Source organism: Danio rerio, chromosome 3 (assembly GCF_049306965.1).
Source record: "Danio rerio strain Tuebingen ecotype United States chromosome 3, GRCz12tu, whole genome shotgun sequence".
Classification (NCBI taxonomy): domain Eukaryota; kingdom Metazoa; phylum Chordata; class Actinopteri; order Cypriniformes; family Danionidae; genus Danio; species Danio rerio.
The window spans coordinates 65,305,141-65,377,229 of record NC_133178.1 but is presented as its reverse complement, the minus strand read 5'-3'; the positions used below and the strand labels follow the sequence as shown (position 1 = coordinate 65,377,229).

General features: G+C 36.2%; 1 protein-coding gene and 1 long non-coding RNA gene across 4 annotated transcripts; both read left to right on the top strand.

The window, feature by feature from the left end:
• Positions 1-18,631: 18,631 nt before the first annotated feature.
• On the top strand, positions 18,632-23,195 carry wu:fb97g03. The gene is given in 2 exon segments (NR_170137.1): positions 18,632-18,812; positions 21,936-23,195. It is a non-coding gene; the product is annotated as a wu:fb97g03 (long non-coding RNA).
• Positions 23,196-38,574: 15,379 nt separating this feature from the next.
• On the top strand, positions 38,575-69,948 carry st6galnac2 (ST6 (alpha-N-acetyl-neuraminyl-2,3-beta-galactosyl-1,3)-N-acetylgalactosaminide alpha-2,6-sialyltransferase 2). 3 transcript variants are annotated; one of them, XR_012396428.1, is made up of 10 exons: positions 38,575-38,790; positions 56,508-56,562; positions 59,132-59,303; positions 59,393-59,555; positions 63,056-63,194; positions 64,559-64,662; positions 67,950-68,033; positions 68,118-68,214; positions 68,631-69,391; positions 69,434-69,948. XR_012396428.1 is itself a non-coding variant. In XM_073934141.1 (9 exons), the coding sequence occupies exons 1-9, from the start codon at positions 38,651-38,653 to the stop codon at positions 68,808-68,810; spliced, it is 1,134 nt and encodes a 377-aa protein (XP_073790242.1). In that variant the 5' UTR covers positions 38,575-38,650; the 3' UTR covers positions 68,811-69,948.
• The last annotated feature ends 2,141 nt before the right edge of the window (positions 69,949-72,089 follow it).

The following is a 72,089-nucleotide window of genomic DNA, read 5'->3' as shown; positions in this document are numbered from 1 at the left end:
AAAATTAGCAATAAAAAAAATTCAAACAAGACTCATTTTTAAAATACAAATGCATTACATCATATATTATTAGTAAAAATAGCAATCTGTTAAAGTTTTAAAGTAAAAAAAGCTGTATCCTACTGTCATTTAATAGACAAAAAAACAAACTGGCCAGCGCATTCAACTGTCCTCAGTCACAATCTGGTTACAGAATCAAACAAGTAAAAGATCTGATTTAGTCTGTTCGTTAATTTTAGTGTATTTATTTTAATATCTGATTTAGTCTGTTGCACTTGTTTTTCTGTTGGTGTTGACAAGTTTGTTCGACAATCATTATGATCAATTATGTAGAGTGTAAATTGCAAATGCAAGATATTTTATTACTGTATATTGCAGTTTCTATGTAGATTGCACTGTTTTTGTCTGTTTCTAATGACTTTAAGAGCAAATTTAAAAAGCAATTTGTGGTGTCCTGTAAAATTAGTTGAGGCCCAAATGATGAATTTGTACAGTGTGCTCCAATAAAGCAATTTTTTGGCATTACAGTTCTTCTAAAGTTAGTTTGGTACTATTTTTAGAAGTGTGCATTTGCTTTAATCGCCCATTACATTACAAACCCAACACAATCTCACGGCAATTCGTAACTTTTTTATTTAGTGGCTAATTCGGATGAATTCGTACGATCTAATTCGTACAATTTAGTACGATTTGCTCATCCCCCAATGACGGTTGGGGTTAGGTGCCACGCCTCCTTTTTAAAATCGTATCATTTCGTACGACTGAAATCGTACGAATTCGTACGAATTAGCCACTAAACTGGCAAAACGTAAAATACTTACGTTTTCTCGTGAGATCAAGCTGTACAAACCACAGGAGAGGGCAAGATCTCCAGCAGGATAGCACTCCTACTCATTCAGCCTCCACATCAAAGCGCCCGAAAGCAAAGAAGGTCAAGGGGCGCTCTCCAGGATTGGCCTGCCCAGTCACCAGACTTGAACATTATTGAGCATGTCTGGGGTAAGATGAAGGAGGAGGCGTTAAAGATAAACACAAAAAATCTTGATGAACTCTGGGAGTCCTGCAGGAACGCTTTCTTTGCCGTTCCAGATGACTTTATTAATTTATTGGTGTTTCCATCTGGTCCGTAAAGCAAAACCATGTTAAGCTGTTCATGTGTTTGCCTCAAAATGGGCAAAACATCCCTCCATCGCTGTCCATGTTTGTTCACCATAAACTTTATTTACATCATGTACTCCATATCACGAATTTACAGCACTCACCACCAACGATAAAAGCACTTTTCCCCTCGTCACTTCCAGTTTGTGGTACATTCCCTTTTCGTAAATAATCTGTCATTGTAAATCTGTTTCAGGACTGGCAAAAGTGTTTTGCATCTTGTTAATTTTTTTTTCTAAAATGTAAATTTGTTGGTAAAATAGTTTTTTTCTATGTAATTGTCTCTTATAAGCTCTCAGAAATAAAGGGAGCTGTCGCTAGGGCAGATACCTTTTCAAAAGATACATATTTGTACCCAAATGGTCCACAGTGGTACCTAAAAGGCCAGCCTGATCTCACGAGAAAGCGTAAGTATTTTACGTTTTGGCAGTTTAGTGGCTGATTCGTACGAATTCGTACGAGTTCAGTCGTACGAAATGGTACGATTTTAAAAAGGAGGCGTGGCACCTAACCCCACCCCTAAACCCAACCGTCATTGGGGGATACGCAAATCGTACTAAAATGTACGAATTAGATCGTACGAATTTGTACGAATTAGCCATTAAATGAAAAAGTTACGAATTGCCGTGAGATTGTGTTGAAAAGGCGCATATTAGTGCCCAAATGTTCCTAAAAAGTACCTTTGAGGTACCATTATGGACCCTTGAGGTACAAATATGAACCTTTTGAAGACTGCCCCAGTGACAGCTCCCTTAATTTCTGAGAGTGCAGGTAAAAATGTTTTCCAAAATGTAATTCCAAAATCACTTTGTTTCACACTTTGTAGTGTTGTTTTGCACTTTTTAAGCCACCATACAAATATCCTAAATCTAAATGTTATGCTAATTTTTCTCAAATAGGCAAGTTTTGACATCAAATCGATTTGCAAGTCATGATTGGTCAATTTGACAGTAAAAAAAAAAGGTAAAAAAAATTATCGTGATTAATCATATTCAAAATAAAAGTTTAACATATATATATATATATATATATATATATATATATATATATATATATATATATATATATATATATATATATGTGTGTGTGTGTGTGTGTTTTATATATGTCTCTTACGTATAAGTGATGTTAATACAAACCTTTTTTGTCACATAGATATTTAAATTTATATATAATATGCATGTGTATTTTATATATAAATCTCAAATATATGCATGTATTTAGATATACAAAATAAACATATAAAACTTATTTTGAATGTGATTAATTCTTTTGCCCGGCACTAAAATAAAACACATTAAAAATGCAAATGCAAAAATGCAGTTGTGATTTTTAAAGATAATACACACCCCCTTGACTCAGCATTTGAATTGCTGACATCAGGACGCAGGTTTAGAATTCCTAAAGCACGAAGAAATGCCTATAAAAAGTCATTTATCCCAATGGCAGTTGTTGTTTTAAACCGGATCAATGTTTGTAGTGAATGAGGTGGTTACCAAGTATGATTTGCAGTATTGTGTATGGGGCTAATTTGGTTTTTAAACTTTTAACTTATGTTGTTGTGTTGATAAGTGTTATTGTGTCGTTGTTGTATGTTTGTAATTGTTGTCCTAAATCCAGTGTTGAAGAAAAATTTCCTTTCTGTGTCAAGCAGATTGGACAATAAAGTTTAATCTAAACTAAACTAAACTAAATCGATTTGATGTCAAACCTTTGATGTCTATGTGACATCTTACATTGATGTCAAAATTAAATTACAGGACAGTCCTGTAATCGATTTTTGACCGATTTACCAACGTTAGATGTCATTTTGGAGACATGGTTTCAGATGATTTTATATCTGCTGAATATTTTCCGTAACAGGCATTCACAATGGTATGACCCGTTACAGGGGTGTTCACATGTATTTTTGTATTATCTGTTGTTTTTACAATAGATATTATTTAATATACAGATCAATGTGAACTATTTAAAGAGCAGAACCACTCCCAGATCGTATTTTAGCATTCTTCAGCAGGGTTCAAGCGTTATTTAGAGGGTCAAACCTCAGTGAAGTGAAGATATCAGGATCTCCTGCTGTTTATTGCTTTGCGGCCTCCATAATTCACCTTCTGGAGAGCTTCACTGATAAAGACAGTGAGAGTAACCACATTATACACTGATATTGAAGGCTTACATATGCATTTTATTATATTAATAATCACTGAGGCGAGGCAGTGGCGCAGTAGGTAGTGCTGACGCCTCACAGCAAGAAGGTCTCTGGTTCGAACCTCGGCTCAGTTGGCGTTTCTTTGTGGAGTTTGCATGTTCTCCCTGCCTTCGCTTAGGTTTCCTCCGGGTGCTCTGGTTTCCCCCACAGTCCAAAGACATGCAGTACAGGTGAATTGGGTAGGCTAAATTGTCCGTAGTGTATGAGTGTGTGTGTGAATGTTTCCCAGAGATGGGTTGTGGCTGGAAGGGCATCCGCTGCGTAAAAACTTGCTGGATGAGTTGGCGGTTCATTCCACTGTGGCGACCCCGGATTAATAAAGGGACTAAGCTGACTAAGCCCTCTTGTGGTATTTTAAGTCTTCAAATATTTCCAAATCGCTGTTTAACATGGCAAGTTTATGCAGAATATAATTTGCTAATCACACTATTGCCTTCCTAATCACATCCCCGAACATTTTTTACTCTTTACTATACACATACTATACTATACACTGTAAAAATATCCGGGTCACACTTTATTTTGGTGCTCCGTTTGTTATTTAAGTTACATCGCATCTACATGCGAACTAATTCTCATTAGATTATCAGTAGAGTGTTATGTTGGAGTTGAGGTTATAGTGTAAGTTGACATGTACTTGCAAAGTTCCTTATAGTCAGCTAAATGTATTAAATAGACAGTCTACTAATACTCAAACAGACCATCAAGATAAAGTGTTACCAATATCCGTAAATGAGAAGTTTTCTGTATTTTGTGATTGATGTTTTATTTTTTCCCCATTTATTCATGCTTTTGAATTGCATTGTGGGAGCTTGATCTTTCTTTCAACAACTTTTAACGTTGAAAATTTGTTCAAAAGTGACTTTTATTGCCATTTGTAATAGTTTGCAGTGCTATATTGTCTATGTTGGTGTTGTATATTACACCTTAAACTAAACTGCAGCACATTTAATGCTATTTCACAGACGGATTTCTCTAGATGTTGTACATTATTTTGTTTCAAACAACTAAAAACATCACTAAAAGTCACTTTGTTTAACTGTAGGGTTAAACTTCCAACATCAAAATTCAATAGAGCAGAGATCAACGTCCCATAATGCACTTCACACCCGTAAACAAACAGAAAACACTTGGTAAATGTAAGGTGACGGGGACGCTGGCAACAGAGTGCGGATCCAGACGATGGTTTATTAACAAGCATGGTCAGGCAGGCAACAGTTAACACAGGGGCAAAAGGGTTATATGCATCTACAATGCGTAGTCATAAACAGGCATATGGTCATTACAGGCGGCTGGTGGGGTGAATAATAAAACAAGCCAAAGGCCAGCAACAGAAAGAGGCAAGGCAAAACCACATCGTAATGTTCACAGACAGTTAAACAAGACTAACAAACAGTCGCTATAGTGGGAACTAAATTGGCTGTGTGTGTGTGAATGACTGTATGGGTGTTTCCCAGTACTGGGTTGCAACTAAAAAAAGCATCTGTTGCATAAAACATGCTGGACGAGTTGGCAGAAGAGTTGATTCATCCCTCATATTCATGCAACCAGAAGTGAACAGAAAACACTTGGAAAACTTGGAGTCTGATATTTTTTTTACAGTGTTTCATGCAGAACTGTTGCAAACAATTTATTTGTGTTGAATTCAAACAAACAAATTGAGTTTAATAATGTTCAGCTTAATTCGTTTGTTTAAACTCAACACTAATAAATTGTTTACAACCACTTAACATAAAAAATTTAGTTAATCCAAGCAATCATCTTTGAATAGTTTGTTTTCAGTGTAGTATGATTCAAAAGCACTGTATATTTGCCACAATTGTCTTTATCTTCTGTGGGAGCCCTCACAAGTTTGTTTGGGTAATATAAAACACAGCTTCTTCCCCCGGCATGTAATAAAAGCCCCCTACTGATTCGCCTCCGAATGCTTTCAAACCTCCCTGCTTATCTGCTGATACCAGAACTTCTCATCTCCCATCCTCCCAGCACATCTGTTTTAAACTGTTTTCAGTGCCGGGCAAAGATTAATCACACTGCAAAAAATGCATTTCTTGCTTAGATTTTTTGTCTTATTTCAAGTCTAAATATCTAAAATTTCTTATATCAAGAAGCATTTTCTAGACAAGCAGAACATATGGTCTTGTTTTGAGAAATAATACGCCAATATTAAGTGAGTTTTTCCTTAAAACAAGCACAATAATCTGCCAATGGGGTCAGCAAAATAATCTTGTTTTTTCTTTTGACGTAAGATTATTTAGCTTACTCCATTGGCAGATTATTTTACTTGTTTTAAGGAAAAACTCACTTATTATTGGCATATTATTTCTCAAAACAAGACCATATGTTCTGCTTGTCCAGAAAATTCTTCTTGATTTAGAAATTGTTAAATATTTGGACTAGAAACTAGACAAAAAATCTAAGTAAGAAAAGCATTATTTTCAGTGTTTATGATGCTTTATGGCTCGTGTTTACCCTCACAATGCAGTCAATATGTTTGTGTGTTCCACAAAGACGGTATTTTCATACATAAAGTCATTGCTGTTGTTTATTTTAATTATTGAAAGTGAATACTTCTTATTGAGTAAATACAAAACATTAAAGTAGTTAAAAGCCTTAAATTATGTTGTTTATCAAAAAATATTGAACGTGAAAGCATTAAATTATGTTACTGAATTATGTTATTTCTGCAAGATTTAGACTGTTCCCCCCTATTCTAGTTGTTTGAGCAATAATATGTCTACACTGCAAAAAATACTTTTCTTACTTAGATTTTTTGTCTTGTTTCTAGTCCAAATATCTAAAAATTCCTAAATCAAGAAGCATTTTCTAGACAAGCAAAACATATTGTCTTGTTTTGAGAAATAATATGCCAATAATAAGTGAGTTTTTCCTTAAAACAAGCACAATAATCTGCCAATGAGGTAAGCAAATTAATCTTACGGCAAAAGAAAAAACAAGATTAATTTGCTTACCCCATTGGCAGATTATTGTGCTTGTTTTAAGGAAAAACTCGCTAAATATTGGTGTATTATTTCTCAAAACAAGACAATATGTTTTGCTTGTCTAGAAAATGCTACTTGATTTAGGAATTGTTAGATATTTGGACTAGAAACAAGACAAAGAATCTAAGTAAGAAAAGCATTTTTTGCAGTGTATGATTATTTGCAGCCAAAATTACAATAATACATTTTATCAACAAATTATTATAACACAATCTATGACCTATCTAAGTATCCCAGTTCAATAAGCTTATAGAAAATAAAAGAGCATTGGAGAGAACTTCCAGAGAAAGATCTCATGATATAATTCGGGAGGAGAGCTTACGTCTTCCTGTCCGCACCAGATGCTGGTCAGTGAAAGTCAAACGAACCATGACACTAATCTACATCTTACAACATGTTTCCTGCACCTAAATTAGGTCGGAGGTCTGGTTTTTTCAGCAGTAACAGCAGATCACTTTACAAATATCAGCTTCAAATATGTCAGAAAAATACCTTAAGTCTAACGACAAATAATTAAATAATATCTGAATTATAAGTAGTGTGAGCTAGTAATGTAAATGTAATTTACTTAAAAGTATAATATATAACAATAACAACATTAGAAATTTTCCTTCACCAATAGATTGTAACGTAATACAATAAAACCTACAGGTACAGTCTGTGTTTAGGGCCAACTCTTCTAAAAAGGTTGGTAAATGGGTTGTAAAACAGATGGATTACAATGGCTTTCTTAGAGTTGTTGGCTTGTTTCTAGTTGTAATATCTTCAGTTCTTGAATCAAGAAGCATTTTCTAAACAAGCAAAACATACTGTCTTGTTTTGAGAAATAATAAGTCAAAATTAAGCAAGTTTTTCTCTACACTGTAAAAAAAAAAACCTAATTTTACAGAAAAAATCTCTAAATTTTTACTGTAATTTTTTTTGTCATTTCACATTACATTTAAAACTTAGTACAATGACAAATAATCTCTCTGAATCAACAGTTTGACTTTCATTTTAGGTATTTTATTATTAAAGATAAATGCACTGACATTTGTGTTTTTTTTAAACAGGGAAATTACATTATTATTTTATACAGTATTTTTTCTGTTATTTTAAATTATATTCAAAAGTTCGTAAAAATTACAAACTGTAAATTAGCAGCTTGACTGTTATTTTATGTACTATACAGTTAATGAAAACTGTTCAATTACGACCATGAGCATGTCTTGGCATTTTATTAAAGGTGTTTACTCTTAATTCATCATTTAGGGAAAATTCTTTTAAATAACAATGTTTTCTCTTGAACTTTTAGTGCAGGCACTTTATTGATGGTGTCGGATCATGATTATCTAGGAAAAGTCTGTAAAATAACAGTGTTTCTCTGTAAAACTCTTATTGTGTTACTTTATTAAATGCATTTGATCGTAATAATCTAGGAAATATCTGTAAAATAACAAGTGATGTAAAATAATGAGTAAAATAATAAAATAATTAAGTGATAGTAAAATAATTAATAGTAAAATAATAAGTGTTTTTCTGTAAACATACATATCTGTAGATTTATTTATTTTTGCACTTTATTTCAACAAAGAAATTTTACTGTAATGTTATGGTTTTTGTTTGGCAGCCATAGCTTTTTAAAGATTTTTTTAAAGATTGTTTTTTTTTTTACAGTGTAAAATGAGCAAACTAATCTGCCAATGGAGTAATACTAAAATAGATGTAGGTATTTCAAAGTGAAAGCAAGATTATTTTGCTCGTTTTAAGGGAAAACTTACTTCCTTTTAACTTATAAACTTTAAACTTATAAACTTTATATTGTTTCTGACAACAAGACAAAAACAAGATTATTTTGCATAAGAAAGATTGCGAATAATAGTTAGTTTTATGTCTTGTTTCTAGTCCAAATATCTAAACTCCTTCAAGATGCATTTTCTATAGACAATTTAATTTTTTTTGTCTTGTTTTCAGAAATACTGAATCAAAATTAAGTTAGTTTATCGTTAAATCAAGCTAAATAATCTGCCAATGGGGTCAGCAAAATAATCTTGTTTTTCGATTTGTGATAAGATTATTTTGCTTACTCCATTGGCAGATTATTTAGCTTGATTTAAGGAAAAACTCACTTCATTTTGGCATATTATTTCTGAAAACAAGACAATATGTTTTGCTTGTCAAGAAAATGCTTCACAAATGAACAAATGAAGATATTTCAAAGTGAAAGCAAGATTATTTTGCATTTTCTAATGAAAAACGCACTTCAATTTAACTGATTAAACAACAAAATAATATGCCAATGGGGTAACAGTAAAATAATCTTATCACAAATCGAAAAACAAGAATATTTTGCTTGTTTTAATTATTAGGAATTAGGAATGATAATTAGGCTTATTTCTTGTTTAGGCTTGTTTCTAGTCCAAATATCTACATTTTTAAATCAACAGTCATTTTCTAGACAATTAAATTTGATTTTATTCTTTTTTTTTATTTTTTTTTTTTAGAAATAACGAGTGCAAATTAAGTGAATTTTTCATTGAAACGAGCAAATGATCTCCTAATGGGGTAAGTAAAATAAATCTATAGGTATTTCAAAGCCAAAACAAGATTATTTGGCTTGTTTAAAGGAAAATAACTCACTTCATTTTTTACTTATAAAATTTCTGTAAAAAAAAAAAGATGAAAACAAGATTATTTTGTATAAGAAAGATAGACTTATTTCTTGTTTAATCTTGCTTCTAGTCCAAATATCTAAACTCTTTCAAGAAGCGCTTTCTAAATGATAATTTTTTCTGCCTTTTTTCCAGTAATAATGAGAAAAACTTCATTCTGACTCATACCATTTCTGAAAACAAGACAAAAAAAATTATTTGTATAGTAAAGAATCTGAATAGCTAGGCTTTATTTCCGGTTTAGGCTTGTTTCTAGTCCAAATATAAACTCTTTCCAGAAGCGTTTTCTAGACAATTATATATTTGTTTGTGTTGTTTTCAGAAATAACGAGTCAAAAGTAAGTGAAATTTTCCTTAAAACAAGCTAAATAATCTGCCAATGGGTTAAGTTAAACAAATGTAAATGTTTCAAAATAAAAAAAAAACATATATATTATTTTGCTTGTTTTATGGAAATCTTCATTTGAACTTATTTTTTCTTAAAACAAGATGGTTTTGTATGAAAATATATATATCAGAAATAATGAGTAAAAAATAAGTTAGTTTTTCATTAAAACAAGTAAAATAATCTGCCAAAGGTTTAGGTAAAACAAATATAGATATTTCAAAGCGAATACAAGATTATTTTGCTTGTCTTAAGAAAAAAAAACACTTCATTTCAACATGTTATTTCTGAAAACAAGACAAAAATATAACTGTCTATAAATTGCTTCTTGATTTAGGAAGATATTTGGACTAGAAAAACGTCTCGATATAAATAAACTGTGTTAATAACAGCCTAAATTGTGAATGTATTTTATTAATGTTTCACAGAGATCACTTATCATTACAGCATCGTCGAGTTGTATAATCGCGGGAAACACTGACAGACAACACTGTAGAGTTACTGATCAGCGGTTATTTTCAAGAAACGCCCCTTTCCCGCGTCGTCGCCATTAACGCCCAAACGGTTGTATTGGAGCTATAAAACCACAAGTAACTCACGAGGAGGACATTGTTTATCTGAACTCTGCAGAACGACGACACCTCCGACTACCGGCCGAGACTTTTAAACTAACGTTACCCGCGCAAAAATGGCTGCAAACGGTGTGTATTGTGGGCTGTGTAAACACAAACAGGAATGTCGTGAATTTCATGGCGTTTCAACTCATCAAGTATTTGAAGAGTTTTGTTTTTCTGTCATGTGCTAAACATGGGGTTCTTCTGTTTTCAGCTAACCAGGCTAATCTTTTAACACACGAAGAGAAAACATCTCCAGGTAAGTTAATTACATGTTCACTGCAAAAAATGCTTTTCTTGCTTAGATTTTTTGTCTTGTTTCTCGTCTAAATATCTAAAAATTCTTATGTAAAGAAGCATTTTCTAGACAAGCAAAACATATTGTCTTGTTTTGAGAAATAAAATGGCAATATTAAGTGAGTTTTTCCTTAAAACAAGCAAAATAATCTGCCAATGGGGTAAGCAAAATAATCTTGTTTTTTCTTTTGCCGTAAGATTAATTTGCTTACCCCATTGGCAGATTATTTTACTTGTTTTAAGGAAAAACTCACTTAATATTGGCATAATATTTCTCAAAACAAGACCATATGTTCTGCTTGTCCAGAAAATTCTTCTTGATTTAGAAATTGTTAAATATTTGGACTAGAAACAAGACAAAAAATCTAAGTAAGAAAAGCATTTTTTGCAGTGTTTATGATGCTTTATGGCTCGTGTTTACCCTCACAAAGCAGTCAATATGTTTGTGTGTTCCACAAAGACGGTATTTTCATACATAAAGTCATTGCTGTTGTTTATTTTAATTATTGAAAGTGAATACTTCTTATTGAGTAAATACAAAACATTAAAGTAGTTAAAAGCCTTAAATTATGTTGTTTATCAAAAAAATATTGAACGTGAATAGGCTAAAAAAATAGCTAAAAGCCTTAAATTATGTTACTGAATTATGTTATTTCTGCAAGATTTAGACTGTTCCCCCCTATTCTAGTTGTTTGAGCAATAATATGTCTACACTGCAAAAAATGCTTTTCTTACTTAGATTTTTTGTCTTGTTTCTAGTCCAAATATCTAAAAATTCCTAAATCAAGAAGAATTTTCTAGACAAGCAAAACATATTGTCTTGTTTTGAGAAATAATATGCTAATAATAAGTGAGTTTTTCCTTAAAACAAGCACAATAATCTGCCAATGGGGTAAGCAAAATAATCTTACATCAAAAGAAAAAACAAGATTAATTTGCTTACCCCATTGGCAGATTATTATGCTTGTTTAAGGAAAAACTTGCTAAATATTGGCTTATTATTTCTCAAAACAAGACCATATGTTTTGCTTGTCTAGAAAATGCTTCTTGATATAAGAAATTTTAGATATTTAGAAACAATGCAAAAAATCTAAGCAAGAAAAGCGTTTTTTTGCAGTGTAGTTTATTAAAATTGAGATAATATATTTGAATATCGTTGGGTGAAGTTAATAAAAGTAAATAATCTAACACAACAATATTAAGCCTATAGTAGAATGAATGAATGATTGAATTAATGGTTTACGTTAACAAATTTCACTCAAGTGCTTCTAAATGTTTATGCACTGCAAAAAATGCCTTTATTACTTAGATTTTTAATAAAAATTCTAGTCCAAATATCTACAAATTCTTAAATCAAGCTGAATTTTCTAGACAAGCAAAACATATTGTCTTGTTTTAAGAAAAAAAATGCCAAAATGAAGTGAGTTTTTCCTCAAATCAAGCTAAATAATCTGCCAATGGGGTAAGCAAGTTTTTCAATTTGTGATGAGTTTATTTTGCTTACTCCCTTGGCAGATTATTTAGCTTGATTTAAAGAAAAACTCACTTGATTTTGGCATATTATTTCTGAAAACAAGACAATATGTTTTGCTTGTGTAGAAAATGCTTCTTGATTTAAGAACTTTTAGATATTTGGACTAGAAACAAGACAATAAATCTAAGTAAGAAAAGCATTTTTTTGCAGTGCGTTTCTTCTGTTGAACATAAAACAAGATATACTGAAGAAGGCAGAAAAAAAACAGCCACAAGCATGAACAAAAAAATACTATGGAAGTCTAGTTTCTTTAAGTATTTTTAAGTATATCTTCCTTTATCTTATTTATGATGATGGTGAGGATGAGGATAATAATTTTGTAACTCGATGATGATTATAACATTATTAGCATTAACTTTTATAACTTATTACTATGCCCACACAAAATCCACAGATTTTTAGCCCATCATTGAGTCTTGTTTATTTACTTGTGTAAATGTATATTTATTCAGTTTTTAAATTAATGTCAGTAATATTATTGACAAATATGAAAGTGTTGATTTAATTTATTAACAATACCATGTGTAAAGTAATATTTTCTGTCTTTTAGTGGATATATTTTATGATAGATTTGCTTTGTTTACCAAATAAGTGGATTTAGATGGATATGCATTGTAACCATTAAATAAAAGTTAAAAAGCTATTATTTTTTATTTCTTATATTAAGATTTTAGTTACAATACTCCCAAAATAATTTGTTTACAAAATTATCCGCAGAAATAGCAAAAAATGTCCGCAGATTCTGTCTGGCCCTACGCATTAGAATTATTAGCCCCCCTTTGAATATTTTTTCATGTTAAATATTTCCTAAATAATGTTAAACAGAGCAAGGAAATGTTCACAGTATGTCTGATAATATTTTTTCTTCTGGAGAAAGTCTTATTTGTTTTATTTCAGCTAGAATGAAAGCAGTTTTTAAATTTTAAAACACATTTTTAGGGACAAAATTATTAGCCCCTTTAAGCAATTTTTTTTTTCGATAGTCTACAGAACAAACCATCATTATAGAATAACTTGCCTAATTACCCTAACCTGCCTAGTTAACCTAATTAAGTCATCTAAGCCTTAAAATGTCACTTTAAGCTGTATAGAAGTGTCTTGAAGAATATCTAGTCTAATATTATTTACTGTCATCATGGCAAAGAGAAAATAAATCAGTTATTAGAGATGAGTTATTAAAACTATTATGATTAGAAATGTGTTGAAAAAATCTGCTCTCCTTTAAACAGAAAGTGGTGAAAAATAAATAGGGGGCGAATAATTCAGGGGGGCAAATAATTTTGACTTCAACTGTACATAAACCAACACTGTAAAAATAAAAGTCTTGGTGCCTTATTGTATTTAGTTGAATCAAATGAACTTGTCTAGTCGTCTCAACTTACATAAATCCAACTGACTAAACATATTAAGTTGCTACACTGCAAAAAATGCTTTCTTACTTAGATTTTTTGTCTTGTTTCTAGTCCAAATATCTAAAAGTTCCTAAATCAAGACGAATTTTCTAAACAAGCAAAACATATTGCCTTGTTTTGAGAAATATTATGCCAATATTAAGTGAGTTTTTCCGTAAAACAAGCAAAATAATCTGCCAATGGGGTAAGCAAAATAATCTTATGTCAAAAGAAAAAAAAAATTAATTTGCTTACCCCATTGGCAGATTATTTTGCTTGTTTTAAGGAAAAACTGACTTAATATTGGCGTATTATTTCTCAAAGCAAGGCAATATGTTTTGCTTGTCTAAAAAATGCTTCTTGATTTAGGAAATTTTAGATATTTGGACTAGAGACAAGACAAAAAATCTAAGTAAGAAAAGCATTTTTTGCAGTGTAGACATATTATTGCTCATAAAACTAGAATAGGGGGGAACAGTCTAAATCTTGCAGAAATAACATAATTCAGTAACATAATTTAATGCTTTTAGCTATTTTTTTAGCCTATTCACGTTCAATATTTTTTTGATAAACAACATAATTTTTTTTAGACTTTTTAAGATATTTAGACTAGAAACAAGACAACAAATCTAAGCAAGAAAAGCATTTTTTGCAGTGTATTTCAAACTTTAAAATATTGGTTGAAACCTGATTAACTTATTAAAATATGCAAAACATTTTTGGATTGAGTTTTACCTAATGTCGCTAGTCTTTAGTTAAACAGACAGATGCATACTGTATACCAAACAGAATTGCAATATTGCTACGAAAAAATAAGCTTTTTATTGAGTTGTCTTGTTTTTAATCCAAATATCTTAAAATCCTTAAATCAAGAAGCATTTTCAAGACACGCAAAAAATACTGTCCTGTTTGAAGAAATAATATGGCAAAATTAAGAGAGTTTTTCATTAAAACAAAGCAAAAACAAATCTGCCAATGCAGTAAGAAAAATAATCCTATTTCAATAGTGAAAACAATATTATTTTCCTTGCCTCATTGGCAGATCATTTAGCTTATTTTAAGGAAAAACACTTAATTTTGACTCATTATTTCTGGAAACAATACTAAACGTTTGCATTGTGTTTAGAAAATGCTTCTTGATGTAAGAATTTTTATAATTGGAGTAAATACAAAACAAAAACTCCACGTATGAAAGCATTTTTGCGGCGTCATGATTACAGACAAAGAGAAGAGTGCAGGAATCTGTTTTGATGCTAGCCTGAGATGACACAGAAAATACATTCTCAGCTTTATCTTATGACACAAACGATAATTGCATGAAACCTTGTCTATTTCTACACCCAAATACTTATTTTTATCTATGTTTTATAATTATTTGTAATTATAAATATATAACTAAAGCGTTTGTGCATTCATCAGATGTTGTGAATTTGTTGTGTTTTTTTAAAGATAAGAAGTGTTCAACAAAATAAAGAATCTCAAAACTGGTTTGAGTAACAAGTAGAGGAAGAGGAAAGCATTATGGGTGAACTCTAATGTTTCAGCTGTAAACTTTAGATGAGCAACATGATGCCAATACACAGACACGCAACTTCACACTTCACAACATCAAACAGACCGCCTCATGCTGTGCCGGCTAAGCTGATGTCTGTCTGATAGTTATCCTTCATTCTTGGCTTATTTCACACCTCAGCCCTGTGTGATGTGCTTCATGGGGACTGAAAACACTCTATAAATATATCCATAAATTAGCAGTTTTTATCTGCATTGCTAACAACTGACTAAAACAGATCTTGTTCTATCTGTCTGTCTAAATGTGTGTGTGTGTGTGTGTGTTAGTTTTTTCCCCTATTTATGTTTAACGGAGAGAAGATTGGTTCAACACATTTCTGAACATAATAGTTTTAATAACTCATCTCTAATAATGGATTTATTTTATCTTTGCCGTGATGACAGTAAATAATATTTTAATAGATATTTTTGAAGATGCTTCTATACAGATTAAAGTGACATTTAAAGGCTTAACTAGGTTAATTATAGTTATTGTATTACGATGGTTTGTTTTGTAGGCAATCGAAAAACAAATTACCTTAAAGGGTCTAATAATTTTGTCCTTAAAATGGTTTTAAAAAAATTAAAAAGTGCTTTTATTCTTGCTGAAATAAAACAAATAAGACTTTCTCCAGAAGAAAAAATATTATCAGACATACTGTGAAAATTTCCTGCATCTGTTCAACATCATTTGGGAAATATTTAAAAAAGAAAAAAAATTCAAACGGGGGCGAATAACTCTGACTTCAACTATATATATGAGCAGTTCCGGCGTTATGGATGTGACATTTGCAGTAAAAACTTAAAACATAAAGTGTTAATATTATATTGAAACGTCTGTTTATGTTTTCAAAAACATCTAATCAGGGAGTTTTAGGATTAGAAAAATTTCAATCTGTAATCATTTTTTATACTTTAAATAAGGAAAATAAACATGCGTTATGGATGTGACAAAAAAAAGTTTACGAATTTACAGTATACGACATACTTTGTAGAAATTCTATAAACTGCACAACCCAAAAGAAATAATGCTAATCAAAAGGATAAGAGTTGGCTTACCACAGAACAAGTATAGTTGATTTTATTTTATTTAATATTTTTGCATTTATGACGGAAACGCTTCGTTATGGATGTGACAATATTCCGTTATGGATGTGACCAGTGTGAAATTGGTACTTGTGTGGTTTTGGTGAATCAAATATAAACAATTATATTTGATTTACCAAAACCACACAAGTACCAATTTCACACTGGTCACATCCATAACAGAATAGTGTCACATCTATAATGATATATATATATATATATATATATATATATATATATATATATATCAGTCACAATAATTAATATGGACTTATTGCAATATATAAATGAAGTATGACCCCCTTTTTTCTATTTTAAACATTTTCCAAATGATGTTTAACAGAGCAAGGAAATTTTCACAGTGTGTCTGATAATATTTTTTCTTCTGGAGAAAGTCTGATGTTTTATTTCGGCTAGAATAAAAGCAGTTTTTAATTTTTAAAATAATTTTTAAGGTCAATATTATTAGCCCCTTCAAGCTATTTTTTTTCCAATAGTCTACAGCAGGGGTTTTCAAACTGTGGGTCGCACAGTGAACAAAGGTGGGTCACGCAACGTCACGTAGCTGCAGCTGTATTTACATTGCGGTGAATCAAAACCAGTACGATTGACGGCAATAACTCAAAAACCTCTTACACTAAAAATATCTAAAGTGTGTTTCCTACAAAAAGAAAAGCTGGTTATGTTTCACAGCTGTCTTTTTCTCTTTTTTCGCTCAACATTACGAGCACTGCTCGGTTTTAGCCCTCCATTTGATCTGCGTTTAGCCGGGAGAGCTCGCGCTGAGCGGAGCTCTCAGTAAGGGACCGTCGGAAAAGTGCTTATATTTTTCGTTTTTTTTTTCGTTTTTTTTTTTTTTGCTCCGTCCTGCGTGTTTTATTTTAAACACAACTAATTTTCTCTTAAATGAGCTAAAACAGTTACTAAAGTAGTCGAATGCTTCATTATAGATCTGTGCATTCTCAACACCTCTGTTATCAAGCAAAACACAATGAGAGATTCATTTGCTGCTCTTCACTAAATAACTATAGTCACTTTAATCAATATGCAAATACAATTAAAAGTGAAGTAGATCTTATAGCTTTATGTAATTTCTGTATAGGCCATCGATTTTAATAGGCTAAACCTTTTATTTTATTGTCAATGTTTTCTAATGTTTGCTATGTATTCTATCATTTGAAGCTCTTTGTTGTCCCATATTTTTTTACATCCCAACGTTGACACATTGCTAATCAATGAAAAGCTATAGTGCTGTTAGTTTTAACGTCAGCTAATGTTATCGAAGGGCTTAGATGTTATGGATAATAGTAATAGTAATGTAACTACCCCCATCAGTCCTTCCTCAAGCAAATGTGTAAACGTTAGATCTATTCAGCATTAACGTTAATTGCATTGGCATATTTATCTGACATTTTCCCAGCTTGTGGTAGTCGATCAAAAAGCGATTTAGTTTCTTATGACTTTACACTAGCAGTGGAATTTACTGCGATGTGACGGGGCTTGATCAAAGGTCGATCATATTAAACCCAAACCCTCACATCGCTATTTTTGGAAAACCCCCAGATGATCTTCATGTCACAAACATTCAAAATAATGTCATCGCCTTTTCCTCCCTTGTTGCACGCAAAAGAATTCTTTTAATGTGGAAATCGAAACAACCACCCTCAATCAAAGTTTGGTTACACGACATCTTAAGTCTTTTGAAATTAGAGAAGATTAAGTTCTCTCTCAGAGGCTCGCCTCACAAGTTTTATATTCATTGGAGGCCACTACTAAATTATTTTGATGATTTAACACCTCTGGAGGTGATTATTTAAGAAATCATTTTATGGTCGGAATTACTATTATTATTTTTTTTTTCTTTTAGTCTAGCATTTTTTCTCCGGAACAGTCATGCCCTAAACTAGACACATTGGTTTAACCTCAGCACAACTAAAACCATAATAACCAAGAAGTAGGTAGCACATCATTATTATTGATGTAACTAGCTAATGTATTTATTTTGTTTCATTTATTTATTTATTCGAAAGCATTTATGAATGTATCTCAAATTGTACTATTATCATTATTTTTGTTTTATTGTTAATATTTTATTTTTATTTTATTTATTTATTAATTTTTTTTATTATTATTTCTCCGTCTTCTGTTATACGTTTTACAAGAAAAGTGGCTATGTGTTTGGATGGGTGGGATGGGTGGGGGGTTTTGGGGTTGAATGTTTACAAAAGTGTTCAAAAAAGAAAAGCAGAAATTGGACATTTGTATACAACGAATGCTTTCCACTTGTGTTCAATAAATAAAGTTTATATAAAAAAAAAAAAAAGGTCGATCATATTCTCTTCTGAAAAAAGAAGAGGATCTTTTTCAACAAAAAAATGATCACAGTCATTCTGTGCATATCAAATCGCAAAATCCAAACAGCCACACACTATATATTTTTGACTGCTTTGAATGGAGACATTTTTTACCCATTTTTCCATATTAAAATATTATAGTGGGTCTTGAGATTGAATTACTTGCCTAGGTGGGTCCTGGAATAAAAAAGTTTAGGTATCCCTGGTCTACAGAACAAACCACTGTTATACAATGACTTGCCTAGCTACCCTAATTAACCTAGTTAAGCCTTTAAATGTCACTTTAAGCTGTATAGAAGTGTCTTGAAAAGCATCTAGTCAAATATTATTTACTGTCAACATGGCAAAGATGAAATAAATCAGTTATTAGAGACGAGTTATTAAAACTACTATGATTAGAAATGTGTTGAAAAATCTAATTTCTGTTAAACAGAAAGTGAATTAACCTTTTCAAAATCTGCCGCAGAGCCCAAATCTGACGAATCCAAAACGCCCAGCTCAAGCTATGGAGCAAAGCGGGAAAGAGAATCAAGCGACAGCATTCAGAGCGGGGAGAAACGTCATCTAAGATCATCAGAAGGTACACTGTAAACATGTTGCTCACTTACATTTTTTAATTCATTCATTCATTTTCCTTCGGCTTAGTCTCTTTATTCATCAGGGGAATGAACCTCCAACTTATCCAGCATATGTTTTACACAGCGGATGCCTTACAGCTGCAAGCCAGTACTGGAAAACACCCAAACACTCTTACATTCACACACTTATACAACAGCTAATTTTCATTAATTCCCCTATAGCGCATGTGTTTGGACTGTGAGGGAAACCAGAGCACCCGGAGGAAACCCACGCCAACATGGGGAGAACATGCAAACTCCTCACAGAAACGCCAATTGACACAGCTGGAGCTCGAATCAGCGACTTTCTTGCTGTAAGGCGACGGTGCTAACAACTGCACCACCGTGCAGTTTTTAAGTTTAACACTTCATTTGAGCTTGTTTATTTTGAGTCAGCTTAGTTGATGCAGGTTAAAACTGGAAGGGCATCCGCTGTGTAAAACATTTGCTGGATAAGTTGGCGGTTTATTTCACTGTGGGGACCCCTGATGAATTAAGAGACGACGCTGAAGGACAATGAATGAATTATATTTATCTATTACATTCTTGAGTTTCAGTTGTTGCATTGAATCATGTTAAACTGAATAATAACTTCATTAACTCTATCAGTAAATCTAATATTTTCTCACTTATCGCTTTTGTTTCGACTTTTTAAGCCAAATAGTCTAAAAATGGCACACAGTAAATACATGACAAAATAAAAAGTCATGACAGCTTTTTTTTTTAACATAATTTAGAAAGTGAATTAAGTGAAACAAATCAACTTGATGTTTTGAGTCAGCTTAATTGATGCAAGTTGGTGTAACTTAAAAAAAAAAAAGTAAGTTGAAACCTGATTAGGGGGCGGCATGGTGGCCGGTGGTTGCACTTACAGCAAGAAGGTCGCTGGTTCGAGCCTCAGCTGGGTCAGTTGGCATTTCTGTGTGGAGTTTGCATGTTCTCCCTGTGTTGGCGTGGGTTTCCTCCGGGTGCTCCCACAGTCCAAACACATGCGCTATAGGGGAATTGAATAAGCTTAATTGACCGTTGTGTATGTCTGTAAATGCAAGAGTGCATGGGTGTTTCCCTGTGTTGGGTTGCAGCTGGACAGGTTGTGTAAAACATATGCTGGATAAGTAGGCGGTTCATTCCGCTGTAGCGACCCCTGACTAATAAAGAGATTAAGCTGAAAATAAAATGAATGAATGATTAAGATATGAAACATGTTTCCTCCTAACCCAACCCCCCCCCAAAATATCTCTTTGACATCCCAACAGAGTATTCAGACCTCATTGTTAGATTATTTTGACTAGAAATAAGACAAAGGCTATAATTTAAGAAAACATTTGATTTACTAGTATGACTATTTTAATGTTTATTTAATTTAAGCTGATGTAGTAAAATAACTAGAACTTAAAACTTATTGAATAAATGTAAATATAAAAAAAAATAATTAATTGCATTGTAAAATATATTCTGCTGATGCCACTGCAAAAAAAAAAAAAAAAAAAAAGCTTTTTTGTCCCGTTTCTAATCCAAATATCTACAAAATCCTAAATTAAGGAGAATTTTCCTAGACAAGAATAAAATAATGTTTTGTTTTCAGAAATAATGAGTCAAATCTAAGTTTTTCCTTAAAACAAGTAAAATAATCTGCCAATGTTGATTAACACTGTAATATTGTTTTCAGTTTAAAATAAGAATATTTGACTCACCCCCTTTTTTTTATTTTTTAGCTTATTTCACTTGTTTTAAGGAAAAACTCTCTTAATTTTGACTTGCACAGTAAAAAACCCTGGGTTCAACACTATCGATTTGTGTTGGGACAATATGACGAGATTTTAACTTATTAGTATTTTTAATTCAAAGTGGATTGAACATTTAAACAATTAAACGTCTAAAGAAGTGTGTTGTTTCAGCTCATTTTAAATAAGTAGTTTAAACAAACACCAAATAGCTTTTTGTGTGTGTTTTATCATATCCATTTCTTTAATCGTCTAAAAATGCTTCTTAATTTACGAGTTTTGAGATATCTGGCTTAGAAACAACACTCCAAAAATGTTGTTTTGTTGATTGCATTATTATAAATGAGCTAAAACAACACAATTCTTGAGTTTTTTTCGGGACAACTTAATTGTTTTGTTTTATCTTCTGTTTAAACAAGACTCTTCAGACTCTGAAACTGAAACAAACAATTGCCTAAATATATGAATAAATACAAATTTTGCTTTAAAAAGCCCAAAATGATTCCAGTACAAAGAAAATCAAATGCTTTCTGAACTATACATAGACTCAAATATTGGTGTTGGTGCAAATTAGTTGAAATCTGCACTGTAAAACATGCTGGGTTCCACACAATCACTTCATGTTCCTACACAAACTTAATTGTCTTTACAAATTTAAGTGGATTGAACATAAAACAATTAAGTTGCCCTCAAAAAACGCAAAAGAATTGTGTTGAATCAGCTCATTTTAAAGAAGTAGTTTAAACAAGCAGCAAAAGTAATTTTTTGAGTGTATTGGCATATCAGATATCGACAATAAATCCAATATCATGCATTCCTAATATATAACGTACGTTTATTCAATGTATTTTTGAGTGAATAATGATAATTATTTCTTTAATCGTTTAAAAATGCTTCTTGATTTATGAATTTGACATTTTGCTGTTTGGTTAAGCTACTTATGTAAAATGGCCTGAAACAACACAATTCCTTTGGTGTTTTTATTTGGAGACAACTTAATTGTTTTATGTTCAATCCACTTAAAATTGTAATCATTTGTTTTGTCAATCAATTTGTGTTGTGACCAACATGAAGGAGTTGTGCAAACCCGGCTTTTTTTCAGCATATGACATTTGCTGTTTGTTCAAACGACTTATTTAAAACTAGCTGAAATCACACAACTCTCAAACTTAATTATTTTATGTTCAATCCACTTACATTTCTAAAAGCTAACAAGCTAAGCTAAATCCTTCATGTAGTGATTGTGTGAAACCCAGTATTTTTACAGTATAATCAAAAAGCATTTTTTGTTTATTTATTTATTTTTTTAATCAGTTTTAATCATCACAAACACACTAATACAACTCTACTCCTGCAATACAGCGGAAAACATCCTGGATTACGACACAAGAGGTGCAGAGCTATGGATCGAGAGCGAAAAGCTTACTGAAACGAATTATTTGGTATATCTCGACAACAAAACCCAATGTTTGCTGAATGAGCTGGAGAAACGGCTCAGTAAACCTCTCAGTTTTCCTCTGGTAATGAATCCAGTCAGACAGAAATCCAATCCTGGCAGCCAAAAATTGAATCCTGACACCCAAAAATCCAATCCTGACTCCCAAAAATCCTATCCTGATGCCCAAAAATCCAATCCTGATGCCCTGAAAATGAATCTTGATGCCCAAAAGTTCAACCCTGATGTCCAAGAATCCAATCCTGACGACCAAAACTCCGATCCTGATGGCCAGAACTCCAATTCTGCTGCCCAAAACTCCAATCCTGACAGCCAAAACCTTTATCCTGAAGGCCAAAACTCCAATTCTGCCGCCCAAAAATCCAATCCTGACTGCAAGAAGTTGAATCCTGACGCCCAGATTGAAGATAAAATCACTATAGCGCTCTGTATCCAGGAGCTCACTAAATCTATGCTCCGGGACGAGCAGCTGCGCAGAAAATATTTAGCCGAGATGATAAACGAATATCGCCGCCTGAGGGGAGCCATGTCGGACTGGACAAAGGTATATCGTCTAAATCGACAGGAGCTGAAAGTGCTACTGGATACTGTAACGTCTATATCCGACAGATTAAGCGTCGTGGAAAAGTATGTGTTGGAAATCGTTCGTAATATTAAATGATCTGCGAATAAAAATGTGTTTCTGGCGTGGAGTTTTGGTCTAAAATATCAACAAATTCTTAAATCAAAGAAGCATTTTTGGACAAGTCAAAAATATAGTTTTGATTTAAGACATTTTATGTGAAAATGAAGAGTTTTTTCCATGAAACAAGCAGAATAATCCGCCAATGAGGTCTGTGAAATAATTTAATTTCATAAGGAAAATCTAGATTATTTTGCTTACTCCATTAGCAGATTATTTTACTTGCTTTAAGGAAAAAATCACTTAATTTTTACCCATTAATTCTAAAAACAATACAATTTTCTTTGCTTGTCTAGAAAAAGCTTCTTCATTTTAGGGTTTTTAGATATTTGGACTGTAAACAAGACAGAAAATCCAAGAAAAGCATTGTTGCTGACTATTTTCTGTTTTATAACTGTAGTGACGAGTGATTTAAAAAAAAAAATGATGCCCATGTCAGTGTTTTGTGATATGTTTTTTTTAAAATAAATCACTTCAGATTGACTGCCGTCTCACTGATTCCATGACATCCACTTGGATACTGAGTAATGTTGAAGAGGTTACTATAAATCATAAAGCTTATTACTGAACGTATGCTGCATATATATATATATATATATATATATATATATATATATATATATATATATATATATATATATATATATATATATATATATATATATATATATATATATATAAGTTAAAGTCAGAATTATTAGGTCCCCTGAATTATTAGAGCCCTGTTTAATTTCCAGAACAGGTGTGTATGAGGTGCATGACTGGATATGTAGTCCATAAAATTCCAGATTTGTAGTCTTTAGCGATCTGCGTGTTTGCCAGCAATCTGCTAGGATTAGATTGCTGGGCCCGGTTTTTCAAAAGGCTTAATCCGGATAAAATTGATCCAGATTTAGTAATCCTGTTTTTGCGATCCGTGATCACGTAATCCAGCTTACTTTTTGAGCCAGTTTTTCAAAGCAACATTGGATTGGATCAATCTGATCCGGATAGGAACTTTAGAATCACTAAATCTGGATAACCACTGCTCAATCACAATGTAGATGGATAGATAGGCCTATGTAAAGAGCAACAAGTAGAATAGCCAGGGTGGGGTCAATATAACTTTTTTTTTTTTTTTTAAATGAAAACACACACATTAAAAAAAATTAAATAAAAAAAATAAAAACCTTACCCCATCCTCTTCCAGCAGTCGGCTCATCTGAGACCTAAAACACTGTACATTAAGTATATTTATAATAAGTTTTAAATATAAATGTAAATAAAAAAGGCTTAATGTCAAAAACTCCACAATAAGTTCAGACTTCCTCATCTGATGTGGAGAGACCAGTTGTCTGAGCAAAGCCTTTAGGAGGCGAATCTCAAGTCTGGCCTTGGTTTGCTGCAGTTTAGTCAGAGTCAGTTGTTCCTTTGCCAGATGAAGGTGTGCTTCTGCACTTTCAGTCTCTTTTTGCAATTGTTGAAAGAGATTTCAAAAATCAGTGATTGCCATTCTTTGCATTTTTAATCATTGCATGCATCACTAATAAATATTCTAAAAAGAAAAATAGTTTCCATTGTGATGAATATATATATCTATATCTATCTATCTATCTATCTATCTATATATATATATATATATATATATATATATATATATATATATATATATATATATATATATATATATATATATATATATATCAATTAGTGACAGAATAAAATTGATTGTTTTTGGTCAGTTTTCACAGCTGTTTGGGGGATTATTTTATGAGGCCAAGCTATTTCTACTTTGCTGTAGGCCTATACTGAAAGGCTGAATACATTAAAGTCAATAATCACTATAGCCTGACAGATGAACAAATAAAATAAAAAACTTATGAATAAATGGGATATCTCGTAAGATACTGCATGATCCAAAAATAATATTATTTAATAAATTTTTAAGTTTTCATTACATTTTGGGCATGAAATCCACACTAAATCCACCCTTCTGATGGGATCAGTTTAATCCAGGTTTTTTGGATCAAAGTGATCCAGATCCTACAAAAAAGGTCTGAAAAACCCAAAGTAAAGGTTTGATCTGGATCCAAACCAAGATTGGATTACGTGATCTAATCCGATTAGGTAATCCGTTTTTTCTTTTGAAAAACCCATTTTCAAGATTTGATCCAATCCCTTATCCAAAATCCTTGTGGATTACTTTTGAAAAACCGGGCCCAGGTGATTGTGACATATCTATTTCCCTGTGATGGGTTGCGGCTGGAAGGGCATCCACTGCATAAAACATATGCTTGATTAGTTGTCGTTTTATTCCACTGTGGCGCCCCTAGATTAATAAAGGGACTAAGCCGAAAAGAAAATGAATGAATATATATATATTGTGTGTGTGTGTGTGTGTGTGTGTGTATATATATATATTTATATATAAAATAGAAAAATGGGAAACAGAAAAATAAATAAATATATATATATATATATATATATATATATATATATATATATATATATATATATATATATGTGTGTGTGTGTGTGTGTGTGTGTGTATGTGTGAGTATATATGTATGTATGTGTGTTTGTGTGTGTGTGTATATATATATATTTATGTGTGTGTGTGTGTGTGTTTATATATATATATATATATATATATATATATATATATATATATATATATATATATATATAATTTATTTTTTTTCCCCATTTTTCTATTTTAGTTATAGTATAATAAGTGTTAAGTATAATAAAAGCAGTTTTAAGGTCAAGGTCAATATTTTTTGCCTCCTTAGGAAATTCTCTTTCTGATTGAACAAACCACTGTTGTCCAATAGCCTGCTGTACTGTTTCTACGACCTAATTAACCTAATTAAGCCTGTAAATGCTACTTTAAGCTGTATAGAAGTGTCTTGAAAAATAACTAGTCAACTATTATTTACTGTCATCATGGCAAAGACAAAATAAATCAGCTATTAGAAATGAGTTTTTAAAACTTTTATGATTAGAAATGTGTTAATAAAAATCTTATTTCTGTTAAAGTAAGTAATGATAATACAAACTGTTTGAGTGGGGGTGTTTGGTACAATTCTGCGTAAAATTGTTTTGATAGGCAGATTGGCAGAGTCAGGTAAATGATTTATTTTTAGCTTTTGTTACTTTGGCAGGTGGAATTTACTATTTATATTTTAAACAATAGTTTTCCCATCCCTGTTAAAAAAAAAGTGAAAGTTTGCGTGTGCGTGTATAAACGATCAGACAACAGATGATCCAGCAGAGATTTGACCTCATCAAGTAAATCTGGTAATACTTGTTGCCACAGTTCTTTCCATTTGTTTAAGATGTTTGAAGAATCCGCCTGCAGCCATGCTTTAGAAAATACGTTTAAGTCATCTATAAACTTCTATCTACAGCCTACTACTGGGCTGTCAAATGCTTGATCCGGATTGTTTGATGACACTGCAAAAAAGATTATATCGTATTTTTAGTCCAAATATCTGAAAATTCTTAAATCAAGAAACTTTTTCTAGACAAGCAAAAATATTGTTTTGTTTTCAGAAATGAGTCAAAATTAAGTGAGTATCTCCTAAAAACATGCTAAATAATCTGCCAACAGAGTTCATCAATTATCTTGTTTTTTCTTTAAAATCCAATCCTGGCACCCAAAAATCCAATCCTGATGCCCAAAAATCTTATCCTCATGGCCAAAAAATCTAATCCTGACCCCCCAAATATCCAATCCTGGCACCCAAAAATCCAATCCTGGTGCCCAAAAACCTAATCCCAATTCCCAAAAACCTAATCCCGATTCTCCAGAATCCAATCATGATTCCCAAAAATCCAATCCTGGTGCCCAAAGATTCAATTCTGACCCCCCAAATATCCAATCCTGGCACCCAAAAATCCAATCACGTCCTGATGCACAAAAATCCAGTCCTGACCCTCCATATATCTAATCCTGTCACCCAAAATCCAATCCTGGTTCCCAAAAACCTAATCCTGATTCTCCAAAATCCAATCCTGATTCCCAAAAATCCAATCCAGGTGCCTAAAGATCCAATCCTGACCCACCAAATATTCAATCCTGGCGCCCAAAAATCCAATCGTGATGCTCAAAAATCCAATCCTGACCCTCCAAATATCTAATCCTGGCACCCTCAAGCCCAATCCTGATGCCCAAAAATCCTATCCTGATTCCCAAAAATCCTATCCTGGCACCCAAAAAATCCAATCCTGATGCTCAAAAATCCAATCCTGATCCCCAAAAATTCAATTCTGACACCAATAACTCCAATGCTGATGCCCAAAAAATCCAATTCTAATGCCCAAAAATTCAATTCTGATGCCCAAAAATACAATCCTTACACCCAAAAATCCAATCTTGATGCCCAAAAATCTAATCCTGATGACTAAAAATGCAATTCTGTTGCCCAAAAATCCAATCCTGACACCCTAAAAAACAATTCTGATGCCCAAAAATTCAATTCTGGTGGTCTAAAATCCAATTCTAATGGTCAAAAATCCAATCCTGATATCCTGAATCCTTAATATATTGTATATTATATATCCTTTATTATTAGTTCCAGGCAGGTCTTAAAGGCACAGGTCACTAAAAAATAAAAGGTTCTGTCAGCATTTACTCACACTTTATGTGTTCCACTATGAGTTTCTTTCTTCTGCTGACGACAGCAATGGGAGAAACAAAGCTTCTTTAAGCTTCAAAACAACCGAACCAAATGCTCTGCAAAAGGATTCACTGTTTCGAAGCATTCAAAACACCACGTCATAGGGACACCTTACAATCGGTGCTTTTGAAAGACACTATTGGTTGGGTTTAGGCAAGGAGGAGGATGGGTCAGTCGATTGGTCAGTCAGTCAGTTGGTCATTCTGTTTTCAGAATTAATATGCCAAAATTTTGTCAGTTTCTGCTTAAAACAAGCACAATAATCTGCCACCGGGGCAAGCAGACTACTCTTATGTCAAAATGAAAAACCTTTATTTCTCCTTCCCCATTGGCAGATTATTTTGCCAATTTAAAGCTCTGCAACAGTCTAACTTCCACTAAAAAAATTGAAACACTCACACTCTCTCATAACTAACGGCATTACTGTATTTAGCCTCTATAATGGTGAATTAATGCCTTAAGAGTAGAGGATTACGGACAAAACCTTGACAAACGTCTTCAATGCAGTCTCTGAACAATCTCTTAAGATGTATTGTGGAAAGAGTTATGGCAATAATACATCAATAGAATAATTGACTCCGGTTTATTGAATTTCAACATCACTACTCAGGGTGTGGATTATTTCTAAAGAAGTTCAGTAAACAAGCTGACACTTTGCATTGCCACCCTTTGCCTTTAAGGGCCAGATTCACCAAACATGACAAATCAACATGCGAGCGCAATTACATAAAAGTCTGGCAAGTGTATAATTATGAGGCGAAGTCATGCATTTTCAAAGCTTAAAGCAGTTTTTAAGGCGAGACACTGCAGAAAATTAGGGTGTACTTTAGTGTAGGTCACAATTGATGCTATTAAACCATTAAGCAACACTGCTAGCTTAGTAAACTACTAATTAGCTTTTTATTACTAGTTTGTAAAGTAGAAGTAGTAGGCTAATTGATTAGCATATTTATATAGTTTTAAAAATTTCTTTTTGTTTTTATTATAGTAGAAATAAAATAGGAGGCTAATTGATTAGCGTCTATATTTTACTACAAATAGCATGCTAGCCATGATTAGTTTACAAATTTCTTTACTATAATAACTATGATTATTATAGTAAAAATGTTGTTGGCTAGGCTAATTGATTAGCATTTATATTTGACCACAGACATCATGTGTTTACACATTTCCTTATGAAAATTAGCTATGGTTTTATTAGAGCAATAAAGTAGTAAGCTAATTGTGAAGCATTTACAAACACCATGCTAACCACGGTTAGTGTTCACAAATATTCAAAGCTATGGTTTTATTATAGTAATAAAGTAGTAGGCTAATTGTGTAACGCCGGGGAGTGACACCACAACAGAAGGTAGGATCCAATATGCAGGTTTATTCTTTAGTCAGGCAAGCAGTGGTCAATACAGGTATGAACAGGTATGTTTGGGCAAATCCAGAGTCGAAGTCAATAAACAGGCAATAGGTCGTAAGGCAGGCGGCTAAACAGGATGACAAGGATAAACAGGGCTAAGAACCAAAACACGGGAAAACAAGACCAGGATAACGCGTTGTAATGTCACCAAACAGTAAACAAGACTCGGCAATGTGAATGAGTGTGTGTGCTGCTTAAATACTGTGTGTAATCTCAGTCTGTGACAGGATTCAGCTGGTGATGTAATCAGGAAGATGAGTGACCAGGCGTGCGTGATTGGAAGAAGTGCATGTATGAAAATGTAGTCCTGGGGAATGCGGAAGTGAACCAGCGATCTCCAGTGAATGATCGCTGGTTATCGTAACATAGCCCCCCCTCTAAAGAGCGGCTTCCAGACGCTCCAAATACAGTTCAGGTGGGAGGTGGAGCGGAGGCGGAACAGGGGGAGGGATGGAGGGCCAGGACCATGCAGCGGGGGCAGGACTGGAGCGTGGAGCTGCGGAGGGCCTGGAGCGTGGAGCTGCGGAGGGCCTGGAGCGTGGAGCTGCGGAGGGCCTGGAGCGTGGAGCTGCGGAGGACCCGGAGCGTGGAGCTGCGGAGGACCCGGAGCGTGGAGCTGCGGAGGGCCCGGAGCGTGGAGCTGCGGAGGGCCCGGAGCGTGGAGCTGCGGAGGGCCCGGAGCGTGGAGCTGCGGAGGGCCCGGAGCGTGGAGCTGCGGAGGGCCTGGAGCGTGGAGCTGCGGAGGGCCTGGAGCGTGGAACTGCGGAGGGCCTGGAGCGTGGAACTGCGGAGGGCCTGGAGCGTGGAACTGCGGAGGGCCTGGAGCGTGGAACTGCGGAGGGCCTGGAGCGTGGAGCTGCAGTGGCCCTGGATCATGAGGCTGCGACCATTGAGGAAGCTTAGGAGGCGGTGGCCGTTCAGGTAGTTCAGGCGGCGGCGGCCGTTCAGGGAGTTCAGGCGGCGGCGGCCGTTCAGGGAGTTCAGGCGGCGGCGGCCGTTCAGGGAGTTCAGGCGGCGGCGGCCGTTCAGGGAGTTCAGGCGGCGGCGGCCATTCAGGGAGTTCAGGCGGCGGCGGCCGTTCAGGGAGTTCAGGCGGCGGCGGCCGTTCAGGGAGTTCAGGCGGCGGCGGCCGTTCAGGGAGTTCAGGCGGCGGCAGCCGTTCAGGGAGTTCAGGCTGCGGCGGCCGTTCAGGGAGTTCAGGCGGCGGCGGCCGTTCAGGGAGTTCAAGCGGCGGCGGCCGTTCAGGGAGTTCAGGCGGCGGCGGCGGCCGTTCAGGAAGCTCAGGAGGCGGCGGCCATTCAGGAAGCTCAGGAGGCGGCGGCCATTCAGGAAGCTCAGGAGGCGGCGGCCATTCAGGAAGCTCAGGAGGCGACGGCCATTCAGGAAGCTCAGGAGGCGGCGGCCATTCAGGAAGCTCAGGAGGCGGCGGCCATTCAGGAAGCTCAGGAGGCGGCGGCCATTCAGGAAGCTCAGGAGGCGGCGGCCATTCAGGAAGCTCAGGAGGCGGCGGCCATTCAGGAAGCTCAGGAGGCGGCGGCCGTTCAGGAAGCTCAGGAGGCGGCGGCCGTTCAGGAAGCTCAGGAGGCGGCGGCCGTTCAGGAAGCTCAGGAGGCGGCGGCCGTTCAGGAAGCTCAGGAGGCGGCGGCCGTTCAGGAAGCTCAGGAGGCGGCGGCCGTTCAGGAAGCTCAGGAGGCGGCGGCTGTTCAGGAAGCTCAGGAGGCGGCGGCCGTTCAGGAAGCTCAGGAGGCGGCGGCCGTTCAGGAAGCTCAGGTAACAGCGTCGACTCTGGCTGCGGCGTCGACTCTGGCTGCGTGTCCAGCTGTGGCGCTGGCTGTGGTGTAGACTCTGGCTCCGGCGTAGACTCTGGCTGCGGCGTAGACTCTGGCAGCTCTAGAGGATCTGGCAGCTCTAGAGGATCTGGCAGCGCTGGACGGTCTGGCAGCGCTGGAGGATCTGGCAGCGCTGGAGGATCTGGCAGCGCTGGAGGATCTGGCAGCTCTGGCGGGTCTGGCAGCTCTGGCGGGTCTGGCAGCTCTGGCGGGTCTGGCAGCTCTGGCGGGTCTGGCAGCTCTGGCGGGTCTGGCAGCTCTGGCGGGTCTGGCAGCTCTGGAGGGTCTGGCAGCTCTGGAGGGTCTGGCAGCTCTGGAGGGTCTGGCAGCTCTGGAGGGTCTGGCAGCTCTGGAGGTGGCGGTGGCAGCTCTGGAGGTGGCGGTGGCAGCTCTGGCAGTAACAGCTCTGGTGGTGGCAACAGCTCTTGTAACTCAAGTGGTGGTGGCCATTCTGGTGGCTCAGGTGATGGTATTTCAGGAACTAGAACAGGAACTATGGCAGGAACAGACAAGGAACAGGAAACCATCTTCTGAGCTTGTGCTAGATTAACTCTTACCACATTCTGAGTTGGAGGGCTGGTTGTGACCACTTTGTGAGCTGGAGGACTGGAGTCGGCCATCTTGTGAGCTGGAGGACTGGAGTCGGCCATCTTGTGAGTTGGAGGACTGGAGTCGGCCATCTTGTGAGCTGGAGGACTGGAGTCGGCCATCTTGTGAGCTGGAGGACTGGAGTCGGCCATCTTGTGAGCTGGAGGACTGGAGTTGGCCATCTTGTGAGCTGGAGGACTGGAGTCGGCCATCTTGTGAGCTGGAGGACTGGAGTCGGCCATCTTGTGAGCTGGACTGTTGGCGGCCATTTTGTGAAATGGCAGACTGGAGGCAGCCATCTTGTGACATGGGGAACTGGAGACAGCCATCTTGTGAGCTGGCTGAGGTCTAGGCAGGTGAACAGGGGACAGGAGTACTGGAGATGCAAGCATAATATTGTCAGTAGAGGGGATTGCAAGCCCCGCAGCTGGCGGGTCTTGCTGTCCTTTGCCCCCCCCCAAAAAAGATTTAGGGGTGTCCTCCACCTCTCCTACAGTGAAGGGGGACCCAGACATTCTTAAGGCCAAATCAATATAATGTTCTAATGTCTCATTGGGTTCGTGCAATCTCATTGTCGAGTACAATGGCTCAGACAGTCCTCCATGAAAAAAGATCATGAGACATAACTCACTCAATGTTGTCAAATGTGCCAGATTGATGAAATCCTCCACATACTCTTCTATGGACCGTGCTTCCTGACGCAGACGCATGATTGCAATACCCGCTGGATCCATGTTGCGGCCGAGTCTTCTGTAACGCCGGGGAGTGACACCACAACAGAAGGTAGGATCCAATATGCAGGTTTATTCTTTAGTCAGGCAAGCAGTGGTCAATACAGGTATGAACAGGTATGTTTGGGCAAATCCAGAGTCGAAGTCAATAAACAGGCAATAGGTCGTAAGGCAGGCGGCTAAACAGGATGACAAGGATAAACAGGGCTAAGAACCAAAACACGGGAAAACAAGACCAGGATAACGCGTTGTAATGTCACCAAACAGTAAACAAGACTCGGCAATGTGAATGAGTGTGTGTGCTGCTTAAATACTGTGTGTAATCTCAGTCTGTGACAGGATTCAGCTGGTGATGTAATCAGGAAGATGAGTGACCAGGCGTGCGTGATTGGAAGAAGTGCATGTATGAAAATGTAGTCCTGGGGAATGCGGAAGTGAACCAGCGATCTCCAGTGAATGATCGCTGGTTATCGTAACAAATTGATTAGCATTTGTATAGCTTTTCCACAAACACTATGCTAACTATGGCTAGTGTTTACAAATTTCTTTATGGAAATAAACTATGTTTTTATTGTAGCAATAAAGCAGTAGGCTAATCGATTAGCATTTATATTTTACTACAAATATCATGCTAGCCATGATTAGTTTACTAATTTATTTTCAATAATTAACTATGGTTATCACAGTAATAAAGTAGTAGGCTAACTGATTAGCATTTACTACAAACATCATGCTAACATGGTTAGTGTTTACAAATTTACTAAAGTAAATTATGGTTTTATTTTGGTGAAAGAATAGGCTAATTGTAAAGTTTTACCACATATACCATGCTAACTATGATTATTTACAAATTTATTTTCGATAATTACCTATGGTTATTATAGGCTAACTGATTAGCATTATATAGTTTTACTATAAACACCATGCTAACCATGGCTAGTGTTTACAAATTTATGAAATGAACTATGGTTTTATTTTAGTAAAAAAAATAGTAGGCTACTTGATTAGCATTTGTATAGTTTTACCACAAATACCATGCTAACCATAATGTTTACAACTTTCTTTACTATAATTAACTATGGTTGTTATAGTAAAAAAGTATTAGGCTAAATGATTAGCATTTGTGTAGCCTGTAGTTTTTACCTCAAATACCATGCTAACATGGTTAGTGTTTACACGTTTTCTTATGAAAATTAGCTATGGTTTTATTATAGTAAAAATGATATTGGCTAAGTGATTAGCATTTGTATAGTTTTACTACAAATACCATGCTAACATGGTTGGTGTTTACACGTTTTCTTATGAAAATTAGCTATGGTTTTATTATAGTAAAAATGGTATTGGCTAACTGATTAGCATTTGTATAGTTTTACTACAAATACCATGCTAAACATGCTTAGTGTTTACAAAACATGTTTGTTCATTGTAAACAGTTGATTAAACTTTGTCAATGTTGGATTAAGCCTGGTTTCAATTGTATAGACTTATGAGTGGCTCATTAAAGGCTTAATATATTTAATTAAATGGTTTGGAAGTGTCATTTAACACTATAATATAGAAAAAAACACTAACATTCACATTTGACCAACATATGCATGTGCCAAATACATAATTCAGCAAATAATCAACACAGACAAGGCTAAATAAGCTCTTTTATTACTCACTTTATGTGTAGCAGGTTACAAAATTATGCAAATGGGAGTATATACGCTATACAAACATATGTAACTTCATAAATGTCAAACAAAACTGTTATAGAGTAGCTTCTCTATAGATTGGTTTCCACTCCAAATATTGGACTAGCTAGCATGATGTCAATGGTGAGTCATGAAACGGGACAATATAGAGGATTAACGTGGCCAGCTTAACTAATCTTGATGCCTTTTATGTAGAACATGAAGTCTGTTTCATATTTCAATTTGCATGCCATCTAAATAAAGAGCTACACAGGACAAATTGTGACACTAGCTGCTTGCCTTCTAAGATGTAAATTAATAGCACATGTACTATGCCTTTGGCTCAAAAGCCCAACAGTGTTTGATTCATAAGCTGGAATAATTGATCTTTGAAAAATATTTATCTAATACACCAGCAAACATTTTTTTTGTGTTTCTGTGTTTGAAAACCGTCTTGTAGATGTCCAAACATGGAAAAAAGGCTAAACTTGAGCTGTCAGTGAAAAAAAGAGATTCAGTTGACTTTACTTTATAAAGTGAGTAAACCTGTTGCTTTTAAAGCGATTAGTCGACTTTACTTTATAAAGTGAGTAAACCTGTTGCTTTTAAAGCGATTAGTCGACTTTACAAAGTGAGTAAACCTGTTGCTTTTAAAGCGATTAGTTGACTTTACTTTATAAAGTGAGTAAACCTGTTGCTGTTAAAGCGATTAGTTGACTTTACTTTATAAAGTGAGTAAACCTGTTGCTGTTAAAGCGATTAGTCGACTTTACTTTATAAAGTGAGTAAACCTGTTGCTTTTAAAGCGATTAGTTGACTTTACTTTATAAAGTGAGTAAACCTGTTGCTGTTAAAGCGATTAGTCGACTTTACTTTATAAAAGTGAGTATTCCTGTTGCTTTTAAAGCGATTAGTTGACTTTACTTTATAAAGTGAGTAAACCTGTTGCTTTTAAAGCGATTAGTCGACTTTATAAAAGTGAGTAAACCTGTTGCTTTTAAAGCGATTAGTTGACTTTACTTTATAAAGTGAGTAAACCTGTTGCTTTTAAAGTGATTAGTCGACTTTATAAAGTGAGTAAACCTGTTGCTTTTAAAGCGATTAGTTGACTTTACTTTATAAAGTGAGTAAACCTGTTGCTTTTAAAGCGATTAGTCGACTTTACTTTATAAAGTGAGTAAACCTGTTGCTTTTAAAGCGATTAGTCGACTTTACTTTATAAAGTGAGTAAACCTGTTGCTGTTAAAGCGATTAGTCGACTTTACTTTATAAAAGTGAGTATTCCTGTTGCTTTTAAAGCGATTAGTTGACTTTACTTTATAAAAGTGAGTAAACCTGTTGCTTTTAAAGCGATTAGTCGACTTTACTTTATAAAGTGAGTAAACCTGTTGCTTTTAAAGCGATTAGTCGACTTTACTTTATAAAGTGAGTAAACCTGTTGCTTTTAAAGCGATTAGTCGACTTTACTTTATAAAGTGAGTAAACCTGTTGCTTTTAAAGCGATTAGTCGACTTTACTTTATAAAGTGAGTAAACCTGTTGCTTTTAAAGCGATTAGTCGACTTTACTTTATAAAAGTGAGTAAACCTGTTGCTTTTAAAGCGATTAGTCGACTTTACTTTATAAAAGTGAGTAAACCTGTTGCTTTTAAAGCGATTAGTCGACTTTACTTTATAAAGTGAGTAAACCTGTTGCTTTCAAAAGCGATTAGTTGACTTTACTTTATAAAAGTGAGTAAACCTGTTGCTTTTAAAGCGATTAGTTGACTTTACTTTATAAAGTGAGTAAACCTGTTGCTTTTAAAGCGATTAGTCGACTTTACTTTATAAAAGTGAGTAAACCTGTTGGTTTTAAAGCGATTAGTCGACTTTACTTTATAAAAGTGAGTAAACCTGTTGCTTTTAAAGCGATTAGTCGACTTTACTTTATAAAGTGAGTAAACCTGTTGCTGTTAAAGCGATTAGTCGACTTTACTTTATAAAAGTGAGTATTCCTGTTGCTTTTAAAGCGATTAGTTGACTTTACTTTATAAAAGTGAGTAAACCTGTTGCTTTTAAAGCGATTAGTCGACTTTACTTTATAAAGTGAGTAAACCTGTTGCTTTTAAAGCGATTAGTCGACTTTACTTTATAAAGTGAGTAAACCTGTTGCTTTTAAAGCGATTAGTCGACTTTACTTTATAAAGTGAGTAAACCTGTTGCTTTTAAAGCGATTAGTCGACTTTACTTTATAAAAGTGAGTAAACCTGTTGCTTTTAAAGCGATTAGTCGACTTTACTTTATAAAAGTGAGTAAACCTGTTGCTTTTAAAGCGATTAGTCGACTTTACTTTATAAAGTGAGTAAACCTGTTGCTTTCAAAAGCGATTAGTTGACTTTACTTTATAAAAGTGAGTAAACCTGTTGCTTTTAAAGCGATTAGTTGACTTTACTTTATAAAGTGAGTAAACCTGTTGCTTTTAAAGCGATTAGTCGACTTTACTTTATAAAAGTGAGTAAACCTGTTGGTTTTAAAGCGATTAGTCGACTTTACTTTATAAAAGTGAGTAAACCTGTTGCTTTTAAAGCGATTAGTCGACTTTACTTTATAAAGTGAGTAAACCTGTTGCTTTTAAAGCGATTAGTTGACTTTACTTTATAAAAGTGAGTAAACCTGTTGCTTTTAAAGCGATTAGTCGACTTTACTTTATAAAGTGAGTAATTCTGTAGCTTTTAAAGCGATTAGTCAACTTTACTTTAAAAAACAGCTTAACCCATTGCCTTAAAATGATTAAGTACATGAAATATGTGCACAATTATAAAAAAATAGAGTGAATTTAACAGTTACAACTACAAAAGTTAAAACTGATTAACTCCCTTTTTTAAAGTAAAGTAAAGAATCACTTAAGCGAGAATGGGGTAAGATGAGCCAGTGGGTAAGTTGGCCAACCCCCTATCTCTAGGCAACAATTTTAAAGTAATGTCATGTGACCATTTATTTTAAACCAACACATAATTTCTGCCAGACTATAAAAAGGAGAAGTATAGAAGAGAAGTGGTTAGCATCAGTTTATAAAACTGTTTTTGGCTTGTCAGAGTAAAACTTCATCATGTCAGAAGTAACAGCTGATACATCTAAACTAATATATTAAGAGCTAAAAATACTCATGCATGTTGATGTTTAACTCCATCTAAATTGGTAAACCATTAGCCTACTGAGTTATTAAGCAAGCTAGTTTATTTATTGATTTTTAATGCCAAATATGGGGGAAAATGAGCCGCATACCCTTGAGTAAAGTGAGCCGGTGGTTCAACTCAATCTTGTGTTTTTCCCATTAAATGGTATTAAATCTCAACCTCAAACATTGCAATAGTCTTGAAGTTGAAGCTAACAAGTTGTAAGGTGACAATAGGACTGCATAATATTTAAAAAAAAAAGGTGATATGCGATAGCATGCTAAAAAATGTGATATTTGATATACAATACAACATCTGAAAAAAATATTAAATATAACCAACATATTTTCATATTATTTCAGGGAGCAGAACGTATCACTGCAACTTTTGAAAGTGAATAGCTTTATTCAATGTTGTATAAAACCAATGAGATACTAAATAATTAAATATTGTAAATAAACTATATATATATATATATATATATATATATATATATATATATATATATATATATATATATATATATATATATATATATTCACACACACACACACACACACATACACACCGCCTGCTTTATTATGTACTCCTGTTCAACTGCTCCAGCTGCATACACTAATTTTTAATCAGCCAATTACATGGCAGCAACTTGGAGCATTTAGGCATGTAGACATGGTCAAGACGATCTGCTCAAAGTGAGCATCAGAATGGGGTAGAAAGGGAATTTAAGTGACTTTGAACGTGGCATGGTTGTTGTTCTGAGTATTTCAGAAACTGCTGATCTACTGGGATTTTCACACACAACCATCTCTAGGCTTTACAGAGAATGGTCTGAATAAGAGGAAATATCCAGTGAGCGGCAGTTCTGTGGGCACAAATGCCTTGCTGATGCTAGGGGTCAGAGGAGAATGGCCAGACTGGTTCCAGCTGATAGAAAGGCAACAGTAACTCAAATAAGCACTCGATACAACAGAGGTCTGCAGACGAGCATCTCTAAACACACAACACGTCCAACCTTGAGGCGGATTTCCCTTCAGACACTAGCTGAGCGCAGGGAATCTCGAAACTGTTCATGACACAAAGATCACTGAGAGATGGCCAGGCATGCGGCTGAACGGAAAAATGAATCACTGAACGAATCATATGGGAGTCGTTGGGATATTTAGGTAAAAATGAAAGACAATGAAAGCGCTTTTTGACCTTGCACGCAGATCAGCCTGTTGCTGGAGACACCCAAAACCAAAATATGACCTTTTTATATTGCATAATAGAGGCTCTTTGAAAACCCTTGCTGGGAGAAAAAGCTTTGCTTACAGTTTTTGTCTTGTTTCTAGTCCAAATAGCAAAAAAAAAAAAAAAAAATTAAATCAAAGAGATCAAAATGAAGTGAGATTTTCTTTAAAACCAGCTAAATAATCTTGTTTTCTCTTTGAAATAAGGCTGTTTCTCTTACCTCATTGGTAGATGTGCCTGTTTTCAGAAGAAACTCATTTAATTCTGCCTCATTCGATCTGAAAACAGAACAAAATCTTTCACTTGTCACGAAAAAGCTTCTTGATTTGAACAGTGATCTTGATTTTTGACTGTGTGGATGTTAATTTTTTGCTGCTACACGTCATGAGACGAAATATTTTAGGTGACTAAAAAAACCTGACCTGAAACAAGTCGTGACAACGTTAGTTTCCCTCTCGCTATTAAAAAAAAAAAAAAAAACATTTCCAGTCATGATGTTGTAGAACTGGTTGTTCAACTGTTCACATGTGTGCAATGTGACTGGGGTTTATATACACAGCCAGTGTCACCTTTTCCTCTTCACGTTTTGGCTCTTCGTGTTTCAGCTGCGCTCGCGTTTCTTCACCGTCATGTAGAATTTTCCCGCTTTTTTTAAACATGAAACGTTTTTATCGTGCGCATTTCAGCCGGACCGTGAACCTGTGGCTTTTTAGGGGTTTTCTGGCTGCCTGTGTTTGTTTTCTCTACTGTGTTTTGCAAGGACTGAATTCAACTGGAGAAGGGGGCATATTTCACTGGTGAGTAAGAGGGTTTATTTCCACACATCAAACATAAACCGGCAGTTCACACTGAATACACAACATCAATCACACTTTGAGGTACACATCTTGCTATTTACGAACCATTAACTATGACTAGCGTCAATAAACTCATAATTCACTGCTTTATATTGATTATTAAGGTAGTAGTTGGGTACAAATTAAGCAGCCAATATCTTAATAACAGTAGCATAATAAGCCACTGGGGAGAATCGGTACATTGCTATTTACAAACCAATAACTATGACTTTTGCGTCAGTAAACTCTTAATTTACTGCTTATTAATGATTAATAAGGTAGTAGTTGAGTGTACATGAGGATAAGGGATGTAGAATGTGATCGTGCAGAAAATATACACATTAAACAGCCGATATCTTAAAAACAGTAGTAAGCCACTGGTTAATAGTGAGAATTGGTAGGCTATATCGGTATCTCGCTATTTACAAACCATTAACTATAACTTTTGCGTCAATAAACTCCTAATATACTGCTTATTAATGATTATTAAGGTAGAAGTTGGGTGTCCCTGCCGAAAAATCCAGCCTAGGCTGGTTGGCTGGTTTTAGCTGGTTGACCAGGCTGGTTTTAGAGGGGTTTTGGCCACTTCCAGGCTGGTTTCCAGTCATTTCCAGCCTGGTCTTAGCTGGTCAGGCTGGGAGATGACCAGCTAAAACCAGCTTGACCAGCCTAGCCAAGCTGGGAGTCCAGCCAAAACCAGCTATATCCAGCTTAAACCAGGCTGGTCAAGCTGGTTTTAGCTGGATTTGGCTGGTCATTTTCCAGCCTGACCAGCTAAGACCAGAATGGAAATGGCTGGAAACCAGCCTGAAAATGGCCAAAACCCCTCTAAAACCAGTCTGGTCAACCAGCTAAAACCAGCCAACCAGCCTAGGCTGGTTTAAGCTGGATTTTTTAGCAGGGTACATCAGGATTAGGGATGTAGAATGTGATCATGCAGAAAATATACACATTAAACAGCCGATATCTTAAAAACAGTAGTAAGCCACTAGTTAATATTGAGAATTGGTAGGCTACATCGGTATCTCGCTATTTACAAACCATTAACTATAACTTTTGCGTCAATAAACTCCTAATATACTGCTTATTAATGATTATTAAGGTAGTAGTTGGGTGTACATCAGGATTAGGGATGTAGAATGTGATCATGCAGAAATTAAGTACAAATTAAACAGCCATTATCTTAATAACGGTAATAAGTCGCTATTTAACAGTGAGAATTGGTACATCGGTTACTCAATATTTGCATTATCGCCATTACAACTTTTAACTATGACTTTTGCATCATTAAACTCTTAATTTACTGCTTATTAATGATTATTAAGGTAGTATTAGGGATGTAAAATGTAATTGTGGAGAAAATAAGTATAAATTAAAACGCCAATATCTTAATAACAGCAATAAGTCAATATTTAATAGTGAGAATTGGCACATCGGTATTTCGATATTTACATTATCGCAATTACAATTATTAACTGTGCCTTTTGCGTCAATAAACTCTTAATTTACTGCTTATTAATGATTATTAAGGTAGTATTAGGGATGTAAAATGTAATTGTGCAGAAAATAAGTACAAATTAAACAGCCAATATCTTAATAACTGTAATAAACAACTATTTAATAGTGAGAATTGGTAGGCTACATTGGTATCTCGCTATTCACAAACTATTAACTCTGCCTTTTGCGTCAATAAACTCTTAATTTACTGCTTATTAATGATTATTAAGGTAGTATTAGGGATGTAAAATGTAATTGTGGAGAAAATAAGTATAAATTAAACAGCCAATATCTTACTAACAGCAATAAGTCAATATTTAATAGTGAGAATTGGCTCATCGGTATTTCGATATTTACATTATCGCCATTACAATTATTAACTGTGCCTTTTGCGTCAATAAACTCTTAATTTACTGCTTATTAATGATTATTAAGGTAGTATTAGGGATGTAAAATGTAATTGTGGAGAAAATAAGTACAAATTAAACAGCCAATATCTTAATAACAGCAATAAGTCAATATTTATTAGTGAGAATTGGCTCATCGGTATTTCGATATTTACATTATCGCCATTACAACTATTAACTTTGACTTTTGCGTCAATTAAACTTGCGTTAATTTACTGCTTATTAATGATTATTAAGGTAGTATTAGGGATGTAAAATGTAATTGTGCAGAAAATAAGTACAAATTAAACAGCCAATATCTTAATAACTGTAATAAACCACTATTCAATAGTGAGAATTGGTAGGCTACATTGGTATCTCGCTATTTACAAACTATTAACTGTGCCTTTTGCGTCAATAAACTCTTAATTTACTGCTTATTAATGATTTTTAAGGTAGTATTAGGGATGTCTAATGTGAACGTGGAGAAAATAAGTACAAATTAAACAGCCAATATCTTAATAACAGCAATAAGTCAATATTTAATTGTGAGAATTGGCACATCGGTATTTCGATATTTACATTATCGCCATTACAACTATTAACTATGACTTTTGCGTCAATAAACTCTTAATTTACTGCTTATTAAAATTATTAAGGTAGTATTAGGGATGTAAAATGTGATCATGGAGAAAATAAGTACAATTTAAACAGCCAATATCTTAATAACTGTATTAAGTTAATAGTGAGAATTGGTAGGCTACATCGGTAATTCGCTATTTACAAACCATTACCTATGACTTTTGCGTCACGAAACCCCTAATTTATTGCTTATTAATTAAAATCAAGGTAGTACATGGGTATACATGAGGATTAGGGATGTATAATGTGATCATGCAGAAAATAAGTATAAGTTATACAGCCGATATCTTAATAACAGTAATACACCACTAGTGAATAGTGGGAATTTGTACTAAATGTTACCACAAAGTAATTTTGGGAAATAAATCTGAACACACATGCCGTCACATGGCAAGAAGATGTTCCTGATGTATATTAAAATAAAAATGAGGGCACATTTGACATTAAACTAGTTTTGTGATTAGTTCTAAACTTGCAACGAACTGTATGTGACAGTAATAATGGGGTAGTTTACTCAAACTATGTTAATTCTGTCATCATTTCCTCATCATTAAACCTGTTTAAGTTTTTTTTTTTCTCCTGTTGAGCGCAAATAAATATATACTGAGGAATGTTTCTATTCACTGACATCAATAGTATTTATTTGCTTTTCCTGCTCTGGAAGTCTGGTTTACCACATTCTCCAGTATATAGTCAGTTGTTTTCAGCAGAAGAAAAAACTCATGAAGGTGTGTGCGCGTGCGAGTAATTGAGGAAGTAAATTGTTTAATTGCAGTTTTTATAGATGTGATTCAAAGCCGACTATTATTTTGCACCATTTATACTCTAGTAATGAGTGTCGTGTTATAATAATATAGTCATTCGTAACATTTCTGTGGCTATTTATAATGGATAATTTGTATAAACATCATACTTTTTTAAAAAAATAAACTTTTTATTGTGAAAAAGGCACAAAAACTTGATCATAAATAACATTTTTTACATTTGAACTTTCCCCCCTCCCTTCCCCAAAGCATCCAAATTCAATTTAACAGGTTGATATGTTGTTACTCCGGAAAGTGTTGATAGCGCTTGACTTTTTCCACGTTTTTATCATAGTCTTATTCCAAAATGGATTAAATTTCCTCAACATTCTACACACAATCCCCCATAATGACAATGTGAAAAGAGTTTTTGAAGTTGTTGCAAATTTATTAAAATTAAAAAGCTGATAAATCACATGTACATCAGTATTTACAGCGTTTGGTGAAGCTCTACATTGAGCTCAGCTACATTTTGTTTCCACTGATCATCCTTGAGATGTTTCAGCAGCTTCATTGGAGTTCACCTGTGCTCAATTTAGCTGATTGGACATGATCTGAAAAGGCTACACCTGTCTACATAAGGACCCAGAGTTGACAGTGCATGTCAAAGTACAAACCAAGCATGAAGACAAAGGAATCGTCTGTAGACCTCAGAGACAGGATTGTCTCGAGGCTGGGGAAGGTTACAGGAACATTTCTGCTGCTCTGAAAGCTCTATTGAGCACAGCGGCCTCCATCATCCGTAAGTGGAAGATGATTAACCACCAGGACTCTTCCTAGAGCTGGCCGACCATCTAAGCTGAGTGATCGGGGAGAAGAGTTTTAGTCAGGGAGGTGATCAGTAACCCGATGGTCACTCTGTCTGAGCTCCAGCGTTCTTCAGTGGAGAGAGGAGAACCTTACAGAAGGACAACCATCTGTGCAGCAATCCACCAATCAGGCATCTGTATGGTAGAGTGGGCAGACGGACGACACTCCCCGCCTGACATTTACCAAAAGGCATCTGCAGGACTCTCAGACCAGCAGAAACTAAACTCTCTGCTCTGATGAGACTCAAGTTGAACTCTTTGGAGTGAACGCCAGGCGTTACGTTTGGAGAAAACCAGGCAGCGCTCATCACCACGCTAATAGCATCTCTACAGTGAAGCATGGTGGTGTTGGCATCATGCTGTGGGGATGTTTTTCAGCAGCAGGAACTGAAGACTAGTCAGGATAGAGGGAAAGATGAATGCAGCAGTGTACAGAGACATCCTGAATGAAGACCTGCACAAGAGTGCTCTTAACCTCAGACTGGAGTGACGGTTCATCTTCCAGCAGGACAATGACCCAAAGCACACCGCCGAAATATCAATAGAGTGGCTTCACAACAACTCGGTGAATGTCCTTGAGTGGCCCAGCCAGAGCCCAGACCTAAATCCTATCAAACATCTCTGGAGAGATCTGAAAACGGCTGTACACTGTTGCTTCCCATCCAACCTGATAGAGCTTGAGAGGTCCTGCAAAGAGGAATGGGCAACTCCCAACGACAGGTGTGCCAAGCTTGTAGCATCATATTCAAAAAGACTCGAGGCTGTAATCGCTGCCAAAGGTGCATCAACAAAGTGTTGAGCAAACGCTGTGAATACTGATGTACATGTGACTTTTCAACTTTTTTATTTTTAATAAATTTGCAACAATTTCAAAAACTCTTTTTTTCACATTGTCATTATGGGGGATTGTGTGGAGAAAGTTGAGGAAATAAACAAGTTTAATCCATTCAGGAATAAGGCTAAACAAATGTGGAAAAAGTGAAGTGCTATGAACACTCTCCGGATGCACTGTATACATGGGCTAATCCATTGTTCACATACAAAAATACACATATCAATCCGTCAGTAGAGTAAGAGGTATTAGTTGCTTGTGTCAGTGTTTGGTTTTGTTCTATAAACTGTATAAATAGATGCCAAATTGTATGGTAGTCCTTCAGTTTTCCCCTTATTGTAATGTGAAGTAGACACTGACAACGGAGTGCGGATACAAATGTAGGATTTATTAAGAATAGTCAGGCAAGCAACGGTCAACACAGGGGCAATCAGGTACATACAGAGAATCCAGAGTCATAGTCAAAAAATAGGCGAGAGGTCAGAAGACAGGAATAAACAATCCAACACAGCGAGGGTTTAAACACGGCAAGACAAGGAAAACCAACCCGGGCTCATTGTGGAAACGTAGCCCCGCGGATGTTTCTGCAGACCGCGATTTACGTCCCGGGAGGTACGTATTCGAGCGTTTTTTGTTTTTCGCGGAAAAAAAAAAAGCAAAAGCCCTTGTCTTAGATTTCGACCGCGTTTTCGGATCCCGCCACGTTCTCGCCCTTATTTTTTGGATTCCGTTTTTCGTCTTACCTGATTTCCGGAACCTGCTGTTCCCCGGACTCGATCCCGGTCGTCGTCCACCGCGGCCGGCTCTGGCTCCTCCTCCACGCTGTGAGCTAAGCGGACAAACTGATTGCATCGGGAAAGCTCTCCACTCGGAGGCGAGCTGTCGGCCGGCGAGCGCGAAGAGGAGGGGCGGAGCGGCGCCACACCGCCCCGCAACGTTCGCTCGAAAAAAACCAAACGCGGCCTTTACGTACCTCTGGCCACATAAATCGCGGTCTCCAGAAACGTCCGCGGGGCTACATTTCCAGAATGAGCTTGGGTTGAGGAAAACACGCTGTCATATTCACAATTAAAAAAACAAGACTCAGCACTGATGTGTGTGTGTGTTGTATAAATAGTCCTTGTAATCAGTTCATGAGCATCTCCCAGTCGTGAGTGTGTGTAATCTGCCGAATGAGGAACAGGTGCGTGTAAGAGGTGCATGACTGAAACTTGTAGTCCATATATCATTTGTAGTTCTTAAGTGATCTGCCAGGATTAGACTGCTGGTGGTTGTGACACTTATACTGTAGGTAATTAATTCCAGTGCAATAATCCTTCTAACGGTGGTCAATGGATGCACTTTCCAGTAGAGTGCTATCAATTGTCTTGCAAAAACAAGACACAGCCAATCAATTTATTCTGAGAACCTGGTAATAAGGGTGGCACGCTTCACCTCACCTTTCGCCTCACAGCAAGAAGTTGCTGGTTTGAGTATCGGCAGAGCCAGTTGACATTTCTGTGTGGAGTTTGCATGCTCTCCCCTTGTTGGCGTGGGTTTCCCCCACAGTCAAAACACATGCGCTATAGGGGAGTTGATGAACTAAATTGGCTGTAGTCTATGTGTGTGTGTGTGTGTGTGTAAATGTGAGTGTGTATGGGTGTTTCCCAGTACTGTGTTGTGGCTGTCTGATTATAACAAATGCAATTAATACATTTTTACTATTAGAGGCTGAATATTTTCACACACTGCTGAAACACAACTGTGTTTAAACCTCAGGTAAAAGTGATTTTTGCATAAATGGTTCACTTTTGCACCATTCATTCTTTTCGGCTTAGTCCCTTTATTAATCTGGGGCGCCACAGCGGAATGAACCGCCAACTTATCCAGCATGATTTTACCCAGCGGATGCCCTTCCAGCCGCAACCCATCCCTGGGAAACTTTTACACCATATTATTAACTAAATAATCCATTAATAAACCTAAATACCACAAAAATGTATCTTTTGAAAATGAAAGTGTGCAGATCTCGGTGATTATCAACATTCTTTAAACAAGCTGTTTTGTGTTGAAGAGAAGAAAGAAACTCAAAACAGGTCTGAAAACACTTAAGGGGGAGTTACTGTAATAGTAGGTTTTGGGTGAACGATTGCTTAAGGTTACTATTTACTCATGCTAAAGTGGTTTCGTCTATGACTGGTACAGTAGTACTGAAAAAAACAACAACAGCTATTTAAAAACTTGTTTATATGACAAACAAAACTGCACTGCAACTGTTTCTAGTCCAAATATCTAAAAACTCATAAATCAAGAAGCATTTTCTAGACATGTACAAGATTTTGTCTTGTTTTCAGAAAAAATAAGTCAAAATGAAGGGATTTTTTTCTTTAAAAAAAGCAAAATAATCTGTCAGTGAGGTGAGATAAATTTATTTCAAATCAAAAATCTTGTTGGCAGGTTATTTTGCTTGTTTGAAGAAAAAAAATTATAATTTTGACAATTTCTGAAAACAAGACAATGTATTGTACTTGGCTAGAAAAAGCTTCTTGATTTAAGAATATTTAGATTTTTGGATTAGAAACAAGACAAACACTCTTTTAAACTCATTATAGCACTTCATTTCTTTTCAACATTTGTTCTCCTCAGGTGTGAGGGGCTAATAATTCTGACTTCAACTCTATACATGTTTTTACAAGCTTTGGAGAAATAACATAACATTCTGCTTTGAATAATAGGTCACCTAAAGCAGGGGTGTCCAAACTCTTTGGGCCGAGGGCCAGATGCAAAAAAAAAAAAACTTTGTCCCTGGCCAAATTTTACATACATCACACAGACACGCATATATATATATATATATATATATATATATATATATATATATATATATATATATATATATATATATATATATATATATATATATATATATATATATATATTATATGATATATTTCCACACATTTCTAAACATAATAGATAACTCATCTCTAATAACTGATTTATTTTCTCTTTGTCATGATGACAGTAAACAATATTAGACTAGATATTCTTCAAGACACTTCTATACAGCTTAAAGTGACATTTAAAGGCTTAACTAGGTTAATTAGGGTTACTAGGCAGGTTAGGCAAGTTACTGTATAACGATGGTTTGTTCTGTAGATTATCGAAAAAAATAGCTTAAGGGCCCTAATAATATTGACCTTAAAATGGTGTTTAAAAAATTAAAAACTGCTTTTATTCTAGCCTAAATAAAACAAATAAGACTTTCTCCAGAAGAAAAAATATTATCAGACATACTGTGAAAATTTCCTCGCTCTGTTAAACATCATTTGAGAAATATTTAAGAAGGAAAAAATATTCTATGGGGGCGAATAATTCTGACTTCAACTCTCAAAATGCCTCTTTAAAAATGCATTTGCTACTGTATTACTAAAAATTCCTAAAAAGAATTAGACTATTAATACTGACACCATCTTATTATTTATAATATTACTATGAATAATACAGGTTTAAACAAAACCTTAACTTATGTCACATGTTAAACTTGCTCATCACATATTGAGCAAGTCCATGAATTCTTTCATTCATTCATTTTCTTGTCGGCTTAGTCCCTTTAATAATACGTGGTTGCCACAGCGGAATGAATCGCCAACTTATTCAGCACATGTTTATTACCCAGCGTATGCCCTTCCAGCCGCAACCCATCTCTGGGAAACATCCACACACACTCATTCACACTCATACAGTACGGACAATTTAGCCTGCCCAATTCACCTGTACCTCATCCCTTTGGACTGTGGGGGAAACCGGAGCACCCGGAGGAAACCCATGCGAACGCAAAGAGAACATGAAGAAAGAATAATTTATAACATTTTTATTTTCGCCATCATCCCTCATGAATGTTGTTTGACTTTAAGGGCTCTATTTTGACGGTCCATGCGCAAAGCGCAAAACGCAGGGCGCAAACGCTTTCAGGGCGTGTCACAACGCATTTTTGCTCATTTACGGACGGGAAAATCTGCTTTGCGCCGTGGCGCATGGTCTAAAATGGTTGAGTTTATGGCAACCTAAAATGGCAACTGCGTCGTGCCATAAGCTATTATGTTTATATATATAGCTATTAAGCTATATATAGCATTCGCTATTTACAGGACGCAAAGTAAGTCTAAGTGGAAAAAAATGAGCATTTCACAAGCAAACAGTAAACAGTTGACAGTTTATTAACAGAAAACTGTTAAACAGAGCATCTACTGCATGAGAATGAGAGATAATGGATCTACTTTCACTTTCGCTCTTGGATAGGGAAACCTTTACGCACAGACATCAATTAGTCTATAAATAAATAATTTCATTTGTTAAGCACAAAGATTTGTTTCAAAACTATTCCTAAATTCAGTTCTAATTTCCAGCAAACAAATAAATGAACAATAATAATGAAGTGTGCTCAAAAACCTGAGTTATATCCTAAAACACATGCTGTGCCCCATATGGTCTAAAACCTGACAGGTGGACAAATCTAAGCTTGTTTTTAATAAAACAAATATAAATATGGATATAATAAATAATACTGCTAATAATAATAACATTATACAGAAGCAAATTGTTATGAATGAACTGAAAAAGCCTCCCGAGATGAAGAAGACATAAAAGCAGTGATTTTTCATATTTATGTAGGCTAGAAAATAATATGTTTTGTAATATTTTAATCCTTTATATTTATATCCTATATCTATTCTTATTATATCCTATATATATCCTTAATATTTAAGTTTTTTCATATGTAAAGATATTTGCCTGTTGCTCTCTTGTGTGTATTAAGCAGTGTGTAAGCGAGGCGCAACTCTGCGCTGGAGTTTAGACCGGGTTTGTTTTGTTCTAATGAAAAATCTATTATAGTTTCTCAAAATAGCAACGCGCCAGCGGTCCGCCTCAAAACACCTTCCTTTCTAGACCAGAACGCCTATGAGCGCACAAATGAGCGCTAATGCATTTGCTATTTAAACAGCGTAGCGCAACGCCTCAAAACCACTCTTGTACCAAGCTGAAACTACCAAAAGACTACTGCGCCGCGTCTTGCGCCACACTGTGCCGGGTGTATGATAGGGCCCTAAGTTAGTAGAGTTAGTTGAATTAAAGTGAAGCTGTTCGCCCTTTATTGGTGTCACAATTAAAGTTTATCCACTTTGACACAAACGCACTTTGGTGGAAAAGTCCTTTTATTGTACATTGAGTTCTTATTCATTTTGCTGCATAAAATTACCATCATAAGGGAATTGTATCTGTATTTTCGATAGTAAACTGATTTCTAGTGATGCATATATTTTTAAATGTTAAAATATTATTGAAGGAAGACCGCTGGAGAGCCATGTATTTTAAGTCATGAGCTACATTTGGCTTGAGAGCCATAGGGGATAGGGATAGGGCATAGGGGGGATAGCTGACAATAGAACACAGCCAGAAACTATTCCTAACTACAGCTCCAGAGGTGTAGTTGCAAGTGCACAAGTTTGCAATGCAGTTTGTGAATGTTTAATGAAACTACGGATATGGGAAACTTCAAATCAACAAGCTATGTGTGTAACGACACAGCTTGTGACCTTAGCTGACTAACAATGGTTTTCGGAAACGCAACCCTGAACGATGCATGATAAAAGTTTAAACATATATATATATATATATGACCATCAATAAAATAAAAACGATTCGTACATTCACTCATTCATTTTTCTTCAGCTCAGTCCCTTATAAATTAGAAGTCTCCACAGTGGAATGAACTGCCAACTATTCCAGCATATGTTTTACGCAGCAGATTGGATGCCCTTCCAAACTCAACCCAGTTCTGGGAAACACTCATACACACTCATTCACTACAGCCAATTTAGTTCATGAGTTCCCCAATAGCGCATGTGGACTGTGAGGGAAACTGGAGCACTCAGAGGAAACCCACACCAACACAGGGAGAACATGCAAACTCAACACAGAAATGCCAACTGGCTCAGCCGGGACTCGAACCAGCGACCTTCTTGCTGTGAGGCCACAGTGCTAACCACAGAGCCACATTCTTATAGGCAGACGCAAAATAAAACACAATGTCAGGCGGAAATAAAAACACGGCTTTGTTCATTTGATCCAGCTTTGTTTAATGCTCATCGGATATGCTGGACTCAAGCAAATTCTGTGGACACCATGACGTACATGACTGCTTTATGTAAATAAGCTTTCTGACAGGTTTGCTTCCGTGTCCAATCAAAGTGATGCTGTATAAACAAATTTCGGGAGGAGCAACGAGGCTAATTCATCACAGACAATCATCCTATTATCCAATCAGCTCAAGACCAAACCCCTATAAATAGTCAAACACGTCACACCTCTGTTTTCTCTTGACCCTAGCATCCCTCCACCCCCCCAACTCCACACTATTTAATACCTCTTTAAATCTGAGGGGGGAGCGTTCTGGAGCCGGGCTAGACACTGCGCTCGGACCCAATCTCTCTCCATCCTGATAAGGGGAATCACACGAGGTAGGGTGTCTTCCCGAGCTCAAAGCCCTCTCCCCGGACAGCACGGCAAATACGCACATTCTGTTCAGCTAATTATCTGTGAATGTGAACTGGTGAAACAAACAGGAAAACACAGCAGTGAATTCACATCCTCATGACTGTCATTCCTCTGAACCTGAAATCCATTCCTGATTTCAGTGCATTGATAAATCCGTCAAAACTCTGCAGCTTCTTTGATGTTTGTTCATCTGATTGTATTAATGAAAACACAAACGGCCAACAACTGCAGAAATAAGCATGCTGACGTTATAAAGAGTAAGTTGTAACTAGTGTTGCATGTAATTACACTGTGAAAAATGTGCAGGTTCCATATTTTGTGTTTTCCATTTATGTACGGTGGTGAATTGCATTATGGGATGTTGATCTCTGTTATGTCCACTTTTGATGTTGAAAATTTAACTCTACAGTTTACCAAAGTGATTTTTTAATGATGTTTTTAGTACTTTGAAGTAATTTAATGTACTATATCTAGAGAAATAAGTGTGTAGAATCGCAGGAAATGTGCTGCAGTTTATTATAAGGTGTTTGTAGCGTAATATACAACACCAACCCAGACAATATAGCACTGCAAACTATTACAAATGACAATAAAAGTCACTTTTTTAAAACTTTTCAAGGTTAGAAGTAGTATCAAGATACCATAATGCAATTCAGAAGCAGAAATAATTAAGAAAAAGTGAATCACAAAATACAGAAAACTGCTCACTTACTGATACTTTTTTTCTGTACTTAGCTTACTTTTCTGCTAAAAAAAGAATGGTTACCGATTTCCAACATTCTTTGAAATATTCCTACTATGGAAGTCAATGGTTACTTGTTTCCAACATTCTTCAAAGTAGTCCTACTATAGAAGTCAATGGTTATCGGTTTCCAACATTCTTCAAAATAGTCCTACTATGGAAGTCAATGGTTACCGGTTTCCAACATTCTTTAAAATAGTCCTACTATGGAAGTCAATGGTTACAGGTTTCCAACATTCTTCAAAATAGTCCTACTATGGAAGTCAATGATTACCGGTTTCCAACATTCTTCAAAATAGTCCTACAATGGAAGTCAATGGTTACCAGTTTCCAACATTCTTTAAAATAGTCCTACTATGGAAGTCAATGGTTACCGGTTTCCAACATTCTTCAAAATAGTCCTACTATGGAAGTCAATGGTTACCGGTTTCCAACATTCTTCAAGATATTCCTACTATGGAAGTCTATGGTTACCGGTTTCCAACATTCTTTAAAATAGTCCTACTATGGAAGTAAATGGTTACCGGTTTTTAACATTCTTCAAAATAGTCCTACTATGGAAGTCAAAGGTTACCGGTTTCCAAATTTTTTTTAAATAGTCCTACTATGGAAGTCAATGGTTACCGGTTTCCAACATTCTTCAAAGTAGTCCTACTATGGAAGTCAATAGTTACCGGTTTCCAACATTCTTCAAAATAGTCCTACTATGGAAGTCAATGGTTACCGGTTTCCAAAATTTTTTTTAAATAGTCCTACTATGGAAGTCAATAGTTACCGGTTTCCAACATTCTTAAAAATAGTCCTACTATAGAAGTCAATGGTTACCGGTTTTCAACATTCTTCAAAGTAGTCCTACTATAGAAGTCAATGGTTACCGGTTTTCAACATTCTTCAAAGTAGTCCTACTATGGAAGTCAATGGTTACCGGTTTCAAACATTCTGTGAAATATTCCTTTTTGGAAGTCAGTGGTTGAAAAAAATGAATGACTCACAGAAACCTGGTTGCGACTATAAACTTGAATCGGATCTCCTGAAAAAGAAGTTTAAGCAAATGTAAATTCATATTAAAATTAAAGTACATGTGCAAAACTACCGGTACCAAACTTCCTTGCTTTTCTTTAACAATAGACAACAATAATAATAAAAACAATATAATATCATCTTCTTTACAGACTATCTTATTACAACACTTCATTGTTCAGTTTAAATGACTCATCATTATTACCAGGAAATGTGGAGGAATTCCCCTTTGATAAGATGATTGACAGGGATCTTTCTTTAATGGTGCTATAAATAAAATGCACATGACTAGAAGTACTGTCCTTTCCTTTTCTCCACATAATGAAAAGGAAATAAAGTAAAAGAACTTCATTACAGTAATGTAAATTAAAGTACATTATTCCCCCTTTACTATAGTACACAAGTGAGGTCATTACTGATGTGTTTACTTCATTATTCCCCCTTTACTATAGTACACAAGTGAGGTCATTACTGATGTGTTTACTTCAATATCCCCCCTTTACTATAGTACATAAGTGAGGTCATTACTGATGTGTTTACTTCATTACCCCCCCTTTACTATAGTACAAAAGTGAGGACATTACTGATGTGTTTACTTCATTACCCCCCCTTTACTATAGTACATAAGTGAGGTCATTACTGATGTGTTTACTTCATTATCCCCCCTTTACTATAGTACATAAGTGAGGTCATTACTGATGTGTTTACTTCATTATTCCCCCTTTACTATAGTACATAAGTGAGGTCATTACTGATGTGTTTACTTCATTATTCCCCCTTTACTCTAGTACATAAGTGAGGTCATTACTGATGTGTTTACTTCATTATTCCCCCTTTACTATAGTACATAAGTGAGGTCATTACTGATGTGTTTACTTCATTATTCCCCCTTTACTCTAGTACATAAGTGAGGTCATTACTGATGTGTTTACTTCATTATTCCCCCTTTACTATAGTACATAAGTGAGGTCATTACTGATGTGTTTACTTCATTATTCCCCCTTTACTATAGTAAAGTAGTAAGGTCATTACTGATGTGTTTACTGAAACTGAAACTCAAAAGCAAGCTGCCAGGTCTTATATTTACGTGAGCTTATTTTAAGTTGCAAGCACACATACCTACTTTGAAGGGACAGAAAAGTCCTCAGGACATTATTTGCAAGTTATGTTCATCAGAGAAACCTCAGCTGACAGGGAACGTTTCCAGAACATTCAGTAGAGTTCTTTGAAAGTTGTGTAAACGTCAGCATTATTGAAAAAACATTCCTGTAATGCTGATTCAGAAAAATGCTGCTGGAATGTCTTTAGGAGGTTCTTCTTTGTACTCGATGAACGTTCTCACATTGTTGACATTTTTAGATCACCCATTAAATCCGACTGCCTTTTATTTATTTATTAACTTGTTATTTTGTTTTCCTAATTTCTAATGGGTCCGTTATTACATCACGTGCATAATAAAACGTCATAATATGCGCTGCGCTTATTTAAAACCAATCCCTGAGCGCCAAGTCCAGCGTTTTCAGGACTGAAATTATGTGAAGTTTATTCATAAACAAAGTTCGAGAGGATCACGTGCTTATGATTGTTCACAGCTGTTTCAACTTTAGCTAATGACTGATTATCCTATCAGACGATCCTTAACTCACTATAAATAACCAGACTTTTCTCATCTCAATATCTTCGTCTTGAAGAAACCCCCCCCCCCCCCCCCCCCCAACCCTACTTTCCCTCCTTTAAAACGGGCGTCACGGTGGCCAGCGATTAGCGCTGTTGCCTCACAGCAAGAATGCCCCTGGTTTAATTCCTTTCCAAACCAGACGGCATTTCAGTGCGGAGTTTGCTCGTTCTCCCCGTGGTCGCGTGGGTTTTCCCCGGGTTCTCCGGTTTCCTCCCACAGTTCAAAAACAAGCACCCTAAACAATTAATCCAAATACATTAGCTAAACTCTGAGTACACCTTTCAGCATCCATATCCGACACTTAGCTACAACAAGCAAGAGGGAAGTTATCGAGATCTACCTGAGCTCAAACTCCCCTCTCGCCTTGCAACGGGAGGGAGCCCAGGGCTCGAGGATCTTATAAGCTCAGGGCTCTCTCCCGGGACAGCACGCCAAACTAGCTTTACTATCAATCATCAGCTAAGTGTGAACTCTTGAAAAAGTATTTATCACAATTTTCACTGAAATGTTCATTCGTTACCAGCAATCTCTTATTACACTGCATATAATAATCATAAGGGGTCGTTTCTCTCCGATGGGCTACTTTTCTTTATTGTTTAGTAAACGCGCTAGGTGGACGTGTTTCACAGTTACACTCGCGTCTCTTGCTTATTAGACGCCGTGTCAAATTAAAAGATCTTTACCTTTCACAAGCAGCGCTTCTTATCACTGTTAGTTCCTGGGCAGTGGACCAATCAGAAGAGCTCGGAGGTGGGACAACTATTGTGAGCTTCTGTTTATAGTAGAATGTTACCATGACAACTGTTTTATTCAACTCAGGCTCATTGTGGAAACGTAGCCCCGCGGACGTTTCTGGAGGCCGCGAAATACGTACCGGGAGGTACGTATTTGTGCAGTTTTTGTGAATCCGCGAGAGGCCGCTGTGCTGCGCTTTTTCGCGTCTTGGACGCCTCTCGGGAGCGCGCGCCGTTCGCGCCCCAGCTGTTCTTGCGCGAAAAGCTGCCAGAGGCCGCTGTTGAGCGACCATCTATCCGACTGACGGAATGAATTACTGAACGATTGGCCGGCCGCCCGGTCGATCGTTCACTCATTCATTCCGTCAGTCGGATAGACGGTCGCTCAAAAGCCGACCTAGCCACCCTCCTCCTCCCCCTTCCCTAAACCAAAGCGACGATTCACAAAAGCCGTCCAATAAAGAAACCGCTCTTCGCCGGACTCGAACCTGGTTGTCACCGCGGCCGGCTCCTCCTCCTCCGACCTCTGCTTCGCCAACGTAACACTGCAAGCTAAGCGAACAAACTGGTTGCAGCAGGAAAGCCCTCCACATGGAGGTGAGCCATCACAGCCGGCTACCCGTAGTGTTCGCTCGAAAAAAACAAATGCAGCTATACGTACCTCCGGCCACGTAAATCGCGGTCTCCAGAAACGTCCGCGGGGCTACGTTTTCAGAATGAGCTTGTGTTGGTTTTTTTTATCGTTATATAACAGCGGAGGTGGCGACCATTGTAACTTTGTCCAGATATCTTTCACTGAAATAATCATTCGTGTACTAGCACGCTCTTATTAAATTGCATTCACGATCATAAGGGGTGGTTTACACAATGCGTTTTTCCTCTCCAACGTTCTACTTTTCTATTGTTTTTCAATTTAAACACGCGCTTGATGGACGTGTTTGACCGCTACGGTCACGTCTCGCATTTTTAGATACTGTGTCAAGGCAAAAGATCTTTAACTTTCTCAAGCAGCGCTGCTCATCACTGTTAGTTCCACAGCAGTGGACCAATCAGAAGAGCTTGGAAGTGGGACAACCATCGCTAGCTTCTGTTTATAGTGGAAAGTTTCCATGACAACTGTTTTACTTATCGTTAGATAACAGCAGTGTAGTTATATGATGTGTTTTCATGTACTAATCAAAACATATTGTTTTCCCATTTTTAATGGGTCTGTTATTACATCACGCTCATAATACCACGTCATACATGAGCTGCGCTTTTTTTAAACCCATTCCTGAATGCAGAGTCCAGCATTTTTAGGACTTGAATTAAAAAATATTTATCACAAGTTTCACTGAAATGTTCGTTCGTTTCTTAAACTGTATATTATAATCATATTAAAATTTCATTGAATGTTTTACAATGTAAATACATGCTTTATGGACACGTTTGACCGTTACCCTCGCATCTCGTGCTTTTTAGACACCGTGTCTTCAACTTTCTCAAGCAGCGCTGCTCATCACTGTTAGTTCCACAGCAGTGGACTGATCTGAAGAGCTCAGAAGTGGGACAATCATTGCAAGCTTCTGTTTATAGCAGAGAGTTTCCATGACAACTGTTTTACTTTTCGATATATAATAGCGGAGGAGGTGCCCATTGTGGCTTTTTCCAGACTATCCTGAGTTATATGATGTGTCTTCATGTATCATAACATATTGTTTTCCCATTTCTAATAGGTCTGTTATTGCATCACGCTCATAATAACATGTCATAATATGCGCTGCGCTTTTTTAAACCTATTCCTGTGTGCCGAATCCAGCATTTTTTGGACTTGAATTATGAAGTATTTATCACAAGTTTCACTGGGATGTTCATTTCTTACCAGCACACTCTTATTACACTGCAACTGTTCACTCAACGCCTTTTTTTCTCTCCAACGCTCTACTTTTCTAATGTTTTTCAATGTAAACGCAAATATTTTCAATGAAACAGACATTCTTTATGTTCTGTTTTTTGCAGGATTAAAAAGGAGAATAAAGAAACCTGGATTGTAATGGATTCAGCAGAAGAGACGGTAAACTGAAACATCTATGTGCTTAAATGAACACTCCACTTTAGCTTTGTAAATAAGCTCACTTTTACAGCTTCCCTAGCATTAAACAGGTGAGTTTTACTATGTTTTAATCTATTCAGCCAATTTGCCGGCAGCTAGCTCTCTGCAACTCTCACATGGTCGCCCACTGAAGCTAAGGTCAGTACCTGGATGGGAGACCACATGGGAAAGCTAGGTTGCTGCGGGAAGTGGCGCCAAACCTGCGTTCTCTGTGGGTCCTAATGCCCCAGTATAGTGACGGGTACTCTATAATGCTCAGTGAGCACTGATTTTTCGGACATTAAACCGAGGTCCCGACTCTCCATGGTCATTAAAAACCCCAGGATGTCCTTCGAAAAAGAGTAGGGGTTTAACCCTGGCATCCTGGCCAAATCTGCCCACTAGCCTCTGTCCATCATGGCCTCCAAATCATCTTCATATCATAATTGGCTACATCACTCTGTCTCATCTCCACTAATCTGCTGGTGTGTGGTGTGCGGTCTGGCGCAAAATAGCTGCCGTCACGTCATCCTGGTGGATGCTGCACACTGGTGGTGGATGAGGAGATTCCCCACGATTGTGTAAAGCGCTTAGAGTGCCCAGAAAAGTTCTATATAAATGTAATGAATTATTATTATTATTATTATTATTATTATTATTATTATTATTATTATTATTATTATTATTATTATTATTATTGATCTCCGGGTTTGGCCAAATTTAGCTTAGCTTAGCATAAGTCTTTGATTCAGATTGGACCATTAGCATCTATCTCAAAATTTTACGAGAGTTTTGATCATTTACACAGGGTGTCGGCGGGGCTTAAAAAGTATTAAAAGTTGATATTAAATATTGTAAGATTTTTGATTATACAATGTATAGTTGTATGCTAGCACTTAATCTATAAACATAGATATATACACTGGATATCGCATAGGGACCCTGAGCATGCGTCAATAGCGCTGCCACATTGGTACAGTGCTCCCAGGACAAATGTGATTCAAGCGCACTAGTCAAGACAGTGTTATTACGTGAAGATGCGGGACTTTAGCGCTGTCTACGGGTGTAGTAACGAGCAAACAAAGAAAACAAAGCACAAAGGCAAAACATTTCATAGGTAATATTAAGTTTTTTCTGTTTTTGTATGTTCTGAACTTTTGTGCTAATCAGGTCACGTTATTGATGATAACAGTCACTTACTGCATTCACCATATGGCAAAGCAGCTCCAACTCGCACTAAACACTCGGCTTATGCTAGTCTTGTTGAATAAAATCAGCAAACAATGCAAAAGAAATATGACAACGAGATGCTGCGCTGCCAGAAACTTGTATTATTGACGGCTAACGTTAGTGAAAGAGTCGTTCGGGGGATTCATTCACGAACGAATTGCTCTCTCCGTCAGTATGAGCAGTGAAAGCAGGAGAGGAGCTGTGTTTCAGGACATGATTAGACTAAATTTAACAGGGAGGGTGAATAGTACATTTCTGTACACACAAACACAAGCTTTTTGTTAGGAATGCCCGTGCGGTCACTGATCCATCAATGTAGAAAAGTGATGTAAAATTATAATTTTCGTAATTAGAAAAAAAACTACACACTAACATCCAGGAAAACTCCCGATCACAGATATATGTGTATATGTGTATATCTCTGGCTTTGGATTGCCACAGTCCTCCACTGTACCTTGGTCCCGCATTCATTTCAAAAGAGTGCTACCCTGTACTAAGATGGCGGCGCTATTGACGCATTATCTTCAAATAGACAACAATAGGCCAGGCGACATCTAATGTATATATCTATGATCTATGAATAGTGGAATGCTAGGTAGTTTATGAAATCGGTAAAATCCTGCTAGATTTTACAACACGTTGCTTTGTTTACTATACTACTATAATGTTTTAGTTTAGGATTAGTTTCTTATAATTAGTATTTAGTAAATATACTGTAAGTTAAAAAGTGGCCAATGTTAACGGTTGAAACCCAAATGTTTTAAAACGTATGAATTAAGTCTTAAAAAATGTCTTGAAATGTATTAAATTTCACTATTCTGATTCCTGTATGTACTCCGTTACAAAAAAAAATTACTTATCTGTAGTTATATTGTATGCTAAGACTGACAGAAAATGAAGATTTGCTATTTAATAGGCTGATATGGCTATTAACTATGCTCTTATTCTGGCGTAACAATCAACAAAAGTACAGTTGCTAGCCATATCAGCCTAGAATATAGCTACTTTTAATTTCTCGTCAGCCTTATTACACGATATAACTACAAAAGAGAAGCTTTAAATTGGAAAATGATCAAAACTCTCTTAAATTTTTGAGCGAGGTGCTAATGGTCTAATCCGATTCAACAATCTATGCTAAGCTAAGCTAAAAGTAGACTGAGATTAGCTGAATGGATTCAAAAATGGTAAAACTAAACTGCTAAACTCTAGAGGAACAATAAAATGAGGCTATTTATCTTTTAAAGAGGGAAATATTGCTCTAAACATGGCCTAAAACAGCTAAGGTAAACTCAAACAATATGTCTTCCTCTTTTGTTTTTAGCCAGTGCCAGCCTGCTCATTGAGACACATCATAAACAAGACGGAGAGTCTAAGGAAACAGTTTAGCTTCTTGGTTCCCATCATGCAGTGGCGAGATTCGTTTGGTCTTTCGCAATGGAAGCAGCTCCAGAGTGAATACTTGCCTTACGGCTGGAAGAACCAGTCTTTTGAACGTAAATGCTTAGTAACGGATCAAACAAGGAAATTATCCTGAACAATAATACGACAAATCGAAGTCTCATTGTTTGCTCCTTTACCACAGTAATCGGCAATACTCTTGATCTGCTTACACATCCGGACAATGGTCGTGTGTTTGAGCGGAAATCAGCAGATGCATGCGTTCGCTGTGCTGTGGTGGGAAATGGTGGAATACTGAATGGATCCGGACAGGGAAAAGCCATAGACGGTCACGATTATGTCTTCAGGTTTGTGCAACTGTGAAAGAAATCAATCTGTTTTAAAAAATGTAGTTCCTTTTAGGCCCTGTTTATGCATGGTATTAAATGTGGAGTGTGTAGGATCAATCCTAGTGGTTCAATTGAGTATTGCGGTTCAAATTCAAAATATTGAATGTTGTTTATTTATTTATTTGGCATCTGCACCTTAGATTAATGCACAGACAGGTTGCCAGATTGATTAAACCAACAGTATTCAGTAAATTACACACAAAGTCTATGCAAATGCGTTAACATAAGTAAAGCATTTGCTGTGAAATCGCGAGATTCACCTCAATTGAATCGTCTACGCAAATATAAATGATTTCAATTTGCTTGAAAAGTATTTGAGGTGGTGAACATCCTTTGAGAAAACTTGAGCTCGAGATAAATCGTGATAAATCAAGAGTGCATCTGCTGTTATAAACTAGCCTAGAGCGCCATCTGCTGTTAAAAACTAGCCTAGAGCGAGCACAATCTGCTGTTAAAAACTAGCCTAGAGCGCCGCCTGCTTTTAAAAACTAGCCCAGTGCGCCATCTGCTGTTAAAAACTTGCTTAGAGCGCCATCTGCTGTTAAAACTAGCCTAGCAGAGGGCCGTCTGCTATTAAAAACTTGCCTAGAGCACCATTTGCTGTTAAAAACCAGCCTAGAGCGAGCACCATCTGCTTTAAAACTAGCCTAGAGCGCCATCTGCTGTTATAAACTAGTCTAGAGCACCATCTGCTTTAAAACTAGCCTAGAGCGCCATCTGCTGTTATAAACTAGCCTAGAGCACTATCTGCTGTTATAAACTAGCCTAGAGCACTATCTGCTGTTATAAACTAGCCTAGAGCACCATCTGCTGTTATAAACTAGCCTAGAGCACCATCTGCTTTAAAACTAGCCTAGAGCGCCATCTGCTGTCATAAACTAGCCTAGAGCACTATCTGCTGTTAAAAACTAGCCTAGAGCACCATCTGCTTTAAAACTAGCCTAGAGCGCCATCTGCTGTCATAAACTAGCCTAAAGCGGGCAACATCTTCTGTTAAAAACTAGCCTAGAGCGAGCACTATCTGTTGTTAAAAACTAGCCTAGAGCATCATCTGCTGTTAAAAACTAAATTAGAGCACTGTTTGCTGTTCAAAACTAGCCTACAGCACTGTCTACTGTTAAAAACTAGCCTAGAGCACCATCTGCTCTTATAAACTAGCCTAGAGCACCAACTGTTGTTAAAAATTAGCCTAGATCGGCATCTGCTGATTACAAACTGTAGCCTAGAGCACCATCTGCTGTTTAAAATTAGCCTAGAGCGCTATCTGCTATTAGAAACTAGCCTAGAGCACTGTCTGCTGTTGAAAACAAGCCTACGTCTGCCATAAAAAAAACTGGCCTAGAGCGCCATCTAATGTAAAACAAAAAGTAGCCTAGAGCACCATCTGCTGTTAAAAACTATCCTAGAGCTCCGTCTGCTGTTAAAACCAGCCTAGAGCAAGCAACATCTGCTGTTAAAAACTATCCTAGAGCTCCGTCTGCTGTTAAAAACTATCCTAGAGCGCCATCTGCTGTTAAAAACTAGCCTAGAGCGCCATCTGCTGTAAAAAACTAGCCTAGAGCGCCATCTGCCTTTAAAAACTAGCCTAAAGCGCCGTCTGCTGTTAAGAACTAGCCTAGAGCGCCGTCTGCTGTTAAGAACTAGCCTAGAGCGCCATCTGCTGTAAAAAACTAGCCTAGAGCGCCATCTGCTGTTAAAAACTAGCCTAGAGCGCCGTCTGCTGTTAAGAACTAGCCTAGAGCGCCATCTGCTGTAAAAAACTAGCCTAGAGCGCCATCTGCTGTTAAAAACTAGCCTAGAGCGCCATCTGCTGTTAAGAACTAGCAAAAACTTTAGCTTTTTTTAACCACAGCTCTAGTTGGAATGCAGTTACATTTAAACTATATTTATCGGTGCAACACAAGACCGTTTAGTAGTGCACATATTGCAACAGAGTGTTGCTTTATGTTGCAACCGTTCCACCAATAATGTGTTCAGCTGAGATGCATCACTGTTTCCACCCACTATTAAAGTTCACCCAAGTTCACCCAAAACAGAAAACTCAGTCTTCATTTCCTCATTCTAAACTTGATTAAGACCTGATTGAGTTTCTTTCTTCTGCTGAATACAAAGGAAGACATGCTGAAGAATGCAGGAGAAAACAGCAGATCAACTTCCAGAGTAGTTGTTGTTCCTACTGTAGACGTCAATGGCTGCTTTTTCCAGCATTCTTCAGTGTATCTACCTTTGTGTTCAACAGAAGAAAAACACTCGGTTTGGAACCGCCTGAGAATGAGAATTTTTGTTTTTGAGTGACCTGTCGCTTGACAGCACGCACACAACCTCGTATGACGTTGATCTTTAGTTCTATTTTGGTTGTCAGGTCGGGTGACCAAAATTTAACATCAATTTGTTGTCTAATACTGACGTCAGCTGACATCTAGCCTACTACCGACGTCAGCCAACATTGATATTTGGTTGGTTTTAGGCTGTTCCATTAACTAACTAAAAAGCCAAGATCATTTCAGCATATGGCATCCATTAAACGTCAAAGTCTAGTATCAATAGACCTTTATTTCTGTTGGTTTTGTGTTGTGTAATTACCTAACTAAAATTCAACGTCACTTTGATGTCCTAGCTCCAGGCTTTCATCCGAGCCGTGGTACACTGGACCAGCAGCTCTATACCCTCACCAGGGTGCTCGGGGGTTCATGGAGCCCAACCAGTCCTCATGTGTTTTGTGGGGTTGGAGAAGGCATTCGACAAGTGTCCCTCTTGGCATTCTGTTGAGGGTTCTCTGGGAGTATGCCCTACTAAAAAATCCAGCTTAAACCAGCCTAGGCTGGTTGACTGGTTTTAGCTGGTCGACCAGCCTGGTTTTAGAGGTGTTTTGGCCATTTCCAGGCTGGTTTCCAGCCATTTCCAGCCTGGTCTTAGCTGGTTAGGCTGGGAGATGACCAGCTAAAACTAGCTTGACCAGCCTAGCCAGGCTGGGAGTCCAGCCAAAACCAGCTATGTCCAGCTTAAACCAGGCTGGTCAAGCTGGTTTTAGCTGGATTTAGCTGGTCATTTTCCAGCCTGACCAGCTAAGACCAGGCTGGAAATGGCTGGAAACCAGCCTGGAAATGGCCAAAACCCCTCTAAAACCAGGCTGGTTGACCAGCTTAAACCAGCCAACGTTTAAGCTGGATTTTTCAGTAGGGAGAGGTGCTCTGTTAAGGGTCGTCTCGTTCCTGTACCTAATAAAGTGGCCGAATAAATTTACCAGTTTATTGTAGTAAAATTAATTTATTACAGTTCATCTGTTCACTATAGTTAAAACTACAGTATGCTGTTTATTAACAAAGTGTAACCACAGTGTGCATACTTCAAAACACTATATAGTGCTGGCTGAACATTGTTTTTAAATACAGAGTTGAATTTAATGTAAAATTTTGAAGTTCTAAACTATTGCCACTAATACTCAGGTCTGTTTTCAGGGTAAACGGTGCGGTAATCAAAGGTTTTGAGCGTGATGTTGGCTCAAAGACGTCTTTTTACGGCTTCACCACCAACACCGTCAAAAACTCATTCATCGCTTATCAGCAGGACGGCTTCGTCAGTGTGCCACGTGACCCGGTAATGCGTTGAGAGTTTAGCGGTTGCTGCTAAAAGGGATACAGCTGCGGCCGACAGTTAACGAGAATTATTCATATTTTTCATTAAGTCATCTATTTATCGTGTTTTATTAACGTCTACCCTTAGCCTAACGCTCACAGTTATGTAAAAACAGTAATTATACCGAGTACTATTTATGTTAATTTATTAAATATTAATTTATAAATTATATAAATGTATAAATATATACATATTAATTAAATTAGATATTAATTGTATTTTATTAATGTATACACACCCTACCCAACTGAAAGAACTGCGTAAACCAGCCTAGGCTGGTTGGCTGGTTTTAGCTGGTTGACCAGCCTGGTTTTAGAGGGGTTTTGGCCACTTCCAGGCTGATTTCCAGCCATTTCCAACCTGGTCTTAGCTGGTCAGGCTGGAAAATAACCAGCTAAAACCAGCTTGACCAGCCGGTTTAAGCTGGACATAGTTGGTTTTGGCTGGGTTCATAGCCTGGCTAGGCTGGTCAAGCATCTCCCAGCCTGACCAGCTAAGACCAGGTTGGAAATGGCTGGAAATCAGCCTGGAAGTGGCCAAAACCCCTCCAAAACCAGGCTGGTCAACAGCTGTTTTTTTAGTAGGGATAAACCTCAGTTACGTAAAAGCTTGTTAGGATGGGAGATGCTCGACCAGCCTAGCCAAGCTATGAACTCAGCCAAAACCAGCTATGTCTAGCTTAAACCGGCTGGTCAAGCTGGTTTTAGCTGGTTATTTTCCAGCCTTACCAGCTAAGACCAGGCTGGAAATGGCTGGAAACCAGCCTGGAAGTAGCCAAAACCCCTCTAAAACCAGCCTGGTCGACCAGCTAAAACCAGCCAACCAGCGTAGGCTGGTTTAAGCTATTTTTTCAGTATATTGATATTATTTATTAAACTGCACTCTAAATCGTATTTAATCAACATCTATCCTCACCCGACCCTCACAGTAATGTAAAACTATTATGCTGAGTGTTATTCATATTATTTATTAAATTACCCATTAAATTGTATTTTATTAACGACTACCCCTACCCCAGCCATAAATCCAACCATCAGAGTAATGTAAAACAGTAATTACGACAAATATTATTCATAGTATTTATTTAATTACACATTTAATTGTATTTTATTAACGTTTACCTCTATACAAACCCTATATCTACCCCTTACAGTAATGTACAAATATTAACTATTACTGTAGAGTGTCATTATGATATTTAGTATCCGCAGCTGTATCCCTTCTAGACCTTAATGCTGAGTTTATCAGAAGTTTTCAGGTTCAATTACTGCCCTCTGCTGGTCCGTGGCTGAATTGCAGTGTCGTGTTTGTGTTTCCACCTGCAGGGCATCTCTTATATTTTCATCCCAGCAGAAGCACGAGACTATGTGATGCTTGCAGCTGCTGCCCGGGGTGTGCCTGTGCTCTCTGGGGTGGATAAAGACAGCAGGTGGGTGTAGTTATTTAGTTTATGGTTATTTCATTGATTGACTGAATGTGAAGTGAATGCAGTATGCATAGTAAGCAGCAGGCGGCGCTATATTCCTGCTATCCTGGAAATGAGTGGCATTTTTGGTATTTGTGAGCCTGAAGCACAAAGGCGCTGATGTTGGACAGGTATATTTTTTTGGCAATTGACAAATATACATTGTTTGGGTTATTTTTTTTTTTGGCAAAAACCTTTAAATATTAAGTAAAGGTAATGCTCCATGAAGATATTTTGTATTTTTTTTACAGTAAATATTCATTCATTTAAAAAAAGAGGAATATGATTGGCTAAGATTGGCGATGAAATTAGAAATCAATCAACCAAGCTTCATTACAAAAAAAAAAAAAAAAAGCGAAATGATCACTGATAACATACTCAGATTATAAATGAAAGTCGTCCCATGTAAAGCAGTTTATTAACATTCCAGGGTGGGGTGTATTTCTTGTAATTATAATAATAATTATTATTATTATATGCCTGACACTGGAATGACAACAGGGAAGAACTGAAAAATAATTGAACATAATCACACAACTAGACACTTTGATTAGTCCAACTTACAACAAATTAGACTCATTATTTTATCACGTTAAGTGAGGGTTAACCTAGGCAGTTGTTATTAGAGATTATAACATGGCTAATAGGAAATTCCTATATACTGAGCAATGTAATAAACTGTTTAAAAAGATCTGTAAATTTGCAGTTTTTCATATTTTGTGATTTGTGTTTTTATTTTCCCCATTTATTTCTGCTTTTTGAATTGCTTTATGGGACATTGATCTTTCCTCCAACAACTTTTATTCTTGAAAAGATGGAAAGATGACTTTTATGAACATTTCTTACAGTTTAAAGTGATACAGTAAATTATCAGGGTTGGTGTTGTATATGATGATACAAAAACCTTGTAATAAACTCCCAGTACTTTTTCTGTTATTTTAAAGACTTATTTCTCTAGATATTATTTTGTATACATTAAATATAAATCAAATAATGCACATCTAATTCAAATAATATTGGTATTGGCCAAAGCTTTATGTTGATATCGGTATTGGTATCTGTATTGGTAAAGAATATTAGAAGTGCACCACTAATTCAATTAATATTGGTATTAAAACTTTATGTTGAAATCGGTATCGGTATTGGTAAAAAAAATCCTATTGGTGTACTCTTAATTCAATTAATATCAGTATTGCCCAAAGCTTTATGTTGAAATTTGTTATCTGTATTGGTAAGAAATCCTATTGGTGCATCCCTAAGTCAAAAATATCGGTATTGGCCAAAGCTTTAAATGGAAATTAATATTGGTAAAACAATTAATTGATTGGTAAAAAAAAATCCTTTTGGTGCACCCCTAAATCAAATAATATTGGTATTGGCCAAAGCTTTGTCGAAATCACTATTCTTATTGGTAAGAAATCCTATTGGTGCACCCCCAAATTAAAAATATCGGTATTGGCCAAAGATTTATGTTGAAATTGTTATTGGTATTGGTCAAAAAAATCTATCGGTGCACCAATAATTCAAATAATATCGCTACTTGCCAAAGCTTTATGTTCAAATAGGTATTTTATTGGTAAAAAATCCTATCACTGCACCTGTAATTCAAATAATATCGGTACTGGTCAAAGTTTTATGTCGAAAGTGGTATCTGTATTGGTAGGAAATCCTATTGGTGAACCCCTAAATCAATAAAATCGGTATTGGTCAAAGCTTTATGTCAAAATCCGTATCTGTATTGGTAAGAAATCCTATCAGTGCACCCCTAAATCAAAAATATAAGTATTGGCCAAAGATTCATGTTGAAACCGATATCGGTATTGGAAAAAGTTTTATTGGTGCACCCCTAATTCAAATAATGTTAGTATTGGCCAAAGCTTTATGTCGAATTTAGAATCAGTATTTGTAGGAAATCCTATCGGGTCACCCCTAAATCAAAAATATCAGTATTGGCCAAAACTTTATGTCAAAATTGGTATCATACTAGAACTAAATAATATCGGTGCACCACTAATTTAAACAATATCTATATTGGCCAAAGCTTTATGTTGAAATAAGTATCGTTATTGGTAAAAAATCTTATCGGGCTCTCCAATTCAAATAATATCGGTACTGGACAAAGTTTTTTGTTGAAATTGGTATCTGTATTGGTAAGAAATCCTGTTGGTGCAACCCTGAATCAAAAATATCTTTAATGGCCAAAGCTTTATGTTGAAATAAGTATCGTTATTGGTAAAAATTCGTAGCTCTCTAATTCAAATAATATCGGTATTGGCCAAAGCTTTTTTATTGAAATCACTATCTGTATTGGTAAGAATTCCTATTGGTGCACCCCTAAATCAAAATTATCGGTATTGGCCAAAGTTTTATGTCAAAATCCATATCTGTATTGGTAAGAAATCCTATCGGTACACACCTAAATCAAAAATATCGGTTTTGGCCAAAGCTTTTTGTTGAAATCAGTATTGGTAAAACATCCAACTGATTGGTAAAATATTATATTGGTGCACCTCTAATTTAAACAATATCTATATAGGCCAAAGTCTCAGTATTGGTAAAAAATCTCATTGGGCTCTCTAATTCAAATAATATCGGTATTGGCCAAAGTTTTATGTTGATTTTAGTATTGGTATTGGTAAAAAATCCTATCAGTGCATCCGTGATTCAAATAATATCGCTATTGGCCAAAGTTTTCTGTCAAAATTGGTATTTGTATTGGTAAGAAATCCTGTTGGTGCACCCCTAAATCAAAAATATCGGTATTGGCCAAAGCTTTATGTTGAAATCAGTATTGGTAAAACATCCAACTGATTGGTAAAATATTATATTGGTGCATGTCTAATTTAAACAATATCTATATTGGCCAAAGCTTTATGTTGAAATAAGTATCGGTACTAGTAAAAAAAATCTTATCGGGATGTCTAATTCAAATAATACTGCTATTGGCCACAGTTTTATGTTGATCGGTATTGGTAAAAATTCTATCGGTGCACCACTAATTCAAATAATATCGGTACTTGCCAAAGCTTTGTGTTCAAAGTGGTATTGTATTGGTAAAAAAATTCAGTGCACCCCTAATTCTAATAATATTGGTACTGGTCAAAGTTTTAAGTCGAAATTGGTATCGGTATTGGTCAAAATTCCTATCGATGCACCCCTAAATCAAAAAATTACTATGCGTCCAATTAAAGGCTTTATGCCAGATTCAGAGTTTGGGTTTAACATTTCATTTTATTTGATTATTATGCCAGGGCCAGTCAGATTTTTGGATACAATCCTGAAATACGGCAGTTGAAGATGATCCATCCCAGCTTCATTCATTACGTGACTCAAAGGTGAGGGAGATTTCCCAGACATGTAGTCTAAACACAAAGTGTTTCTCTCCTGTAATGAAACGCTATGCTATCATTGACCGACAGGTTTCTGAAATCACCATGGCTCGTTCTCTTCAAAGACCTGTACATGCCCAGCACCGGTGCCATGATGCTGATGACTGCTTTACACTCCTGTGACCAGGTCAGTGTTTAGTATTATCAATAAAACAGGATTATACATTAATTTTTAATGAAACTTTTGTAATGTTTTTAAAGGGATTGTTCACTCAAAACTGATAATTAATTTACTCACTTATTCAAAACCTGTTTGAGTTTTTCTTCTTCTTATGCATTCAGACGTTAATGTCCAAACAAATCTTTACATAAGTTTATGCTATATAAATACACATTACATTACATTTATGGGGATGGAAACCTAGCTAATCGTTACAAGTTTTCAACATTATTCAAAATATCTTCTTCTGTGTTCAACAAGACAAATAATCTTACCACATTTTACACTTCAGGACGAATAAATGGAGAGATAATCTTAATTTTCGATTGAACTATCCTTTTATTAAGCTGTTTTAAACATGTGAACACTGGTTTATCCCTCAGGTTTCTGCTTATGGCTTCATCACAGACAATTACAAAGACTTCTCAGACCATTATTATGACAGGGTGAAGAAGCCTCTGGTCTTCTATGCCAACCATGACATGGTGATGGAGAAAAATCTGTGGAAGACGCTGCATTCTCAAGAGCTTTTGTGGCTGTATCAGAGAGAAACAAAAAAATGAGCCTTACGAAATGTTAAAATACCAAACAAGTATTTTACATTAATCTGTTCATTTAAAGATTGTGGGCTTCTTGTGTATCTTTTAGAGCAGTGGGTGTCCAATCCGCCTCTATAAACTTAGAAACGAAAGTTAACATGGTGCCTTAAAAATGTGAGTCAACTCAACTTGTTTCAGCTCAAAGCGTTGAGTTTTAAATGTTATTTAACTAATTATTTAACTTTAACTTCATGTTGCTGGTCTACCTAACATGTTCAAGTGTTAGTGTGACAAATTTGCTATTTTACAAGCTTTAACATTGGTTCAAAAACTTCAACTAACTTCAGTCACAGGCTTTTCTCTCAAAAAATCTCTCAAAATCTCAGCCAAAAAAAAAAAAATCATTAAACAACAGCACATAATATTAGACTAGATATTCTTTAAGATGCTAGTATTCAGCTTGAAGGGACATTTAAAGGCTTAACTAGGGAAATTAGGGTAAAGTTAGGGTAATTAGGCAAGTCATTGTATAACAGTGGTTTGTTCTAGAGACAATCGAAACGAAATGTTGCTTAAGGGGGCTAATAATATTGACCTTAAAATGGGTTTAAAACAATTAAAAACTGAAACGAAACAAAACAAATAAGACTTTCTTCAGAAGAAAAAATATTATAGAAAATACTGTGAACAAATTCCTGAATCTGTTCAGCATCATTTGGCAAATACTTCAAAAAGAAAATTCAAAGGAGAGTGAATAATTCTGATTTCAACTGTACCTAAAACAGGTCCATTTATGGTCCATCCAGGACAGTGTTTGGACACTCCTGCTTTAGAAGTGACATGATTGAGATGAAAAAAGGCCCAATTTTTTTTAAAACTGAAATACATGAAGGATTTTTAGTCTGGAGACTACTCTTGAGTTCCTCAGGGTTCGGTGTTTGGACCGCTCCGGTTCAGTCTGACTATGCATCTAATGAGGCTAATAATCCTGAACAATAAAACCACATATGATAGCTATTGTAGCACCCTTAGACTTGGATGAGCACTATAAGTACCACAATATATTTACAGGGATAGCTTAATGAAGGATGAGGGAGTTGAACAATAAACTGATTTATTGCCGAAAACACACAATAAACAATCTCAACATGAATGGAGTACCTTAATAAGGCAATAAAATAAATGAGATGAAAAGAAAGAACGTAAAAAGCTTTAACATTGGTTTAAAAACTGCAACTAACTTCAGTCACAGGCTTTTCTCTCAAAAAAATCTCTCAAAATCTCAGCAAAGGGTCAATAAACAACAGCACATAATATTTGACTAGATATGTACTAGTATTCAGCTTACAGTAACATTTAAAGGCTTAACTAGGATAATTAGGGTAAAGTTAGGCTAGTTAGGCAAGTCATTGTATAACAGTGGTTTATTCTGGAGACAATCCAAAACTAATATCGCTTAAGGGGGCTAATAATATTGAGCTTAAAATGACTTTAAAATATTTAAAAACTGCTTTTATTCTAGCCGAAATAAAACAAATAAGACTTTCTCCAGAAGAAAAAATATTAGAGGAAATACTGTGAAAAACTCCTGAATCTGTTAAACATCATTTGGGAAATATTTGACAATTAAAAAATCACAGAAGGGCGAATAATTCAGACTTCAACTGCATGGTCCATCCAGGAGAGAGTTTGGACAGCCCTGCTTTAGAAGTGACATGGTTGAGATAAAAAAAAAGCCCCCTAACCCCCCCCCCCCCACCCCCCCCAAAAAAAATTTGAACTCAAACAGTTATATGAAGGATTTTCAGTCTGGAGACTACTCTTGAGTTCCTCAGGGTTCAATGTTTGGACCGCTCCGGTTCAGTCTGTCTATGCATCTAATGAGCCAAATAATGCTGAACAATGAAACTGCATATGATAGCTCTGCTTACAAAAGCCCTGTAATTTGGCTTCTCATCCAAAATGTCTACAAAAAGAGATTTTGTCTTGTTTCTAGTCTAAATATCCAAAGATTTTTAAATCACGAAGCAAATGTTGTCTTGTTTTAAGAAATAATGAATCAAAATTAAGTGAGTTTTTCCTTAAAACAAGCAAAACATTATGGCAAAACATTCATTCATTCATTCATTTTCTTGTCAGCTTAGTCCCTTTTTTAATCTGGGGTCGCCACAGCAGAATGAACCGCCTATGTCAGGGGTGTCAAACTCAATCCCTGGAGGGCCGAAGCCCTGCACAGTTTAGTTCCGACCCTGCTCCAACACACCTACCTGTAGGTTTCAAACAAGCCTGAAGGACTCAATTAGTTTGATCAGGTGTGTTTAATTAGGGTTGGAACTAAACTGTGCAGAGCTGCGGCCCTTTTGGAACGGAGTTTGACACCTGTGGCCTATGTCAAAACAAATAACTAGATTATTTTGCATACCCCATTGGCAGAATATGTCGCAGTGTAGAGACTGTTCTTGAGAAAATACTCAACTGAATACAGATTTAGGCAAGATTTTAGTTCTGATTGAACTGTATCTTAGCACTTTACTCCACACAACAATGTACTGCTAGACCAGGGGTGTCCAAACTCGTTCCTGGAGGGCCGGTGTCCTGCATGGTTTAGCTCCAATTCCCTTCAACACACCTGCCTGGAAGTTTCTAGTATACCTAGTAAGACCTTGATTAGCTTGTTCAGGTGTGTTTAATTAAAATATGCAGGACTCTCCAGCACCGAGTTTGGACCTTCTGTCCTAGACAAACTACATTTGACTCTCTGAGACTGAGATCATCTGGTTTAGCTAATATCTAGAAGTCGGAGGATAATGTGAGAATATTTATTTGGATGTATGATGTGCACTGTAAAAAATGCCTTTCTTTCTTTGTTTGTCTTGTTTTTAATCTTAACAAGAAGCTTTTTCTAGATAAGCAAAACATGTTGTCTTTATTTTAAGAAATAATGAGTCAAAATTAAGTGCTTTTTTTCACTTAAAACAAGTAAAATAATCTGGCAATGGTGTATGTAAAATAATCAGATGTCAAAAGGAAATACAAGATTATTTTGCTCATCCCATTGGCAGATTATTTTTGCTTGTTATAAAAAAATATTCATTTCTAACACAGAATTAGTCAATAGTAGCCAGAACTGTTTGGTTATTTTCAGTGTATCCCTTTTAAGAGCGTCTCTTTAAGAGTGAGCAGTGGGAAGTTACTTTTAAAAGTTATAGTTTAGGTTCTATATATACACACTACCTGTCAGAAGTCATATCGCCTATCCAAGTTTTAGGAACAGCAAATAATAAGTTAACTTCTAGTTGATCA

Excerpts from the sequence above, each read along its gene's own strand:
- st6galnac2 (XM_073934141.1), top strand. The coding sequence starts at position 38,651 with ATGAAACGTTTTTATCGTGCGCATTTCAGCCGGACCGTGAACCTGTGG. Across the intron at positions 59,304-59,392 it reads GAAGAACCAGTCTTTTGAAC|TAATCGGCAATACTCTTGAT; the intron begins GTAAATGCTTAG and ends CCTTTACCACAG. Across the intron at positions 63,195-64,558 it reads TCAGTGTGCCACGTGACCCG|GGCATCTCTTATATTTTCAT; the intron begins GTAATGCGTTGA and ends TTCCACCTGCAG.